The 72,089-nt window shown below is 40.8% G+C and overlaps 1 protein-coding gene across 2 annotated transcripts; it reads left to right on the forward strand.

Annotated features, from left to right (window-relative positions):
- Positions 1-18,123: 18,123 nt before the first annotated feature.
- LOC133782297 (uncharacterized) lies at positions 18,124-19,288 on the forward strand. 2 transcript variants are annotated; one of them, XM_062221545.1, is made up of 4 exons: positions 18,144-18,461; positions 18,642-18,691; positions 18,799-18,880; positions 19,041-19,288. In XM_062221545.1, the coding sequence occupies exons 1-4, from the start codon at positions 18,236-18,238 to the stop codon at positions 19,085-19,087; spliced, it is 405 nt and encodes a 134-aa protein (XP_062077529.1). In that variant the 5' UTR covers positions 18,144-18,235; the 3' UTR covers positions 19,088-19,288. The 2 variants fall into 2 exon arrangements, with proteins under 2 accessions (XP_062077530.1, XP_062077529.1); XM_062221546.1 differs by lacking the exon at positions 18,799-18,880 and having other exon boundaries at positions 18,124-18,461.
- Positions 19,289-72,089: the final 52,801 nt, after the last annotated feature.

Consider the following 72,089-nt stretch of genomic DNA (forward strand, 5'->3'; position numbering starts at 1 on the left):
CTTCTTGCTGGCGTATCTCATCCAGCTGGTTTGCCTCAGTTGGGTGCACACGACCCGCATAGAATTGTCCGTAAAACTCCTTTATGAACATTTCCCAAAATACAATACTTGCAGGAGGGAATTTGAAAAACCACTCCTGTGCAGCATCAAAAAGTGTTGCAGGGAAGATCCTTCACCGAGCGTCTTCGGACACTTTTTTAATGTAATGCCCCGAATTCTCCGATGTGGTTTAATGGCGGGATTAGTAGGCCGGGAGGGCCATAACTGTTTAATTATGCCATAAAATGATAATATGCATGTTTATAATTATAATATGATAACTGCATGCATGTGGGTCCACATTTGAATATTATGATAATTTGGCCCGTTAAGGGTATAATTGTATATTTGGGTGCATATTGTTATTTGTGAATGAGAATCCATTATTTTGGAGATATATTCGAGCTATTTGGCATGAGACGGTCCTATATAATGGATTAGCGGTTTTGTCATAACGGGGTCAATTATTGGGTAATAGGAATGTTATTTGATGATAAATTGGGAATATTTGAGATCAAGATGGAATTCTAGAAGTTTTGCCTATAATGTCCCCGGGGGTGTTTTTTGGACCCCGAGCACTAGGTTTTATTTGAGGTTACTTAAGCTTGAAGTAGCTTGTCAGATAGAATATACGTTAGAAAAACCTCTCGTTCTCTTCCCGTAGTTCATTTTCACCGTTCGAAGTATTTTCCAAGATATCTCGAGTTCTAGGAGTCAGAATCAAGTGAGGATTGAGGCATAGCGATCCTAGGAAAGATTAGAAGCTTCTTGACTGAAGGATTTGATGAGAAACAACCTAATCAAAGGTAATCTAACTTTAAAGTTTTGAGGTTTTAGAGTTTCTAAGCTTTGAATTGGACTTTGCGAATCGTTGAGTTTTTGGTTCGTTTGAACCTTGGGTTTTGAGGGTTTTGAGCCATTGGAAAGCTTGGGAACTTTGGAGGTTTTAGGGTTTTGATGATTGGGGAATGTTTAGGTATGATTTTGGAGGCTTTGGGAAGTTGAAAACGTGTTTGGGAATGGCCCAGGGTTAGGGGTCGCGGCCCTTGCTTGAAGAAGCAGGTGGGGATGTTGTGACTGCTGGGCGCCGCAACCCTTGATGATGGGCACCACGGCCCTTACTTCAGGATGTTCTGGGGTCTGTGGCCCAAGGTGCTAAAGTCGCAGCCCTTGGTCATTTTTCGCCTCAATTGCATGTTTTGACCCCGAGAACATGGTTTTAGGCCTCGGGATCATTCCTACTACTTGGATTAGTTCGGATTGATGTCTCGGAGGCTAGATATTGGTTTGGGAACCTATGTTGATCATTTTTATTGATGATGTCTCGTGATTGGTTATGATTAGGTAACCGCTAAAGGACTAAAGGTTGATCGTTCTCAAGGGTCGTTCTTTTAATCATTCTAGCTCGAATCTGAGGTAAGAAAACTGCACCCTGCGTATATCTGACATGCGTGATTGTTATTGAGGCATGTTTATTGATAAATGTGTACATGGATTGCATATTAAATGCTAGTGAATGTTTCTTACTTGTATATGGCACTGACTAGTCAGGGATACTGACCTAAGAGTCAGAAACGGCATAAGCGTCATGAACGCAGGGCCAAATGAAGATTAGATCTAATCGAATGACTCTAAGGCATTAACACTGGACCGACCCTAAGGTCGATGAATTTAAAAGTGCTTGGCTAGTCTAAGACTAGTTACTGAGAGCCAGGGCATAAGGCCCGGGTGACTGCTTGTCACGTGGCTAAGGAACGATGTTCCAGGGTTGCGACTCTATGGTCATGAGGAAGGTTATGTTGGTGACCAGTCACCATGCACCTATCCTGTTTAGGATAATGAAAGGTTTGCTTACCTGTTAAGCCCCGGTGACCCTATCGTCATAAGGCTAAAGGGAACTTTCCCCATCTTAGTGACTTTTGCGATTGTCACCTATCTGTTTTGGACTCATAATCCTGAATGATTATTATGATCATTGTTGACATTATATCATGCTATATTGTGTTTTCTTGCTGGGCCTTGGCTCATGGGTGCTATGTGGTGCAGGTAAAGGGAAAGAAAAGCTCACCCATCCTTGAGTGGAGAGCTTAGGTGGTGATGTGTACATATGCGACCGCTTGACCACCACGGCCAAGAAGTTCTCAGAGGGACTAGGGGGTTTTACCCTATTTTGCCGCTTAGGTCGGCGGGTTTGTAAATTTGAAACAGTAGTGACCATTTTGAGTTGTAAATAACTTGTAAATGTTTTGAATAGCTCATGAGCAGTTTGTATACTTAATAAAATATATCTTTTCCTTTTTATTGTTTTTCAACCTTAACCTGTTAATAACACTTAGAACGCGTTTTAAACCAAAGGACTCGGGTAGCGGGTCAAATTTCCAGTTCACTGTAACTATTCTGGGGTAACCAGGGCGTTACACTGAATGTCCATCTGTATCTCAAACTTGTTGACATGAGATACCGGATCACCATACCCATCAAAGTTTGGAAGTGTGGGCATTTTAAACTTTCTGGGAGTCTCTGCCATAGGTATCCTCTGAACGAAAGGTGTGCCTCTTCTCCTATCGTACTCGATATGAGACGTTCTTCCCCTGACCAGCTGTTGTACTGCTTGGTTTAGGACATCTATTTGGGCTTGCACGGCATCAAGAATCACCGGCGCCTCTGCCGCTGGGGGAATGTACTCATCATGTCGTTCCCAGCGGTCGTTGAGTACATCCCTCAAGTCTTCGTCTCTTTGCCGTTGCTCGCTTGCTCCGAGCCGGTTAAAGATGTTTTTTTGCCTGGGCTGCCCCCCCGCATTACGTCTCTCTTGTTGGTCTTCTCTAGGTGGTGGGCTTCTGCCCCCAACTCTCTCTTCGTTTCTCCGACCGGCATTTCCTCTGCCTGAGTCAGCCTCATTGTAACCATGGCCATCTCTGAACCTCGATTGGCTATGGTGGGACCGACTGTCCCCTCGGTTGCCTCCTCAAGCTGGAACTTCTCGAGTGTTAGAGGGTGGCCTGCGTTGGTCAGTAGGTCCCCGTGCATTATCATGTCGTGGGGGGCCCCGGACCGCAGAACTTATCTCTGAGTTCCTTCTATTGCCAGAAGGACGCTGCCCCATGCTCGGTGGGTTCGGTTCTTCACCCCTATGGCATCTTGCACTACGGGACTGCTGCCCGACCCTATTCTCCCTTGGCTGTGGGGGATTGCCACGACCATCCTAGGATGGAGGTTGCATCTCAGGATCCCTTGATGGGACATCATCCTAAGGCATTGGTGGTTGCTCGGGCCTTTGAGGGATCGTCGGCTGGATCAGAGGGCTAGGAATGGGACCCCTTTGGGGTTGCCCATTTGAGGGTTGATCAGGCTGTGAGGCAGGTGCAACATGATTCCTAGCCAACTGCAGGACTGCTTCGAGGGCTGCCATGGCCTCCCTCTGACGATGGTCCATCTCCGCATGTATTTCACTTAGCTCCTGGTGTTGTCGCTCTATCTCTTGCTGCTGCCGCGCCATAATATCCGCAGAACTTTCTTGACTGGCCCTCAGATTGGGCAGTTCATCTTGCAATACCCCCAGGGTATTTCTCAGTGTCTCGGAGTCCAGTTCCTCCTCATCAAATTCCAAGTGTGGCTCATTTTCATCCATGTTTGGGGGAGGAGGCGGTTGAGATGGTGCAGCGCTAGCCGCCTGCCCAGTCTTCTTTGTTGTTTTCGCCATTAATGCCTCAACAATCTCATATCAAGCTCTCAATGAACGCACCAGAATGTTGACCCTCGATTTAGTCAACTGACACGGAGTCAAATGCTTGATGTGAATGGATGTGTTGAAATATATTTAATAGCAAAAACAGTAAAGGACACAACAAAGTTATAGTGGTTCGGCCCCAAGAACTGGTAATGACCTACCTCCACTTAAGCTATTATTGATATCGGTTCTCAAATGAGTGATCAAAGAACTAGGGTTCTCTGAGTTTCACAAACCTAAGAGAGATGAATAATACAATTGTAAGATAATAGCCTTAATTCTCTTGTACAGCGTAAACTTAGATCAGCCAAAAAGTCCCTTCCTTGAGCTATCTCTATCTATTTATAGGCTCAAGGAGGATTACATGAATCAGTTACAGATATTCTTTCCTAAATAATTGGATCATCATGGATCGTGGGAGATAATCTCGGATATGATTACAATTGTACAAAATTATCTCTAAATATATGGAGTATACGACCAGGCTGGTCGTATATAAGCTTCAAATGTTTCGTCAGGGGAATCTTACTGGTCGATGGTCGAACAGACCTTCTACCAGGTGTCAGCCATGTGCTAAAAAAGTCTGCCACGTCACCCGTGCCTATTTTTTGGATAACAGAGAATATACCAGAATATCAACGATGAAGACGATCACAAACTGGTCTAAATAATCCTTGAACACTCTGTTCATTAGATCCATACAAGCATCAGGGGCATTAGTCAATCCAAAAGACATAACTAAAAACTCATAATGCCCATACCTGGTACGAAAAGCAGTCTTCGGTATGTCTCCCTCCTTGACCCTCAACTGATGATAACCAGAACGAAGGTCGATCTTTGAGAATACCTTCTTACCTTGCAACTGATCAAACAGATCATCTATCCTTGGTAAGGGATACTTGTTCTTAATTGTAAGCTTATTCAGTTCTCTGTAATCAATACACATTCTCAGAGAACCATCCTTCTTCTTTACAAACAGAACTGGCGCACCGCAAGGTGAGAAACTAGGTCTAATAAAACCCAAATCTAACAGCTCTTGCAACTGTACTTTTAATTCTTTTAACTCAGCTGGGGCCATTCTGTAAGGTGCTCTAGACACTGGCTCCATCCCTAGTGCCAGTTCTATCATGAACTCAATTTCTCTGTGTGGTGGCAACCCTGACGAATCTTCTGGAAACACATCCAGAAATGCACAAACAAGTCTGGTCTCTTCTGGTCTCATTGGCACGACCTGAGTGGTATCAACCACACTAGCTAAGAACCCAATGCAATCTCCTTGCAATAGATCCCTAGCCCTCAATACAAAAATCATAGGAATGCGAGGTCCATGCACAGTACCAACAAACACAAAAGGATCCTCACCTTCAGGCTCAAAGGTGACCATCTTCCTTCTGTAATCAATGGTTGCCCCATACTTCGCCAACCAATCCATACCCAATATCCTATCAAAGTCATTCATAACCAACTCTATCAAATCCACTGACAACTCTCTGCCCTCCACTGTCACTGGCAAAGATCTGACCCATCTCCTGGATACCACTAACTCCCCAGTGAGTAACAGAGTTCCAAACCCCACAGCATAAAAATCACAGGGTCTACACAGTCTATCAATAATACTACTAGCAACAAAATAGTGTGTAGCACCAGAATCAATCAATACATTATAAGGAGTTCCAGCACTAAGAAGCTGACTTGTAACAATTGAGAGAGAAGCCTCAGCTTCTGCTTGTGTTAAAGCGAACACTTGAGCTGGGGCCGAGCTGTCCGCTTTTTTGGGTTCTTCTTTTCTGATCTTAGGGAAATCCTTTTTAAGATGACCCACTTCTCCACATGAGAAGCAAGCCCTTGCCCTACACTCTCCCAAATGATGCCTCTTGCATCTAGGGCATTCAGGATAAGACTTCCAGGCTTCACTACCACCTGGACGACCCATAGATATACCACGGGGCCGCCTATGAGGACCTGGAACTAGGAAGGTGTCAGGTACCTTCCTCTTCTGTTCACTGGGTCCTATACCCCTACCTGAACCCATAAATGGAGGACCTGTCCTCCTATAATCCTTTCTGGCTGCACTGTCACGACAGATCCTATTCTCTGCACTCTCAGCTGTGAGTTCCTTCTCAACCACCTGTGCATAGGTAGTAACCCCAGCCACAGTGGTGATACGTACATCACGGGCTAATCTGGGCTGTAGCCCCTGCAAAAATCTCTCTCCCCTGGTCCCATCAGTGGGCACTAGCTCCATGGCAAATTTTGCCAAACGATCAAATTTCAAGGCATACTCAGTGACTGACAAATTTCCCTGAAGTAGTCTAATAAACTACTCAGCTTTAGCTGCCCTGATGGCATCATTATAATATTTCTCGTTAAACAGAGTCTGAAACTCTTCCCAACTCAGGGCATTAACATTCTTGGTCTAAGTAATAACCTCCCACCAAATCTGGGCATCCTCCCGAAACATATAAGTGGCACAGGCTACCCTTTCATTACTAGATACCCTCATGAAATCAAGGATAGTGGTAATCATACTCATCCACTGCTCTGCCTTGGCAGGATCTTCACTGCCCTAAAAATCTGGAGGTTGTTGCTTCCTGAACCTTTCATAGAGAGGTTCCCATTTATTTTCAACCTCAGGCAGATGCTCTGCTGCTGGCACTGACACAGGGGGTGCCTCTGATACACTGGCCACTGCAGGCGCTTGCTGCTGTCTCAAGAGATGAAGTTCCTCCCCCTCTCTCAACATTATTGCCTACAAATCACTGATTATCTGCTGCCAGTTTGTAGGAGTTGGCTGTGGAATCTATGACTGATCATTCTCCTGACCCTGACTGCTATTATTCTGGCCCTGATCACTCTGGCCAGCTGAAGTATCTGTCTGCCCTGGATTCATTCTTATCTGTTACCTTGCTGAAACAATGATCAATATGGCCAATCAGGTAGTAATAACTAAACCTCTTGCCACCTTACGGTCCAAGAACAAGCAGACAATTATCACATTCCACAGTCATACAATTATACAGGCAGATACATGTTTATAGCATTTAGCACTCAGCATGTATCACATAATAATTCATAATCAACCATACTGATAAGTATGTTCCAGCAATCTCAGTACTAATTAGCACACATTTCTTGAGGATATAATATTTTAGGGCACAGGTTTAACATGGTGTCTCATGCATACAGGCAAAGCATATTTATACTATATTTAAGCAATTATACATATAACTACATAAATAGTTACCAAACAATGAGTTGAGCTTGACTTCAGTGATGTGTGTACATGCCCAGCGAGTCTACAGGAACCCTAACCTTGGCACACTTTGATACCAAGTTGTAACGCCCTGGTTACCCCATAATAGTTACAGTGAACTGGAAATTTGACCCGCTACCTGAGTCCTTTGGTTAAAAATGTGCTCTAAGTGTTATTAACAGGCTAGAGTGGAAAAATCAATAAAAAGGAAATGATATATTTTATTAAATACATAAAGTTGTTCATGGGCCCATAAAAACATTTACAAGCTATTTACAACTCAAAATGGTCATTACAGTTTCAAATTTACAAACCCGCCGACCTAAGCAGGAAAAATAGGGTAACCCCCCCCCCCCCCCTAGTTCCTTTGAGAACTCCTTGGCCGTGGTGGTCAAGCGGTCGCATATGTACACATCACCACCTAAGCTCTCCACTCAAGGCTGGGTGAGCTTTTCTTTCCCTTCACCTGCACCATATAGAACCCATGAGCCACGACCCAACAAGAAAACACAATATAGCATGATATAATATCAACAATGATCATAATAATCATTCAGGACTTTCAGTCCAAAGCAGATGAGTGACAGCCGCAAAAGTCACTAAGTTGGGTATAGCTCCCTTTAGCCTTGTGACGACAGGGTCACCGGGACTTAATAGACTAGTGAACCTTTCACTAGCTTAAGCATAATAGGTGCATGATGACTAGTCACCAACATAACCTTCCTCTTGATTCTAGAGTCATAACTATGGAACTCTGTTCCCTGGCCATGTGACAAGCAGCCACCTAGGCCTTTGGCCCTGGCTCTAAGTAACTAGTCTTAGACTAGCCAAGCGCTTATAAGTTTCATTGACCTTAGGGTCGGTCCAGCATTAATGCCTTAGAGCCATTCAATGCTGATATTGATTAGATCTAATCTTCATTCGGCCCTGCGTTCAGGACGCTTATGCCGTTTCTGACTCTTAGGTCAGTATCCCTAACTAGCCAATACTATATACAAGTAAACAATATTCGCTAGCATTTAATATGCAATCAACGTCCACATTTATCAACCAACATGCCTCAACAACAATCATGCATGTCTCATACACGGGGTGCAGTTTTCTTACCTCAGGTTCGAGCGAGAATTAATATAAGAACGACCCTTGAGAACGACCTGTCTTTTTGTCCCTTAGCGGTTACCTGATCATAACCAATTATGGGATTCCATCAATCAAATGAATAACAAAGGTTCCCAAACCAAAACCTATTCCGAGACATCGAATCCTACCAAACCGGGTAGTAGGATCGATCCCGAGGCCTAAGGTTAGAATCCCCGAGCCAAAAACTCATTTCTGGCAAAAATGCCACTAAGGGCCGCGGCCGTCCCTGGCCATGCCGCGGCCCGCCCCTCAAACGGAGGCGGCCTCCTTCAGTACCCAGCATGAGCTGTGGCCCTCCCTAGCCATGCCGCGGCCCAACCTACACTTCAGCCAAAACTCTGTTTTCCTCCCTTGCAATTTTCCTTGAAACCAACCCTCCAAACCAAACCAAAACACCACCCAAACATCCAATATAACCCCTAAACTTGATCTACATCACACCCTCATCAAAACCCAAGTTAAACACCAACCAAAACTTCCATTAATTCCAGCCTTCCACATCTAAACCAAAAGCTTAAAACTAAAACTAAAACAAAGCAAACCAGGGAACTAGTGGCTAGAACTTACCTCAAACTCAGATTGTGATGCTCTTCAATGGTAGAACACTCTCCCAAACTCCCAATGCTTACTTCCCAAGCTTGAATTCTCAACAATGGCTCAAAAATCACAAAGAAAATGAAGGAGAAGGAAGGTACGGGTAAGCTCTTGAATATACTCTGTTTCTCTTCATTTCTACAGCCATAAAGGGCTTATATCTATCCTAGGGGTGAAAAGACCATTATACCCCTAGGTTAATTAAAGGTTTCCAAAGGCTCCCAAGGGCAAGATTGGTATTTCCCTCCTATCTCGTTAATTCTAAATAACGCTCTCCAATTATCACTATTCTCGATTGTCTCAAACACGAATAATTCATATCGCGTTACCCTTTAATTCTCGGTAATGCTCTAATCATTAAAATCACCCCGAAACTCATCCCGAGCCCCGAACTTAAACCACCCAAATTATAATGTGGTCTCAACAATATATCACCGACATGCATACCAATATATAATTATGCCCTCAACGGGCCAAATTACCAAAACACCTATGTTATCAAATGTGGAACCACATGCATGCATTTAACATCATATTATAATATAATTCACATAAACATGCATATATTCATTTAATGGCGTAATTAAACAGTTATGGCCCTCCCGGCCTACTAATCCTGCCATTAAACCGCGTTAGGGATTTCGGGGCATTACACAAGGTATGGTGCAAACTTCGCAAGTCTATCAAACCTCAGGGCATACTTTGTAACTGTCATGTTGCCTTATATCAATCCCACAAATTTATTCACCTTCTCTGCCCTGACGACAACGTTGTAATACTTCTGACTAAACAAATCCTTAAATCCATCCCAACCCAGAGTAGTAACATCTCTAATCTGTGATGCCACTTCCCACCAAATGCGGGCATCCTCTCTCAGTATGTATGTGGCACAGGCCACCCGGTCATTACCTTTTACCCTCATGAAATCCATGATAGCGGTAATCATACTCATCCACTGTTTGGGCCTTAGTGGATCTGGTCCCCCCTCAAAAGTTGGAGGATGCTGTCTCCTGAACCGCTCATACAACGCTCCCACCTATTCCCAACTTCCAATGGCTGAACAACTAGTGCCACTGCGGGTGGCACAATAGATGCAGCACTCCATGACGGAGGCTGCTGTCTTAGAAGATGGATATGCTCTTCTTGGATTTGAAGCCGGGCTTTCATGTCTGCCATAATCTGTTGCCAGTTCTCAGGGACTGGTGGAGGGTTCTGGCCTTGGTCATCATCTCTAGCCTCAGACCCAGTGCCCGCTAGTCGTATAGATCTCCTTAGACGCATAGCTATCCAATTTAATCTGTAATCAATGACTCGGTGGTTAGACTATGATGATAGGGTAACAATTTTTCCATGAATCACCATTGGAACACAACTAATCACAAGTAATGAAGATATAACAGTTTATCCAAATATTCATCCACATGCAACAACAATGCTAATAAGCACACCCCACTATCATCACACAACAGTCAAGGGCCAGGCCCTATCAGTATCTTATGCTCCCTATTAATCAAATAGATAACAACATTCATATTTCTTTCCAAACACTTAAACATATAAACACGAATGTACAATTACCAAACCCTGAGTCGAGCTTGTCTTTAGCGACGAATGTACATGTTCAGTCTGTCTTCAGGAACCCTTAAACCTAGGATGCTCTGATACCAAGTTGTAACGCCCTGGCTAACAAAGATTGTTACACTGTGTGTTTATAAAGGTGCAAGACTTGCTAATCAAGTCGTTTAGTTAAAAATGTGACACTAAAACCATAATCAAATTAGGCTTAAAAGATTTTGGTCATAAATAGATAAATTACATTTAAATAAACGTTTGATACATGGGATCCCAGCAAAACAGGGTTTAAAGGATAGTTTACAAAATTTCAAAAGTTATGCGCAATCACAAGCCACTCTAATGGCAAAAGAGGCATTTTAAGTTCTCCTATCCCTATACCATCCTTCGACCATGGTGGCCGAGCAGCTGACTATGTACATTCCGCCCCCAGAGCTCTCTAACTAAGGATTGGTCAACCTTGCCCTTGCCTTTACCTGCACCACATAGCACCCGTGAGCCAAGGCACAGCAAGAAAACCATAATGCAGAGCATCAACAATACAGACAATCGAATAATCCATAAAACTGCTAACCAGGTATTTAGCATGCCATAACAGTCATCTAATTAGAGAGGTCAATCAATTATTCATAATCCATTCATCTCAACATTAAACAAACTATAAAAAACATACAACAATGATAACATATAAATATTCATCATACAATACTCAAGGTCGACGCCCTTAGGCCGCACCCTCTATTTATGTAGACTCCAAGAACTTTACTTAGCTAAGTTAGATAGTAGTATAATAGTAATAATAGTATTATCTTTATGACTGTGGATTTTTGGTTCAGACCGGGATTTAATTGGATACTCATAGTAACACTTGTAGATTTTCTAAGTTTAACCTATAGTTTAAGAATATTAATTTTAACCTAAGGTTTGATTTTTCTGACTCATATTGATGGTGATATTTGTTATATTATAAGGTTTAGATAGATCCAATAAGATAGTAACACTTATCATATGTATGATTATTAAGAAATTATTATTTTAATGATAAAATAAGAGAAATATAAGACTTAGTCTTCACCAAAATCTGATAGGAGCATGATATTTTTCATAATTTTATTTATTTGTGGATTAGGATGTAAATAGATTTTTCGTAATTTTAGGGTACTATAACTTCTGACTTGTTTTTGACCCAGTTATGTTATGAATTTCGAAAAATAGTATTTCTAGAAAGTTGTAGATAATTTAATTATCTTTCTAATGGTATAAAGTGAGTCCAAATCGGAGTTCTACAGATCCAGATATATTGATTTTACTGAAGGGGAGTTTAGAGTTACGAGATTTAGGGAGTTAGAAGTTAGGATTCTATTTGTTTTTATTATTTTAAAAATCAAGCTTTGAATCCTTAAATCTCTCTGAAAAATTTGACCGATTCCTAAGCCTTTGGCTGAAGGATATTCAAATATTTTCAATTAAATTTATTATTTTTATTCAAAGCCAAAAAGAAGATTGTTATTCCTAGAACTCTATAAATAGGACCTAGCACCAAGCATTTTTCATTCATTCATCAAGCTAAGTTCAGAGGCTGCAAGTTGCTAGGTTATTGTGAGAGTGTAAACACTTGGGTTGGGGATTAAAAGCTTAATCATTTTTAAGCTTACCAAACACTTGGGAAGTAAGGTTTATAATACATTTCGGTTCAAGGTTTAGATTGGTCATAAAGCATTCAAGGTATTCCAAAACTCTAGTTCATTTGGTATTATTTTCTTCAAGTTCTTATAGTTTTCTACTCAGCCCCTAACTTTATTCTTTATTCTTGGATAGGAAATCTAAGTTCTTGAGCATAAGGTTTTTGGTAAGTATATTTTGATAGCATAGTTCCTTCATCACTTTCATCCCCTTTTCTTCAATATACTCACCCTATTATAAATGGTTTTTAGGAGTGTTCCAAGGTCCCAAATCAGTTCTCATATCCCGGTTATTTTGGTAAGGAAAATAGGATAGGATTTATGTGCTATATGATTTTATATGTTATCTTATGAATGTGTGTTATGAAAAATGCTATGTTAAGTATGCTTGTAGACTTGGGCATATGACCTATACAACTAACAAGCCCCAAATAGATTATGGGCATATGACTTGCTTAGCTAGCAAGACCCCACTAATCTAATGGGCATATGACTTGTTTAGTTTATGGGACCCCAAGTAATAATGGCCATTATAGTATTTATGTGACATAAGTGTTATAGTATGTTTTATGTTGCATTATGAATTTTTATGTATATGGTTATATGTTAGATTTTTCTTTGCTGGGCATTAGGCTTATTCCTTTTATGTTTATATGTGCAGGAAAATAGCTATAGTGGCGGGAAAGGTTCTTGGATGCTTGGGAATGTGTATTGAGGCGGAATGGATTCAAAGAGACGAGAGTTTCGATTTGAAGATGAAGTCTTTATTATGGTTTTATGTGTATTTTTCTGCACTTATGTAATCTCTTTTTATTACAATTAAGTTATGTTTTTCCTTTTTAAAACAATGGGATCCCATATCCTAACTTAAATTTTATGTAAGTTTGACCTTTGTTTTTACAAGTTTTAATAAAGTTATGATTTTTTCAGTTGTAAGTTCTATTAAGGATTAGGGTCTATGTGTAGTTTTCATTAATGGTCCAAAGTCTAGAGTAGTTAGGTCATTACAATTTAACCCACTGTCTTCGGTTCACTTAGGTCGAGCCCAGTGTTAAACCCACTGACTCTGGCCTGCTTAAGCCGAGCTAAGTGATTATTTAGCTGTCCTCAGCTACCAATGGCTGAGTCGCGTCCTATGCGCAAATATCATTCTCAGCACTCTTAGGCCATTTATTTCATGCTCACATGGCATATCACAATCACACAACATATTCATTCAAATACAGGGAATCTCAGTCCCACGCAGTCACATAAGGGTGCATTTTTCTTACCTTTTACACTTGCACTAGATTCAAGAGTCAGCCCCTCGAGTACGATCCTGTCCCAAAAACCAAGCAGTCACCTCAAAGAGAGATTCGACCATAGGCTGCCCCCAATACCACTCTAAGCTTCAGCACTAAAAGTCCCAAGCTCAAGTTCCTCACAGCTTCTTCCCAAATTTCTAAATTTCTAAGTATGTATGGCTACAAATTCTTCTTCAAATTGATCTCACTCCTTACCTCCTTCAAAAACCAGCTCTCAAGACCTATGCTTTGTTTCTCTCTTCTTCAAAATTGAACCAAAAGTTTTTATGGAAGTCATGAGAAGTTTGAACGTATAGATTAACCTCAGCTGTGGGTTATCTCATTTAAAGCCTAAATGACCTTTCTACCCCTCCTTCAAAACATTTCCTTCCTAAACCTCAAGGGTAGCCTAGTCCTTTTCACTCTTTGCAAAAATACCACTTTTCCCTTCTTATTTCACTAATACGACTAACACTAAGGTTACTAATGGTTACCACCTCAACTAAACATCACTTACCACAATCGTGACTCTCGAATGATACCGCGGGACAGGATCTCCTCATGCCGGAAACACTGCACATAACTCAAAATCATACCATCAATAAGTTCAAATTACAAATATGCCTTTCTAAACTAATCAGGGCCCACATGCATATTTAATACTCATAAACATGCATTTAAATATTTGTTCACATATAATCAAATAATCATGCATTTAAAAATTAAATCATACATAGACCAAGTATGTCATCCCGACACGCTAATCAATGCCCTTTAGCCTTAATAGTGATTTTGGGTCGTTTCATCAACTTTTGGAAATGACAAGACCACTCAGTGACATGCTTAAAAAGCAAACTCCACCATGGTAACAAGAGCAAACTGTAGCAGTCAAAAAACTAAAGTAGATGATGTAGACACTACCACCTTTACAGATTCCTTCTAATGAAAAACGAATCTTGCAGACAAATGCTAGTTGTTTACCCAAAAAACAGTTGCTGATGACGTGGCGAGAATTTCTCACACGTGGTTGACACGTGGTGAAAGTACTGCTCGACTATCGACCAGAAGCACATCGCATCGTCAGGATAAATTTTTAATACGACCAGGCTGGTCGTATAACCTAATTTATTTCATTCTTAAGCTATAATCTTATAATAACTGCGTTGAATATTTCTTCATTATTATCTTGATATGCGATTATCAAGGAAAGATAGGGCACGTTTCCATGTGTAACCTTCCTTGAGCTTATAAATATGCATGAAATAGCTCAAGGAAGGGACTTTTGAACTTTTGATTCTGGAATCTTTGTTCAAAATATTGAGAGAAAAGAGAGATATAGTGAATTGTACATCGTCCTATTGTAATACATTCAAAATTGGTGAAACTCAAGAACCCTAGTTCTTTGATCACTGCTTTGAGATTCAATAATAACAATATCACTAAGTGGACGTAGGCCATTACCATTCTTTGGGGCCGAACCACTATAATTTCTGGGTGTTTTCCTTCCTTTCCGTTAGATCATTTTTCTCATTCTTGCTTTATACTTTGTCGTACATTTGACTATGTGTCGTTGGCCAAATCGCGAGTCAACACTAGTGATCAATATTGGAGAGTTGTCCTACTTGAACATGACCAAACAAGGAAAAGAAAAATATGTTGATACAAGAGTGGTTACTCTAATGACTCTCAGCTCCACTATCATTCTACCCTAAAAGAATTAATGGCAATAAAGATGGCCATTATGAAATTCGAATTCCATCTGATTGGTCATCATTTCTTGGTAGAAACGGACTTTGTCGCGTCAAAAGGAATGATCGGTCTCAAGAAAACCAAGACGACAAATGCTCAAATTTTGAGATTGGCAGTTTAGTTTGACAACTACTCTTTTGATAATAAACACATCCAAGGTAAAGACAATATTGTGGCTGATTTCTTGTCCAGATCACCCCTTGCTATAAATGTAGCCTCAGGATACTCACCAAAAACCATCCCCATAAATTATGTCTTCTTCCTCTTCTATCAAACACATTCAATCTTTTCCTCAGCAAAGAAGTCCCACAAATCAGCAAAAGAAAGAGCAACTCACATAGCAATCTTTTTTCATAATTGTATGATTTCAAAACTCAGACCTTCTATACAAAATGTCTTTGGAATCCATCCAAAGTATCCATTTTCTCAAATCTTACCTCTTCGAGATGCTATCTTTACACCAAAACCAGTATCTCACTTCTTCTGGTATTTGGCCAGTGTTTTTACAATAGTTGTCGATGTACAAACTATAGCCTAGCACACATCAATAAAATCATTCAGTGGCCAAGAAAGGTTCAAACTGGCTTACCAAGTCCAAATGGACATTCTTTCCTAGTTTGCTCCATTGGAAAAATGGAAAGATATTCTATCAGCTGAATGGAAAAAAGTTCATAATGGCAGGCCTACTTTTATCTACCCATCAAGCCCAAATGTTGCCAGTCTAATGAACTATTATATTGTTCTCTTTCTTAGTCTTAATGCCAAACTTGATGCAGAACAGAATATAATTATTAATCCAACATTCAATGTCTGTGGGTCAAAAGAAGAGCCACTATGTGGTCTTGGGGGCCAAGAATACATGGACATCCAAAAAAGTTTGTTTGAGAAAAATCAGACTATACCTCCAGAGTTATGGCACAAGCCAGAAGAAAATGCTCATTGGGAAACTTTCCTCCTGGCTATACTTGCAAGATAACAAGATCCCTTGAAGCCTTCTACATTGCAGAAAATTAAACAAATCAGGCCATTAAACTCAAAGAAACTTTAGAGAAAAAATATTTGTCACTATACAAATTGACCAACACTGAAGGAGTAATTTTTCGAAAAAATAATTACTTTGAAGATTCTCAAGACCCACATGCCGACACTCTAGATATGCAAGATCCTTGTCTCTTCCAGCACATAGGAAAAGAATGGGATATGACATATACAGAATACGAGGCCTGCCCTCCAACTGGTAGTGATCAGGATGAAGAAGAACCGACAAGATGGAACCCACTCCACGAGGATCCAACATATAATTCTGACTTCGAGGCCAGCCATGAAATGATTTTTAAATAAATATTATGTCATTTAGCCTTTGCTTTGGTCAGGAAATCTTATCCCTTAGGGGGTGTTTGTTTTGAGTAGTTGAGTTGCCTTGGAAAGTGTAGAGGAGTTTAAGATGGAGGTAATATTAAACTCTTGTGTACAAAAGGTCTCACTTTACCTTTAAAATAGATGTGGGATCTACACAAATTAATCACTTTACCCCCTTAAAATTTGAACCAAACATAGAAATGGTTTTAGATTCTCATTCCCACCTTTTCTTTACCCCATACCAAACACCCCCTTAGCTTGTATGCTTTACTTTATGCTTTGGTCAGGGAATCTTATCCCTTATCTGGTCCCAACTATGATTGGTTAGGTTTGACTATGGTTGGTTAAGTTTGTATGCTTGAGTGCATGGCTATATAAGGCCATTGTCTCTCTTTGTGTAAGGCAGAGAATTACTAAGCAATAAAATATGAGAGTGTTTATTATCAAAAACATTCTTCTAAATCCTTCCTTCAAAGATTTCTGAAGTAGAGATAGTATGCATTATGGATCGTATCAAAAGACAACTACTGTTATAAGTTACTAGATTAACCATCGAGTTAATTGATCTGGCAATCTATTCTTTATGAACATAAGTCACACAGTTTGGTGTGTAAGTCGTGCAGATCCGTGTGATAAATTGTTGGGTTTATTAATTTGATAATTCGTCTACCTAATTTAAAGCAGGAACACCTAATGAGTTAAATAATCGTTTCAATGAGATGAATACTATATTAGTTGTATGCATGTCATGTTTGTCTCCTATTGATTTATTCTATGCTTTTGACAAGAAAAAATTGATTCGATTTGTTGAGTTTTATCGACATGATTTTTCTGCTTTTCAACTCTTGGCACTTGATGATCAACTTGAGACTTATATTGTTGATATGCACACAAGTAAAGAGTTTGGAGATTTGAAAGGCAATGGTGATCTTGCAAAACAAATTGTTGGAACAAGAAAGAATAAGGTATATTTGTTGGTTTATCGTTTGTTAACTTTAGCGTTGGTATTACCTATCGCTACAACTACAGTTGAGAGGTTATTTTCTCCTATGAATATTGTGAAGAACAAGTTAGGCAACCGAATGGGAGATTAATGGATGAATGACAATTTGGTTGTATACATCGACAAAGAATTTTGTGATGTTGTAGATAATGAAACTATTATGTTACTCTTTCAAAATATGAAAACTAGAGGAGCAGAATTATAATTTTTTTTTTTGCTAGAAGGAGAATTGTAATTAACTTCATATTTAATGTATTATTTTCATCTTGTGCCCCACTACAATTGAATTGATTGTTGCTCGTTCGATCATCAACAACCATAGAGCTCTGTCGCATAACCGCTCTCTCAAGTTGCAAGGTAATTCAACACTGTGTTCATTATCATTTTTTCAGTCCATTAGATAATATTGTTTACGATCAATGAAAAATGGGTATAAATCTATGCCATTCTTTTATAATATCAGACACATATATGTTAATTAATTTCTTGGAGTTATGTATGTATTTATTTAATAAATAGTGTATTAATATGTAAATTTATCAAGTTTGTAAGTACATTTTCGTTAAATAAAAATTAGTATTTAATCTAATTAAAAAAAGTTGGTATTTAATCAAAATTCATGGTAAAAATATAAGAAACCTGAAAAAAAATTAAAAATAACTACATCAACATTCCATGATTGAGTCACGAGTGGTCGGCGCGAGCCCAAGCCATAGAAGCGACGTGGCCGATCTTAAAGCGGTGGTAGGTAAGTCCCAGTTTTGTGGGCGTATGGCACTCTAGCTCTGATACAAACTCCCACGAATCAAACTCCACGCCTTGGAAGCCACTATGTCTTCCATCATGCTCACACCAACTTCAAAAACCACCACTCTCTTTAAAGGCTACTCAATATCATCATCAACCCTAATCAATCTTACTCCAAGAGTTAATCACAACCGTTTGATAATAAACAAGAGCTCAAAACTGAGGAAGGTTGCAGTCATTACTGAGTTCTCGGCAGCAGCTGATCCTGCCCCTGATGGCTTTACCTGGCAGATTGCTGTGGGAGCTTTAGGTATGTCATCATGGTTTGTTTACATCAATATCTCTGTTTGGATGCTGAGAAAACTGAGGTTCAATTTGTGTAAATTAGAATTAAGCTTTTTCGAGATAATATCTAACCCAGAAAAAATAATCAGGGATTATATGTAGTGAACTTTCTTTTGATTTTAAAAACCCTATAATTCTGTTGCAGCTGGAGTGACTCCTTTTGTGGTGGCTGGGATTGAATTCAGCAAAAGAATCGTATGTGACATACATATATCAAGCATTGACATGAATAATGTGTATTTGTTTATTTATTTTTCTGATTTATTTGTTTTAATCAACTCATTATATATATAATTGGGCAGATTGCTCAAACAAGTTGTGAGGTGTGTGGAGGGTCAGGGCTGGTTTTGAAAAAAGAAAACTATGTACGCTGCCCTGGATGTGGTACTGATTCCATACAGTCTGCACATGTTTTTATTTATTGTCATAAAATGAGATGAAATATAAGGTTTTATTTTAGGGGGAATTTATACTATTTTAGAACTTTACTATTTTAAAATTATACTTTTTCCAATTTTTTATAATAATATGTTTTCTGTTTTAGGTGGATTTCTACCTTGGCAGTCATGGAGGAGATTTTTTTCTGGCTGAGTTAACTTTTTATATGCAGTGTTATTACATTTCTCCAAAGATTTAGATTAAAATTAATTGGGTTGAACCGTCAAATTCAATTCTCTCTTTGGTGGAATCAGTTCATACATCTTGGCAATGGTGCCTACTCATGAAATCTAGATACTGTATATTTTTTTTATACGCTCCTAAGTAATGAAAATCTTTTTGTTCGTGGATTGAGATATGTTTCAGCCTTACATTGCAATTAGTATCATTTTTGCTATATTTTAATATAACACTTTCTATGAACTTTTATTTTAATAAGAAATGGAAAATTATATTAATTAGTACTTTGATCAGGCTATTTCTCAAGATGGAACATGGAAATGAATTAGACTTTGATATCCTAACAAGACTAAACGCCAATGAATCTCATTCAATATCAAAGTTACATTTTTTTACTAAGCTGGTTGGAGCACCCTGACTACTTAAAACAAACAAAGTTAAGGCTTCTCCTCAAATGACTCAGAGACCGCAGGGGCTTAATTTTTAACATTTTATGTTTTCTTTTCTTTTGTATATAAGGGGACTAATGTATTCCCTCCTTTGGCTATAAAGATTTCTTCTGAGGCTCTATCCGAGTACCCTTTTGTAACTGGATTTGAGGTGATCATTGCATACCTCTTGTATATTTGCCTGTTTTTTTTTTAAGGACTTACTTCCTGCTATTTATTTTGATGTGTTATGATCTTGTGATAACTTTGTGTGCCAACAAACTTGATACTCTTTTTTTCTTATATATAATATATATTTATTGGTAGCTTCTTTGACAGGAGTACTATTTTTTTCCCGACTAGTAGGGCCGTTTCTATTTTGGCACCGTGAGAAATTATAATTTTTTATATATATGATGGTGTACATAATAGTTATAGTAAGCATACCATCAATTTTTCGAAAAATTACAAATAATTTAAAATTCTGAAATCAGGGTTCAAATAGTATATTTCACACACATTTAAAAAAAAATAGGCACATGTAGAACTGACTGTTTGTATTTTGATTTTGACACTATAAGTTATACTAAATTTCTCTTCTCGAAAACTGGTATAATGTCTACTATAACTATAATGTACATCGTCATATAAAAAAATTGGTTCACAATTTCCCCATGTGCCAAACAAAAATTCACCTACCTAAAAATCTTTCTATATTTACATACATGCATATTTTATTATTGATGTTATAGTACTACTTTAGATAGTAACCATTTATGGGTTCTGTTGACGCGGTTCTTCGCCAACAGGTAATTAAGAGAAGAAGAGAAAGTGATTAGTGCTAAAGTTGAATCAAAATAGATATATGATCTTAGAGGATGAAAGAGGTGACTCAAGACACATTTTTTAAGTGGTTCGAAGGTTAAAATCCTTCTACTCCACTAGTCAATATTATTGATCTATACTGAGTATTTGATTACATAGTATTTCTTACAAGAGATTATTTTTCCAACCCCTATCAACTCCCAAGGTCTCCATATTTATAGGAGAAGGCACCTGGAAGTTGGTAAGAAGGTCATCCCGTGACCTTCTTAGCTGTCGTTGTAATGACCCAAATTCACTAATAAGGCTTAAGGGCCTTGATTAGTGTGCCTGGAGGGCATAATGGGATTTTGTGTGTGACTTTAATGAATTTAATGCATGATTATGATTTAATGCACGTTATATGACTATTTGATTATTTGTGATGCATGACTATGTGAATTAGTATGCATGTAGACCTGATTGAGCATATTTGTAATTTGACCATTTTGGGCATGACCGTGTTGATATCTGTGATCTGTGACTCGAGACGATCCTAGAATGAGCGGGTTAGCGGAAAAGTCAAAGCGGGAATCTATACCCGGCTTGGGTTAAGCCTGGGGAGTTTAAATGAGAATATGGAAAATATATTGAGGTTAATCTTGATGATGAGGAATGTATAATTAGGTGATTATTCAGGTAATGGGTAGCGAGCGGGAATTATTTGGAACACTTGAGGAATTAGTGGAATTTGGGAAAAATGACTAAAATGCCCCTTTATGGGCATAAAGGTTTAGAATTATTAAGGGAGGGAATTTTGGTCTTTAGGCTTGTAAGAGATGAATTAAAGGGGGGCTTTATACTTAGTGGATTTTGTAGAAAAAGAGTTATAGGCTGAAAAAAAAAGGAAAGAAGAGAAAAGCTGAATGGTTTTTGTTCCAAAGAATCGGTTTGTGGCTCTCCCAACCATTTTCCTTCATTTTTCTTGGAGTCAAGCTCAGTGGAGAGGGGCTGAGCATCAAGGATCCTAAGCTAGACTTGAGGATTGGCAAGGGGTTAGCAAGATCACATCAGAAATTTGAGGTAAGTTCTTGGGGATTTCTGTTTTAGGGCTTGACTGGTTTGTGTTTTTGAGTTAAATGGATGGGATTTTTGGGGAAATCAGGTCAAGGTTGTAATGGAGCAAGCTAAGGAGGTCTAGGGTTCAATTCAAGGTCGAAATTCCACCCACGGTATGATTTCTAAGACCCTATCTTTGTTGTTTGAATGAATTTCTGGTTTTTGGGTTCATTATGTTAGATTTTGAGTTTTGGGTTGCTTGAGCTTGGGGCTGAGTTCTTGGGATGCTTGGGATGAGTGTGAGGTGTGGTTAAGTTTTTTTTTTGGGTTTGGTAAAGGTTTGGGCAAGTTTGGGGTTGAAATGGTTGAAGGAAATCGCAAGAAGCGATTTTTGGGTAGTGCTGGTCTGCAACTAGCGCTACAGCGCTAGTCAGGGGGCGCTGTAGCGCTAGCCCCTGTTTCTGGAGGGGTGGTTCTGCTTGTAGCGCTACAGCGCCCTCTTTAGAGCGCTGTAGCGCTGCACTGTTCACAGAGGGGATTTTTGGGCTTTTGTGAAGGGATTTTGACCTAGGGTTCGGGGCTCGATTCCACCACTTTGTTTTGGGGATCTAGGACTTCCCGGGGGCTCGGGATTGGTCCCGAGGCTAGGTTTTGGACTTGAGGTTTGGTGATGACTTTGACTTGTGAATTTTTCTTAGGTAAGCGCTAGGGCTCGAGTAGGATCGTGCTCAAGGAGTCAGGTGATCAAGGCTACCGAATTTAAAGGTAAGAAAACCGTAACACCCGGGATTAGGGCATGGGCCCACAGTGTTATTGCAGGGCATGGCCCTAGATTGTTTTACTTGCAAATGAAGGACCTTGAATGAATTATTATATGTTTGAATGATTATTTCGAAATGTATTATGCGTGCAATTATAATGAAATGAACGGCTAAGGCCGAGAGCGGCAAAGGCCGGGTATGGCCTTGGGGCCGGAAGTAACACTCAGCACATGGGGTGCTTATAGCCAGGGTGGGACCCAAGGGATACATGATTTATCCTGACGGTGAGGACCGAGACCCCAGGCTTTGGTAAGGCCTCTGGGGCAACATGGCCGTGCTTGTTTAGTCTGATGGTTTTCCTATTTATCAGTGGACTATGTCAGCTATACACTATGCATATGTTATGTACTATTTGGATTTTCTTGCTGGGCTTCGGCTCACGGGTGCTCTGTGTGGCAGGTAAAAGCAAGGAGTCAGTCAACCGGCCATGAGTATGGAGAGCATGGGGGCGGCGCGTACATGTTCGGCCTGCCCGACTGCTTTGGTTGGGGGCATTTTGTATATGGCTGTATTAACTTATTCTTTTGATAGTTAACCTGGTGTAAATCTATTTTTGAGTTGTAAATATTTTGTAAACCTTATTTTTGGGATCCCAGATGTTTGATACTTAATTTTTTCAATGAAACTAAACATTTTCAAAGGGTACAGCCTTAAATTCTGGTTTAGACACACTTTTGGTTTTAGAAACCACGTAGATTCAGTCAAAAGCACGATTTCTGTTTTAAACTCACTAAGTAACGACTCTAAGGTAGTAGGGCATTACAGTTGTATCAATTCTGTGACATTCATGATTAATTCCTAAACCTGACACATAAGTGTGGTCAAATCAATAGGTAAGGAGGTAATGGGCCGCACGGCCCAACCCAGTCGTGGGTGTCTGAACACGCACGTTCCTGCTGCGTGTCCGAGAAGTCAGGGGGATATCAGACATGTGATGCCTGATATATGCACGTTTACCTTCCGTGTGTTGACTTCAAAAAGGGTCACAGCCTCCATATCCAGCTCGTACCACGAGCTGCATACTTAGCTCGGTCTTCGGCCTTCAAAATCCCTGCCCCGGCCTTGGGCGGTGAAGGCGAGCTCTTGGGGCTTCCTCGAGCTAAGAAGGCACGACATTACGACAGAAGCTCCAGCCCTGGGGATGATCATGAGGTAATCATGGTTAGGCCGAAGCTCGGCTTGCTAATCAGCCCGTGGGAAAATCAGGGTGTACATCTGCCCCCCAAGCTCCTGCTCGTGGTATATCACGCCGTATATAAGACCACAGCAGGGGCTTTCAGACTTCCCCATGAACTCTTCGTATTCCACTTTTTACGCAGGTGCCTAATACGTGGAACATCGTGGGTGGTGACGGTACGTCTTACGAGAACTGCATTTAATGGCCTAGCCTATGCCCAGCCGTCGTTTCGTATTTCGAGTGGAGGGCCTCGGATCCCTCATCAGGGCCATCCAACGGCCCTCTACACGTGATCCTTTACGCATATAAAAAGGGGTGGCCACCCTACGCATGGGCCACCCTTTCATTTGAAATTTTTCAAACTTCTCTTCTTCTTCTCTCTTTATCTCAGAAGAACAAACCCTCTACTCTGTTACTGCTACTTTCAGCGTTCAAGAAGCTTAGGCGCACAGATTTCTTCAAAGCTTTGGAAGCCAATACACCGACGAAACTTTTACCAAGGCGACACCTCCATCCACCTCCCAGCCACACACTGTAAGTTTCCTGACCATGTGTGTTTTGAAAATATATGCCACTGTAGCATAGGTAAAAATTTTACTGTAGCCGCATGCAAGGTTTTACTGGGTTTTGTGGATACGGAGGGTGAAAGCCCTTTTTAGGTTAGGGTATCTTTGCTGTAGGAAACCATTTTAGAGTATGGGTTTTAGGATGCTTTCTCTGGGGAAAATTTTCTGGGTAGGAGTTTTGGTAATTTTAGGTGCAAAACCGGGTAGCTTAGGGAACACGCCTCACAGGCGGTTTTGCAATTTTCTGCCTACTGAAACTTTCCCCCCAAGGAAAATTCTATCCTAACCCTCCTGACACACGAATCCCGAGTACTCGGGGATCTGTTGGGAGCACAGGCGCGTGTTCATCGAACTGCGTGGTCCCACTCTCCACGGGCTGGGCTTACCTCAGCTCGTGCAAATAATAATTGCTTTTTCCTCATGCTTGGGTCGCCTTTTCTGAAATGTTTTCTTTTGTTCGTTAGGCGACCAGATGGCTCCAAAGAGGAATTTCCCACAGAAGAACGTCAGCAGCTCGGCCTCCCAGCAGGACAGAGGAAAGGCGGCGATGCCTAGCTCCCCGATCCCCCGCTTCGGCCGGCAGTGGAGAAGGAGGTCGAGGTGGCCCCTGATGCATTCTTTGAGGCGGAGAGGATCGTCTCAAAGATAACCGACCAGGTGAAGATTAACAAAATCTTCATTTCCCACAACATCGCCCTGGGGAAAGCATCCGTAGTGGCCCGACCTGCTTCAGATGGCGAGCAGAGCTGTGCACCGCTCGACCAGTCGTTCGCGGCCTGGAGCGGTGAACACTTTAAGGCAGGGGCCTTCCTTCCACTGGATCAGTATTTTGCTGATTTCCTCAACTACGTGGGGTTGGCCCCGTTTCAGCTCCCCCCCAACTCCTACCGTCTGCAGGCAGGGTTGAGGTATTTGTACCAGAAGCACGAGTGAGAGGTCCCTACTCCTACAGACATTTTATATTTCTTCTGCCTCAAAGCCAGCCCGGACCAGCGTGGGAGAGGCGACAGGTTTTACTATCTAACCCGGTTTCCCAATACAGTGGCAGTCATCGAGCTACCCAGCCACCCTAATGACTTTAAGGACCAGTTCTTCATGTCAACTGGGTTCCAAAATTGCAAGCATCACTATTTCAATCGTCCTCGTAAGTTTTCTCCGACCTTAGCTCGTACTTTAAGTGTCATTTTAGCTCCTCCCGTACCCCGTTCTAACTCAGACTAATCTTGCAGCCATCTTCGCGAGGACAGAGAAATCTGTGACCCTCGGGGCCCAATACGAGACACTGGTGGGCTTGCCCCCCAGTGAGAAGGACTACCAGGTGCTCGTGACGGACGAGACGATGGTGGCTTGTAAGCTGATTTTCCCAAATCAGACTTTGAATCTAAGGAGGCCTTGGGGGCCTCCCCTAGTTCGCTCCTCTATGCCCATCATCGTGGAGGAGGTCGCGATGGACGAGGACGAGGAGGATGAGACTCCACTTGTGAGGAGCAGGAAGCGGGCGCTGGAGGTCGCCCAGATAACAGACGAAGAGAGGATCCAGTCCGGAGCAGGCGCGGGTCCCTCGGGCCAAGGTAACCTTTACATATTTAGGAACTTAGATAGGGCCATTGCCGACCCCCGGCTAGCTAGATTCAACCCCCGACAGCTCGTCCATCATCACCGAAGTGATCCAGACCTGGACACAACCCTACTCCACTGCGTCGATCGGCTCGTGTTGGACTACCAAGATAGCCGACCTAGGGGTACCGTAGTAGTAGATAACACCCTAGCCTTTAGGTCGATCCTATTCGAGGAGTATGGGACCAACCTCCGCTCATGGCCATCACTCCGGAGGGGTATCTTAGCTCCGGGGCTTAGGCAGTAAGTAGGAGAATCTAGCCCTGAGTCAGACCCGGACCCAGAACTTGCGCCAGTTCGGGAAGTAATCGTCTTAGGTTCTTCTTCCAGCTCGGGGGGTAGGGCTCCCTTAGTATTCGCATACTTTTTACCTTTAACCCTTTGTCTTTGTCTCTGCATGGTTGCTAACTTGTACTAACCATGTTTTTGTTTTGACAGAAGAGATGTCTCAGTCCGAGGAGAGCCTGCGAGGTGCAGTCTTCGGGGGGAACCCCTCAGCCGGGCCAAGACTGAAAAGGCTCCAGGCGTCCAAGAGCGCCGCTGGGGTCTCCACCAAGTCTCCGGCAAAGGAGAAGGAGAAAACCCTGGCAGACCAGGTCGCGGGAGCGATTCTTCCTGCTGCAGGAGCAGGCCAAATGCCTCCACCACCTTCGCGAGCTCCAGCCACCACCCAGGACGCAGGAATGGAGCTCGGGACTTCAGCCGTGGTGACCTCCGATGTACGCATCCCAGTCAATCCCCAGGACTTGGAGAAGATCCCAGAGGCCTTCCGGGGAACGGTGTATGAGTCGGCGAACTACGCCGTCAGCCATATATACAAGTTCACCGAGAAGGAACTCCGGGCTATTGAGACAATGAGCCCGGTTGGCGTAATGGAGTCTTCAATGAGCATGACCCTAACGGTAAGCTGCCCTATTTTCTTTAAAGCTTTTACCATTACACTTTGCCCTATTTTTCCTCTAAGGCAATTTACCTTTCATTTCTCGCAGGGCGTCGTCGCTCTTCACCGGAGCATCATCAGGGCGAAAACTTAGCTCGAGGATATGAGGGCCGAGCACAGGGCCTCTCTTCAGGAGGCTAAGGCGACTAAAGATGCCTTGGCGACCTCGAAGGCTGAGTTGGAGAAGACCCGCTCGAAGGTCCAAGAGCTCGAGACCTCCCTTGCCACCTCGCGGACAGACCTCGAGGCTGCGAAGACTGAGATCCAGGCCGCCCTGGAGGCCGAACGCACCACTTCGGAGCAGTCCATGGAAGATCTGTTCTATCACTGCTGGGCCTACAATCCGGAGGCTGACTTTTCTTTCATCTCACCGAGTCTTTGGGTGCGCTTGCTGGTGAAGTTCCAAGCTAGCCTTGAGAAAGAGGCGCCGCCTTCGGAAACTGGGGAAGGCTTTTGCGCGGCGGAGCAGGGTGAGACAACGACCTCCCAGGGGCCATCTGACGGAGCTTAGGGCATTTTTTCTCTTTTTCCCTTGAATATTTTTAAGTATTTTTTTTATGTAACCTTTGCATGAGGTGTTTTCAGCTCGAGACAATTTGCTTTGACGTTCTTAATTTACGCTTTTTCATGCCTTTTCGCTCTTTGGTTACAATAATTTTTTTTGAGAAAGTTAGTTCGCGTTAATTTTTATCCATATCTCGAGCTCTTTAGGAAGAACATTGATCAATAGATTTAAATTAACTTCTAAGTTCTATGACCCGGTTAAAACCAGGAACTTAATTTGAAAACTTAGTTCGTGTTAACTTTTATCCATATCTCGAGCTCTTTAAGAAGAACAACGATCAATAGATTTAAATCAACTTCTAAGTTTTATGACCCGGTTAAAACCAGGAACTCAATTTAAAAACTTAGTTCGTTTTAACTTTTATCCATATCTCGAGCTCTTTAAGAAGAACAACGATCAATAGATTAAAATCAACTTCTATGTTTTATGACCCGGTTAAAACCAGGAACTCAATTTAAAAACTTAGTTCGTGTTAACTTTTATCCATATCTCGAGCTCTTTAAGAAGAAAAATGATCAATAGATTTAAATCAACTTCTAAGTTTTATGACCCGGTTAAAACCAGGAACTCAATTTAAAAACTTAGTTCGTGTTAACTTTTATCCATATCTCGAGCTCTTTAAGAAGAACAGCGATCAATAGACTTAAATTAACTTCTAAGTTTTATGACCCGGTTAAAACCAAGAACTCAATTTAAAAACTTAGTTCGTGTTAACTTTTATCCATATCTCGAGCTCTTTAAGAAGAACAACGATCAATATATTTAAATCAACTTCTAAGTTTTATGACCCGGTTAAAACCAGGAACTCAATTTAAAAACTTAGTTCGTGTTAACTTTTATCCATATCTCGAGCTCTTTAAGAAGAACAACGATCAATAGACTTAAATTAACTTCTAAGTTTTATGACCCGGTTAAAACCAGGATAGGACTTAGTCAGCGTTAACCCTTATCAATATCTCGCGTTTTTAAGAAAACGATGGTCAATTGATAAGAATCAACATCTAAGTCGTTAAGGAGACCTGGTTATATCTAGGTACCATATGCCCCCCAAGTAACTAGGAATGGGTCTTTCGTGGTTACTTTAAGATTATACTTGCAAATATGCGTAAAAAGCTGATTTTCATTAATACATAAAGAGTGGCCTTCCAGGCCTTACAAGTGGATCATTGATAATATCTCTTTAAGTGGATGGCGTTCCAAGTCCGCGGGACCGCCCCTCCATCAAGTCGAGCTAACTTATAAGTTCCCTCCTTGATGACTTCGATGACCTGGTATGGTCCTTCCCAGTTCGGTCCCAAAACTCCATCTTTCGGATCTTTTCCGGCGAGGAAAACTCTCCTCAGGACCAAGTCGCCCATGCTAAAGGCGCGTTTTCTGACCTTGGTGTTGAAGTAGCGGGTGATTTTCTGCTGATAATGGGCGAGCTGGAGTTGCGAATCCTCTCGCCTTTCCTCAACCAGATCAAGGGAATGGCACAGGAGCTCATGGTTTCGATCTTGGTCGTAAGACTGGACTCTATGCGATAGAACCTTTATCTCCACGGGGAGGACTGCCTCACTCCCAAAGGTTAAGGAAAAGGGAGTATGACCCGTAGGAGTCTGATGCGAGGTCCGGTATGCCCATAGGACCTGGGGGAGCTGCTCTGGCCAGACCCCCTTCGCTTCATCTAATCTTTTCTTGAGGCTCGCCTTTAGGGTCTTGTTGACATCTTCGACCTGGCCATTAGCCTGAGGATAGGCCACAGAGGAGAAACTTTTCACAATCCCATGTATTTTACAGAACTCGGTGAACAAGTCGCTGTCGAATTGAGTGCCGTTATCGGAGATGATCTTCCTGGGCAGGCCGAAGCGACAGATGATGCTTTTAACCACGAAGTCAAGCACCTTTTTGGATGTTATCGTTGCCAACGGCTCTGCCTCATCCCACTTAGTAAAGTAGTCGATGGCTACCACGGCGTAATGGACCCCTCCTTTTCCAATGGGGAGGGCGCCAACCAAGTCTATCCCCCAAAGGGAAAACGGCCATGGGGACGAGATCATCTTCAGCTCGACCAGAGGAGCTCAATCAACTGCAGCGAATCGCTGGCACTTGTCGCACTTCTTCACGTACGAGATCGAGTCTTTGGATAGAGTTGGCCAGTAATACCCTTGCCTGAGAGCCTTTAAGGCCAAGCTCTGCCCCCCGGTGTGGTCTCCGCAGAATCCTTCGTGAACTTCTTGCAGGATGGCCTTCGCTTCAGTTGGAAGAACGCACCGGAGGAGAGGTAGGGAATGCCCACGTCGGTACAACACCCCATCGACCAATTTATATCTCGGAGCTTGATACAGGATTCGCCGTGCATCGTTACGCCCTTCAGGCAGCTTGCCTTCGACGAGATATTCAAGAATGGGGGTCATCCAGGTCGGCCTGGCGTCGACCATCTCGACCTCCGCCCGGTCTTCTTCTATACTTGGTATTTCCGAGAATTCTATTGGCACCAACCCCAAGGTTTCTGTCTCTCCCGAGGTGGCGAGCTTGGCAAGAGCATCTGCATTAGCGTTCTGTTCCCGAGGTATCTGTTCGATCGATCCTCGCTCAAATGCGGACAGCTCGGCTTTTACCTTTGCCAGATAGGCGGCCATCTTGGGTCCCCGCGCCTGATACTCACCCAGAACCTGGTTTACCACAAGCTGGGAGTCACTGAAGCACTGTACGGAGCTCTCCTTTAACTCCTTGGCCATCCTCAGCCCGGCCAACAAAGCTTCGTACTCCGCCTCGTTGTTGGAGGCCTTGAATCCGAACCTTAGCGCCGAGTGGAATCTATGTCCCTCGGGGGATATCAGAATGATTCCGGCCCCGAAGTCGTTCTCGTTGGATGAACCATCCACAAAGATCCTCCACAACGATTGGGGCGAGGTGACCTGAGGTGAGCCCTCTGCTGGATTCTCCTGGAATCCCGTGCATTCTGCCACAAAATCGGCGAGGGCCTGACTTTTTATAGCAGTTCGTGGAGTGTAGAAAATCTCAAACTGACTGAGTTCGACCGCCCATTTTAACAAACGTCCTGATGCTTCAGGTTTTTGCAAAACCTGCCTTAGAGGCTGATCGGTCATGACGTGTACTGAGTGAGATTGGAAGTACGACCTGAGCTTTCGCAAGGCCGTGATTAGGCAGAACGCCAATTTTTCCATCAGTGGGTATCGTGATTCTGCCCCGAGAAGTCTCTTGCTGATGTAATAGACTGGCTTCTGAGCTTGGTCCTCTTCTCGTACTAGTACGGCACTAGCTGCATCCTCAGTGATAGCCAGGTAGAGAAAAAGAGGCTCTCTTGCCTTGGGTTTGGATAACACGGGCGGTTCAGCTAGATGTGCCTTCAGGTTGAGGAATGCGCTTTCGCATTCTACTGTCCATTCAAACTTCTTGTTTCCTCGGAGCATGTTGTAGAAGGGCAAACACTTATCGGTTGACTTGGAAATAAACCGGTTGAGCGCTGCCACTCTTCCTGTTAAGCCTTGGACATCTTTCCGCGACCTGGGCGGAGGAAGCTCGAGCAGTGACCTGATCTTCTCGGGGTTTGCCTCGATTCCTCGGGTATTGACTATGAACCCCAGGAATTTCCCTGACGCGACTCCAAAAGTGCATTTCTGGGGATTGAGCCTCATGCCGTATTCTCGTAGTATTTTAAAACATTCTTCCAGGTCGGAAACATGGTTATCGGCAGTCTTTGACTTGACTAGCATGTCATCAACATACACTTCCATGTTTTTACCGATCTGGTCCGCGAACATTCTATTTACTAGCCTTTGGTAGGTAGCTCCGGTATTCTTCAGTCCGAACGGCATGACCTTATAGCAATAGACATTAGTCGGGGTCATGAAGCTGGTGTGTTCCTGGTCCGCCAGATTCATCGCAATCTGATTGTAGCCTGAGTACGCGTCCATAAAGGACATGAGCTCGTGCCCCGCCGTGGCATCCACCAGCTGGTCAATCCTTGGCAATGGAAAACAATCCTTGGGGCAGGCTTTATTCAGGTCGGAGAAGTCGATGCAGGTTCGCCATTTTCCGTTGGGCTTTGGAACTAGCACGGGGTTGGCGACCCAAATTGGAAACTTGGCTTCGCGGATAAAGCCACATTTTTTTAGCCGGGCTACTTCTTCTTCTAGGGCTTCAGCCCGGGTTGTTCCTAAACGTCTTTGCTTCTAAGACTTGGCAGGAATGCTTTTATCCAGATGTAGCGTGTGCATGATGACACTCGGGCTAATCCCCACCATGTCCTCGTGGGACCAGGCAAATACATCTAAGTTAGCCCGCAGAAACGTAGTCAGCTCCGCCTTCCTCTTGCCATAGTGATTTTTCCCGAGCTTGACCATCCGTGATGGATTTTGTGGATCAAGGTTCACCTCCTTGAGCTCCTCAATAGCCTGGAGCTCGGATCTGTCTTCGCCTACTCGGGGGTCAATATCCTCACTTAAAGTGACATTTCCCCCTTTGGCGCTTTGAGGTTTTTCAATCTCAGGGTCCGCTGAGGGTTCCTGAGATTCCTCTTCACTCAGAATGGCCATAGCCAGCTGCCCGGGTTTAGATTTTCCCTTCATGGAAATGCTGTAGCATTCCCTGGCAGCGAGCTGATCGCCCTGGATAGTGCAGATTCCTGTTGAAGTAGGGAACTTCATGGCGAGGTATCGAATGGAAGTGATAGCCTTGAAAGCTATGAGCGTAGGTCGGCCCAAAATGGCGTTGTAAGCAGTGGGGCAGTCTATGACCACGAACTCGAGTAGTTTGGAGACTATCCGAGATTCTTCCCCTAGGGTGATCACCAGCTCGATCGTCCCTATCGCCGTTGATCCTTCTCCCGAAAAACCATACAACATCATGGAGGTTGCCTTTAGCTCGGCGACGGTCAAACCCATCTTCTCTAAGGTGGATCGGAATAGGAGGTTCACCGAGCTCCCATTGTCTATTAGTACCCTCCTCACTCTCCGGTTGGCGAGCTGGACTGCTACAACCAAGGGATCATTGTTAGGGAACTGGACATGGCCTGCATCTTCCTCCGTAAAAATGATTGCTTGCCTCTCCAATCGCTGCTGCTTTGACTGGCGCTGCTCCGGGACGAACCCCACTCCGTTGTGAGCCTTTAGTTCATTCACGTATCTCTTCTGGGCACCTCTGCTCGTGCCAGCCATGTGCGGTCCTCCAGAGATGGTGGATATCTCTCCTCCGACCATGGGGGGAGGGACATCCTGATCTACCCGAGACCCGGGCTGACCGGCTGGGGCTTCTGGAGCAGGTCGACTCGCTGGGACCCTGTTCCGCGAGTATTGAACCAAGGGACCGGCTCATATGAGAGTCTCGATCTCATCTTTTAAATGCCTACAATCGTCGGTATTGTGGCCAATGTCGTTATGAAAACGAAAAAATTTGGAAGTGTCTCTCTTTCCCTTGTGGTGCTTCAATGGCTCCGGCCTCTTCCAAGGGACCCGAGTAGAGTTGGCCAAGAAGATACTCTCTCTGGACTGGGTGAGCTCGGTATACGTCGTGAAAACGGGCTTAAACTTATCTACGGACTTATTCTTCTTTTGGTCGTGCTGACTGTTTTCGCCATTGCCCTTTCTTTTGCCTCCGCCGGGCTGGTTTCTCTGTGTGACCTTTGGGGTCGTTGCCACGACCTCCGTCCCTACTCCCGCAGGCTGATCGGGAACCTAGCTGGTTCCCGCAGCTGAGGCTTCGGCTTCTTCCAAGTTTATCCATTCCTGGGCCCTGTTAAGGAATTCGTTGACTGAGCTGACTCCCTTCCTCTGTATATCCTTCCATAGGTCTCCTCCGACAAGGATTCCGATTCTCATGGCCATGAGCTTGGAGCTATCATCCGCGTCTCTAGCCCGAGCAGCGACGTTCGCGAATCTGCTCAGGTAGGCCTTCAGAGTCTCACCAGGCTGCTGTCTCACGTTAGCTAGGGAGTCGGCTTGAATACGGGCGGCCTGGGAGTCTCAGAATGCCCTTTTGAAGTCGGCTGAGAAGGTCTTCCAGGAACTGATTGACTGTCTTTTACTTTGCTTGAACCACTGCCTAGCAGGTCCAGTCAGTGTGGAGGGGAAGATCAGGCATCTCAGCTCCGGGCCAATGTTATGGGCCATCATTAGGGTGTTAAACATCCCTAAATGGTCCGACGGGTCTCCGTCCCCGTTGAACTTTGACAAGTGAGGCATACGGAAACTAGATGGGTATGCCGTTGATGCTATATTGGGGGCGAAGAGTTCCATCTCGTCTCCCGAATCATATTCGTCTTTTTCTTTTTCTGATACGAGCTTCCTCATCAGCTCCTCCATCTGAGTCAGGCGGTCGAGGGTTTGGTCCTGATGTCCTTGGTTATTCCGGGGCTGTTCAACAGCTCCGGATCCATTGTACACATTTGGTGGGTTATTGCCCCTCCTATCTTGAGATAGGTTATTTGGGACATTCCCTCTGTTATGTACTCCGGAAAGAACCCCCCCTGAACGAGCCTGGCCATCTCCTCCTGCTCTGTCCCCTCTATGAGAGTTGAGGCGATCTCGCAGGTCACCTCCCTGGGTGGTCTGGTGACTTTGTGCCGAACTTAACCGCTGAAGCAGGTCTCCCCCAAAGAGATCATTTCGGCGACTGCCGGTCCAGTGGCTCCTGCTGGATAGGCTTGGAGTCCGCCTTTGGTGGTGACGACCTGAGCTTTCCCCTGGCGCCCTGCTACGCCGGGAAGGTCCAGCTGATGGCGGGTTTCTCCTACTACCCCCATAGGCTGGGATGTCCCGGACGAGCCGAGGAGGAGACGGATATCGGATCGGAGATGGAGGATGCCTGACTGGGGAGGCGATCCTAGTTCCGTCTGGACGGATCAAGTTTGGTGGGGGCCTTTCGGCCCTGCCAACCTGTTGATCCCGCGCCGAGCGATCTGGACGAGGCGCAGAACGGTCGTCGGGGACGGGCTGACGTCGCGAGCCCTCCCCGGATCTCCTTCGGGAATCTCCTCGAGCTCTCCTGGGCGTCCTCGAGGATGGCTGAGAGCTAGGAGTTGATGTCCTGACCGAACGGCTGTATTGCTGTTGTCCGATCCTAGGCATTTCCTCGAAGTTTTCCTCTCGATGGTGTGATGAAGGGGTGGAGTTGGCTGCCGAAAGTTTATCTGAATGGCTATGCCTGGACCGGTTACCCCGACGAGACTTAGGAGCCTTGCCTTGTCTCTCTCCGACGTTAACGCCGGTTGTGAGAGGGGGTAATCGAGCCAGGATACCCTGGATTTGCTGGCTAGCTGTTGCTAAATGGCTCCTCAGTTGAGCATTCTCCATCTCCACCGCAGTATAATAACATGGGTTCGGATTAGGTGGCCGAGGCGCCGAACTACCGGTATCATCTTGGCCCACCGGCTATTTTCCTGGCCGCTGCTAGACTTCAGGAACTTGCTCATCAGGGATGGTAGTATAATGAGCCTCCTATCCATCATGTTGTTCTGTCTCGTTACCATGCCTGGACCGAGTAGTCACCATAGTTGGATGTTTGCAGCAGCACTAATCGAACTTGCTCTCAATGAAAGCACCAAACTGTTGACGCGGTTCTTCGCCAACAGGTAATTAAGAGAAGAAGAGAAAGGGATTAGTGCTCAAGGTGAACCGAAATAGATATATGATCTTAGAGGATGAAAGAGGTGACTCAAGACACGTTTTTTAAGTAGTTCGAAGGTTAAAATCCTTCTTCTCCACTAGTCAATATTATTGATCTATACTGAGTATTTCATTACAGAGTATTTCTTACAAGAGATTATTTTTCCAACCCCTATCAACTCCCAGGGTCTCCATATTTATAGGAGAAGGCACCTAGAAGTTGGTAAGAAGGTCATCCCGTGACCTTCCTAGCTGTCGTATCAATTCTGTGACATTCATGATTAATTCCTAAACGTGACACATAAGTGTGGTCAAATCAATAGGTAAGGAGGTAATGGGCCGCATGGTCCAACCCAGTCGTGGGTGTTTGAACACACACGTTCCTGCTGCGTGTCTGAGAGGTCAGGGGGATATCAGACACGTGATGTCTGATATATGCACGTTTACCTTGTATGTGTTGACTTCACAAAGGGTCACAGCCTCCATATCCAGCTCGTACCACGAGCTGCATACTTAGCTCGGTCTTCGGCTTTCGAAATCCCTGCCCCGGCCTAGGGCGGTGAAGGCGAGCTCTTGGGGCTTCCTCGAGCTAAGAAGGAACGACATTACGACAGAAGCTCCAGCCCTGGGGAAGATCATGAGGTAATCATGGTTAGGCTGAAGCTCGGCTTGCTAATCAGCCCGTGGGAAAATCAGGGCGTACAGGTTCATTTTTACGACCAATGTAGTGCCCCAAATTCTCCGATATGGTTTAATGGCGGGAATAGTAGGCCGGGAGGGCCATACTTGTTTAATTATGCCATTAAATGACAATATGCATGTTTAAGAGAATTATATTATAATATGATGTTAAATGCATGCATGTGGGTCCACATTTAAAATTACAGGGGTGTGATGGTAATTTGGCCCGTTGAGGGTAAAATTGTATATTTGTATGCATGTCGGTGATATATGTTGAGACCACATTATAATGTGGCTTTGTTCGAGCCATTCGGCATGAGACGACCTTGGAATATTGATTAGTGGCCTAGTCACAACAGGTTTAAGTTCGGGGCTCGGGCTGAGTCTTGGGGTGATTTTAATGATTAGAGCGTTGCCGGGCATTAAAGGGTAACGGGATGTGAATTATTGGTGTTTGAGATTATTGAGAATAGCAGGAATTGGAGAGCGTTAATTATGATTAATGAGATAGGTTGGAAAGGAAAAATTTGCCCTTGGGAGCCTTTAGAAACCCTTAATTGACCTAGGGTTATAATGGTCTTTTTACCCCTAGGATAGATATAAACTGTTTTAGGTTGTAGCATTGATGAGAAAACAGAGCAAGTCTTGAAGCTTACCCGTATCTTCCTTTTTCTCCATCTCCTTTGTGATTTTTGTGATCTTGTTGAGGATTCAAGCTCGGGAAGTAGAGCTTGGGAGTTTGGGAGAGTGTTCTACCATTGAAGAGCATCACAACCTGAGTTTGAGGTGAGTTTCTAGCCATTAGTTTTCTGGTATGCTCTATTTTGATGTTTAGTTTCAGCTTATGATTTTGTGGTAGATTGTTGGAATTGATGGAAGTTTTGGTTGGGGTTTAACTTGGGTTTTGCTAAGGGTTTGATATAGATCAAGTTTAGGGGTTGTATTGGATATTTGAGAGGTGTTTGAGCTTGGTTTGAAAGGTTGGTTCCAAGAGAAATCGCAGGGGAAGAAAAACAAGAGTTTTGGCTGAACTGGGGGTTGGACCGCGGCATGGCTAAGGAGGGTCGCGACCCTTAGTGGCATTTTTGCCAGAAATGGGTTTTTGGCTCGGGGATTCAAGCCTTAGGCCTTGGGATCGATCCTACTACCCGGTTTAGTAGTATTTGATGTCTCGGAGGCTAGGTTTTGGTTTGGGAACCTTTGTTATTCATTTTATTGATGGAATCCCATAATTGGTTATGACCAGGTTACCGCTAAGGGGACAAAAGACAAGTCGTTCTCAAGGGCCATTCTTATATTAATTCTCGCTCGAACCAGAGGTAAGAAAACTGCACCCCATACGTGACATGCATGGTTGTTCATGAAGCATGTTGATTGTGTAAATATGGACATGGATTGATTATTGAATGCTCAACAAATCTTGCTCACTTGTGCATGGTACTGGCTCATTAGTCAGATTTTGCCAAGGTGTCAGTATCAACTGTGAAGTTGGGACTTATTAGTCAGGTTCGACAGTGGTACTGGGCACTGGTCACATAGTGCTGACTTATAAGTCAGGACGACCTTAGCGTGTTCAACGCAAGCCAATAAAGATTAGATCTAATAGATAAATGCATTGGATGACTCAAAGAGCATTAATGCCGGACCGACCTCAAGTTCGATGAATACTATAAGCACTTGTGTGACTTACCCATCAGTCACTCTTCTGTTAAGTTATAGACTTACCCATCAGTCTCTCATATGTTTAAGGCTAGTGGCTTACCTAGCAGCCACTCTTCTGGTTAAGTTAGTGACTTGTTTTTCAGTCACTCAGTATGGTTTTCTATAACCTCAAGTGATATTCAATCATCTGTTTAAGAGCTATAAGCTCTGTGTGATTATAACAATATTCATTTGATAATGTTTATGTGCAATATTGTGTTTTCTCACTGGGCTTTGGCTCATGGGTGCTATGTGGTGTAGTTAAAGGGAAAGAAAAGCTCACCCATCCTTGAGTGGAGAGCTTAGGTGGTGATGTATACATATGCGGCCGCTTGACCACCACGACCAAGGAGTTCTCAGAGGAACTAGGGGGTTTACCCTATTTTTGTCGGGTTTGTAAATTTGAAACAGTAGTGACCATTTTGTGTTACCAACAACTTGTAATTGTTTTTTATGAGCTCATGAACAGTTTATATACTTAATAAAATATATCATTTCCTTTTTATTGATTTCCACCTTAGTCTATTAATAACACTTAGAACACGTTTTTTAACCAAAGGACCCGGGTAGTGGGTCAAATTTCTGGTTCACCGTTCACCGTAATTGTTCTGGGGTAACCAGGGTGTTACAACTTGGTATCAGAGCATGCCAAGGTTAAGGTTCCTGTAGACTGGCTGGGCATGTACACACATCACTGAAGTCAAGCTCGACTCATGGTTTGGTAACTATTTATGTGGTTATATGCATAACTGCTTAAATATAGTATATGTGCTTTACCTGTATGCATGAGACACTATGTTGAACCTGTGCCCTGAAATACTATATCCTCAGCAAATGTGTGCTAATTAGTACTGGGATTGCTGGAACATACTCATTAGTATGGTTGTTTACGAATTATTATGCGATACATGCTAAGTGCTGAATGCTATAAACATGTATCTGCTTGTGTAATTGAATGACTGTGGAATATGATAATTGTCTGTTTGTTCTTGGACCGTAAGGCAGCAAGAGGTTTAGTTATTACTACCTGACTGGCCGTATTGATCATTATTCCAGCAAGGTGTCAGATAAGAATGAATCCAGGGCAGACCGATACTTCAGCTGGCTAGAGTGATCAGGGCCAGAATAATAATAATAACAGTCAGGGTCAGGAAAATGACCAGTCTCAGATTCCACAGCCAGCTCCTACAAACTAGCAGCAGTTGTTTAATGACTTGCAGGCAACAGTGTTGAAACAGGGAGAAGAGCTTCATCTCTTGAGACAACAACAAGTGCCTGCGGTGGCCAGTGTATCAGAGGCACCTCATGTGTCGGTGCCAGCAGTAGAGCAGCTGCCTGAGGTAGGAAATAAATGGGAACCTCTTTATGAAAGGTTCAGGAAGAAACAACCTCCGATTTTTTAGGGCAGCGCAGATCCTGCAAAGGCAGAACAATGGATGAGCATGATTACCACTATCCTTGACTTCATGAGGGTAACTGGTAATGAGAGGGTGGCCTGCGCCACCTATATGTTTCGAGAAGATGCCCAGATTTGGTGGGAGGTAATTACCCAGACCAAGAATGTTAATGCCCTGAGTTGGGAGGAGTTTCAGACCTTGTTTAATGAAAAATACTACAATGATGCTATCAGGGCAGCTAAAGTTGAGGAATTCATCAGGCTACTTCAGGGAAGTTTTTCAGTCACTGAGTATACCTTGAAATTTGATCGTTTGGCAAAGTTTTCCAAGGAACTGGTGCCCACTGATGGGACCAGGAGAGAGAGATTCCTCCAGGGGCTACAACCCAGGTTAGCCCGTGATGTTCGTATCACCACTGTGGCTGGGGTTACTGCCTATGCACAGGTGGTTGAGAAGGCACTCATAGCTGAGAGTGCAGAGATCAAGATCTGGTGTGACAGTGTAGCCAGAAATGATTTCAGGAGGACAGTTCCTCCATTTGTGGGCTCTGGTAGGGGTGTAGGCCCTATTGATCAGAAGAGGAAGGTTCCTGACACCTTCCTAGTTCCAGGTCCTGACAGGCGGTCCCGTGTTATTACAATGGTTCATCCAGGGGGTAGTAAAGCCTGGAAGACTCGTCCTGAATGCCCTAGATGCAAGAGACGTCATTTGGGAGAGTGTAGGGAAAAGGCCTGCTACTTGTGTGGAGTGGTAGGTCATTTTAAGAAGGATTGCCCTCAAGTAAGAAAAGAAGAACCCAGGAAGGCGGACAGCTCGTCCCCAGCTAGAGTGTTCGCATTGACTCAAGCAGAAGCTGAGGCGTCTCCCTCAGTTGTTACATGTCAGCTTCTTAGTGCTGGAACCCCTTATAATGTATTGATTGATTCTGGTGCTACACACTCTTTGGTTGCTAGTAGCATTATTGATAGACTGTGTAGGCCTTGTAATTTTTATGTTGTGGGGTTTGGTACTTTGTTACCCACTGGAGAGTTAGTGGTATCCAAGAGATGGGTCAGATCTTTGCCAGTGACAGTGGAGGGCAGAGAGTTATCAGTGGACTTAATAGAGTTGGTTATGACTGACTTTGATATGATATTGGGTATGGATTGGTTGGCAAAGTATGGGGCAACCATTGATTGCAGAAGGAAGAAGGTCTCCTTTGAGCCTGAAGGTGAGGATCCTTTTGTGTTTGTTGGTGCTGTGCATGGACCTCGCATTCCTATGATTTCTGTGTTGAGGGCCAGGGATCTATTGCAAAGAGGTTGCATTGGATTCTTAGCTAGTGTGGTTGATACCACTCAGGTCATGCCAGTGAGACCAGAAGATACTAGACTTGTTTGTGAATTCTTGGATGTGTTTCCAGAAGATTTGCCAGGGTTGCCACCACATAAAGAAATTGAGTTCGTGATAGAATTGGCACCAGGGACGGCGCCAGTGTCTAGAGCGCCTTACAGAATGGCCCCAGCTAAGTTGAAAGAGTTAAAAGTTCAGTTGCAAGAACTGTTAGATTTGGGTTTTATCAAACCTAGTTTCTCACCTTGGGATGCGCCAGTTCTGTTTGTGAAAAAGAAGGATGGTTCTCTGCGAATGTGTATTGATTACAGAGAACTGAATAAGCTGACAATTAAGAATAAGTATCCTTTGCCAAGGATAGATAATCTATTTGATCAGTTGCAAGGAAATAAGGTATTCTCGAAGATTGACCTCCGTTCTAGTTATCATCAGTTGAGGGTCAAGGAAGGAGATATACCAAAGACTGCTTTTCGTACTAGGTATGGGCATTATGATTTCTTAGTCATGTCTTTTGGATTGACTAATGCCCCTGCTGCTTTTATGGATTTGATGAACAGAGTGTTCAAGGACTATCTAGACCAGTTTGTGATCATCTTCATCGATGATATTCTGGTGTATTCTCAGACTGAGTAAGAGCATGAGCAGCATCTGAGGTTGGTTCCACAGAGACTGAGAGAACACAGATTATTTGCTAAATTCAAGAAGTGTGAGTTCTGGTTGTCTCAGGTATCCTTTCTTGGACACATTGTCAGTAAGGAGGGATTAAGGTAGATCCAGCAAAGATTGAAGCGATCAGAGATTGGCCAAGGCCAAAGAATGCTTCTGAGGTTAGAAGTTTCCTTGGGTTGGCAGGTTATTATAGGCGTTTCGTGGAAGGGTTCTCAAAGATAGCTAGTGCTTTGATTGAGTTGACACGCAAGAGTCAGAGATTTGTGTGGTCAGATAAATGTGAGAACAACTTCTAGGAACTGAAGTAGAGGTTGATTACAGCTCCAATTCTGAGTCTTCCGACAGATCAGGAGAAGTTTGTGATTTACTGTGATGCTTCTCATCAGGGTTTGGGCTGTGTTTTGATGCAATCAGAGAAGGTAATTGCTTATGCTTCTCGTTAGTTGAAGGAGTATGAAAAGAGATATTCGACTCATGATTTAGAGTTGGCGGCTGTGGTTTTTTCTTTAAAGATATGGAGGCATTATCTCTATGGAGAGAATTTGTGAGATCTATACAGACCACAAGAGCCTGAAGTACTTCTTCACCCAGAAAGATCTGAATATGAGGCAAAAGCGTTGGCTGGAGTTAGTAAAAGATTATGATTGTGAGATCCTGTATCATGCAGGAAAAGCCAGCGTGGTAGCTGATGCTTTAAGCCGGAAGGGTCCGGGACAGATTCATGGTATGAGGCTGATAGCCAGAGAGTTAGCGGATGACATGACCAGAGCTAGTATAGAGTTGCTGGTGGGCCAGTTGGCTAACATTACGCTACAGTCTACGCTGTTGGAGAGAATCAAGGAGGGTCAGCTGAGTGATCCACAACTGATCAAGATCAGAGAGGATGTTCTGGTTGGAGCATCCAGAGATTATACAGTGTCTGAGTTAGGCTTGTTGGGGTACAAGGGACGGATATGTGTTCCGCTGGACACTGCTTTGAGGCGATAGATTCTGGATGAATGTCATACTACACCTTACTCTTTGCATCCAGGCACCACGAAGATGTATCAGGATGTGAGATCGCTGTATTGGTGGCCAGGGATGAAGAGGAATGTAGTGAAGTATGTGACTAAGTGCTTGACTTGTCAACAGGTCAAGGCTGAGCACCAGAGCCCGGCAGGGTTATTGCTGCCTCTGGATATTCCATAGTGGAAATGGGAAGACATCACAATGGATTTTGTGGTGGGCTTACCCAGGACTATTGGTCAACATGATTCTATTTGGGTGATAGTAGATCGCTACACCAAGTCAGCTCACTTCTTGCCAGTGAGGACCACTTATACAGTTGACCAGTATGCAGATCTCTATGTGAGAGAGATCGTGCGTCTCCATGGTGCACCTAGGTTGATTGTGTCAGATCGGAACCCCACTTTTACTTCCAAGTTTTGGGGGAGTTTGCAGAAGGCCATGGGGACACAGCTGAAGTTCAGTACAGCTTATCATCCTCAGACAGGTGGGTAATCTGAGAGGACAATCCAGATTTTGGAAGACATGCTGAGAGCATGTGTGCTAGACTTTGGGGGATCTTGGAGTAAGTATCTGCCTTTGATAGAGTTCTCCTACAATAACAGTTATCAGTCTACCATTGGAGTTGCACCTTATGAGATGCTGTATGGTAGGAACTGTAGATCTCCCATTCATTGGGATGAGAAAGGTGAAAGGAGATACTTAGGTCTTGAGGTAGTTCAGAGGACCAGTGAAGCCATTGAGAAGATTAGAGCTCGAATGCTCGCTTCTCAGAGTAGACAGAAGAGCTATGCAGATTCCAAGCGCAGGAACGTGGAGTTCCAAGTAGGAGACTATGTTTTCCTCAAAGTCTCGCCATGGAAAGGGGTGAGAAGGTTTGGGAAGAAAGGCAAGCTGAGTCCTAGATTTGTAGGTCCATTTGAGATCCTGGAGAGGATTGGTCAAGTGGCTTACAAATTGGCTTTGCCTCCGGCATTGTCGGCCGTGCATAATGTATTTCATGTCTCAGCTCTTCGGAGGTATGTATCTGATGTGAGCCATATTTTGAGTCATGAAGATCTGGAGCTTGAGCCAGATCTCTCCTTTGAGGAGCAGCCAGTTCAAATATTCGACAGAAAAGACAAGGTCCTCAGAAATAAGACGATACCTTTGGTTAAGGTATTGTGGAGAAACACCAAGGTCAAGGAAGCAACCTGGGAGCTGGAGTCAGATATGCAGAGTCAGTATCCCGAGCTGTTCAGGTAAATTTCGAGGATGAAATTTCTGTAATGAGGGGATAGTTCTAATGCCCTGAATTCTCCAATATGGTTTAATGGCGGGAATAGTAGGCCAGGAGGGCCATACTTGTGATAATTATGCCATTAAATGACAATATGCATGTTTATGAGAATTATATTATAATATGATGTTAAATGCATGCATGTGGGTCCACATTTAAAATTATAGGGGTGTGACGGTAATTTGGCCCATTGAGGGTAAAATTATATATTTGTATGCATGTCAGTGATATATGTTGAGACCACATTATAATGTGGGTTTGTTCGAGCCATTCGGCATGAGACGACCTTGGAATATTGATTAGCAGCCTAGTCACAACAGGTTTAAGTTCGGGGCTCGGGATGAGTCTCGGGGTGATTTTAATGATTAGAGCATTACCGGGCATTAAAGGGTAACGAGATGTGAATTATTGGTGTTTGAGATTATTGAGAATAGCAGGAATTGGATAGCGTTATTTATGATTAATGAGATAGGTTGGAAAGGACAAATTTGCCCTTGGGAGCCTTTAGAAACACTTAATTGACCTAGGGGTATAATGGTCTTTTTACCCCTAGGATAGATATAAATTGTTTTAGGTTGTATCATTGATGAGAAAACAGAGCAAGTCTTGAAGCTTACCTATATCTTCCTTTTCCTCCATCTCCTTTGTGATTTTTGTGATCTTGTTGAGGATTCAAGCTTGGGAAGTAGACCTTGGGAGTTTGGGAGAGTGTTCTACCATTGAAGAGCATCACAACCTGAGTTTGAGGTGAGTTTCTAGCCATTAGTTTTCTGGTATGCTCTGTTTTGATGTTTAGTTTCAGCTTATGATTTTGTGGTGGATTGTTGGAATTGATGGAAGTTTTGGTTGGGGTTTAACTTGGGTTTTGCTAAGGGTGTGATATAGATCAAGTTTAGGGGTTGTATTGGTTATTTGAGAGGTGTTTGAGCATGGTTTGAAAGGTTGGTTCCAAGAGAAATCGCAGGGGAAGAAAAACCAGAGTTTTGGCTGAACTAGGGGTTGGGCCGCGGCATGGCCAAGGAGGGCCGCGACCCTTAGTGGAATTTTGGCCAGAAATGGGTTTTTGGCTCGGGGATTCAAGCCTTAGGCCTCGAGATCGATCCTACTACCCGATTTAGTAGTATTCGATGTCTCGGAGGCTAGGTTTTGGTTTGGGAACCTTTGTTATTCATTTTATTGATGGAATCCCATAATTGGTTATGACCAGGTTACCGCTAAGGGGACAAAAGACAAGTCGTTCTCAAGGGTCGTTCTTATATTAATTCTCGCTCGAACCAGTGGTAAGAAAACTGCACCCCATACGTGACATGCATGGTTGTTCATGAAGCATGTTGATTGTGCAAATGTGGACATGGATTGATTATTGAATGGTTAGCAAATCTTGCTCACTTGTGCATGGTACTGGCTCATTAGTCAGATTTGGCAAAGGTGTCAGTATCAACTGTGAAGTTGGAACTTATAAGTCAGGTTCGACAGTGGTACTGGGCACTGGTCACATAGTGTTGACTTATAATTCAGGACGGCCTTAGCGTGTTCAACGCAAGCCAATAAAGATTAGATCTAATCGATAACTGCATTGGATGACTCAAAGAGCATTAATGCCGGACCGACCTCAAGTTCGATGAATACTATAAGTACTTGTGTGACTTACCCATCAGTCACTCATTAGTTAAGTTAGAGACTTACCCATCAGTCTCTCATCTGTTTATGGCTAGTGGCTTACCCAGCAGCCACTCTTCTGGTTAAGTTAGTGACTTGTTTGTCAGTCACTCAGTATGGTTTTCTAGAACCTCAAGTGATATTCACTCATCTGTTTAAGAGCTATAAGCTCTGTGTGATTATAACGATATTCATTTGATAATGTTTATGTGCAATATTGTGTTTTCTTGCTGGGCTTTTGCTCATGGGTGCTATGTGGTGCAGGTAAAGGGAAAGAAAAGCTCACCCAGCCTTGAGTGGAGAGCTTTGGTGGTGATGTGTACATATGCGGCCGCTTGACCACCACGACCAAGGAGTTCTCAGAGGAACTAGGGGCTTTACCCTATTTTTGTCGCTTAGATCGGCGGGTTTGTAAATTTGAAACAGTAGTGACCATTTTGTGTTACCAACAACTTGTAAATGTTTTTGATGAGCTCATGAACAGTTTATATACTTAATAAAATATATCATTTCCCTTTTATTGATTTCCACCTTAGTCTGTTAATAACACTTAGAACAAGTTTTTTAACCAAAGGACCCGGATAGCGGGTCAAATTTCCGGTTCACCGTTCACCGTAATTGTTATGGGGTAACCAGGGCGTTACAACCAACTTATCACTTTAGGCTCAATATAAGAGAAATTGGCTTTTTTTTTTTTATCTTTTTTAGATCCGGTCAATTTTGTTTAGATCTTGGATTTTAATTGAAAAAATTTATGTCCACAAATTTAATAAGATAATTTTTTTTCTTTTGTACGTATTTATAATTGTTCTAAATTTCATAAAATTATACTATGTTTAAGTTTTCATTTTTCTAGAGAAAAAATTTCATATTTTATTGATTTAATCTAAACATAAAAAACATTAAAGAAATAAATTCTTTAAAATTCATCTTATTTTCCTATCCACCTTCGACATTGGAGTGAGAGAGGGAGATAATGAGGTTAGAGAGGAAGAATTAGAAGAATGTAAAAAAAACCTATGAAACATCCTACTGAGTCTTTTTTTTTTTTTTATCAAAATTGAGTTCTGAAAAGTCAACAATATCATCTCTTTAGTTATTTGAAAGTATTTTAATTTTATTTTTTAAAAAAACCTAATGCAATATAATGCCAATCCAGTTATTACTTGATGGAGACTTCACTTAGAACAAATGAATGTTATATATTGTAGCACTGTAAAACTAACATACTATTGTACTATTGATGCATGAGTCTTCCTCTTTAGCTTAAATAACCACATAAATACTATTTTTTCATGCTTAATACACATAATTACCCTGTATTTAAAAAAAAAGAGATCTATACCCTTTTTCTTAGAATATTTGACTAAAATAGTCTTAACTTATAAAAAATGTATTAAAAAATATATTAAATTTTATTGAATTAAGATTTCAAATTTATATGTATTTTAAGGTAAAAAAAATACACACAAATAATTACAAAGTATTTTTTTTACGCTTAAAAAAAGAAATTTAAAATGTACACAAAAATCAATAACAATAGTTTACCATTTTCTTAAAAATTAAAGTGTAAACAAATTGTTTACATTATATTTAAATTTAAAATAGTAAATAGTAAGTAGGTAGTTTTACAACTTATATTTGAGTTGATTTGAAATTGTAAATAAGTAGTTTACATTTATGTTTTTTTTATCATTTTAGTTTTTTGTATTGAAAATTAATCACATTCATTGGAATAGATATTCAAAAATATATTTATGTTTGAATTTAAAATTGCAAACAATTGTTTTCATTATCATATATTATGTGCTTACGAAAAAAACTATTTTTTATTTACTTATAACAAAATTATAAACAACGACTTTACTATTTGCTATTTATTTTAATGAAATTTCAAAGAATGAGTTTACAATGTAGTAAAGTAAAAATAAAATATCTATGAGTCTATATCCTACAGAGTAGATACAAATTCTTATTTAACGAAAATATAATTAATGAGTTTATTCCTTAATTATTTAAATAAAATGGTAAGTAATGAGTTTATTTTGCAATAATTTATTTATTTTTGGAAAAAAAGTGAAGAACAACAATAATTTATAAAAACGTGAATAAATAAAGTATATATATTTGAATAATATATTAAGAGACTATTAGAGTATTTGGAATTGAGAAATTTGGAAGAAAAAAAATCTAAGTGTGAGAGTTAGAAACAATTAAACTATTCATAAAGGACAATTTGAGAATTTTACTATAATACAAGTATTTATAAGGAAAAAAAATAGGCAATTTTATGGAGTGGTGTAAAAAAGAGTCATTTGTGGCCAATTTTGAACAATAAGATTGCATTAATTGTCTTGTATTATATCATATTCTTAAGATTTTTTTTCAACTGCAGCCCTCATTCTTTACACTTTGTAGCACTTAAGTCTCATAAGTTGATTTTGTATAAGTTAAGTTCACAATCTTTTCAAATCGTATCATTTAGGTCTCTAAAAGTTATTTTTATTTCTTTTTCTTTCAAAATGCATAAAACTATATATAAAAAAATGGTAAATCAATCTTAAAAAAAACTGGACCACCTAATTTATGGCAATACCAAACATGACATAAATTTTTTTTTTATGACATTTTAAAAAATATTTAATAGTTTTATAAATTAAATTAATTTTTTATTAAAAAAATTATTACCTATATGTTTTTAATATTAATAACTGAACTATCACGAAATTATCAATAATTATTATGTACATATTTATTTTTATTTTGTAAATTTTTTCCATTGCAAATGATAACTAATCGAATATATATATATATATATTTATATATATATATAAATATATGTGGAAGACTTCTCAATGGTTACTACCCATAGATGTGTACTAACAATTATGATGATGTAGCAACATAATGACTTGGTATAGCAAGTCACCAACAGGCAAACATTTTTTTGTACATTTTTCCATAATTAATGTTATTTCCAATCAATGAGAGACACTAGCTATATTTAGAAATTAACATGCATTTGAAAAATGAAAAGTTTACAATATTATATTTTCATAATAAATACACGTTTTTCATCAAGTAACCCTTCCAAACATTTGAAAAATCAAAATTTATTTTTAATAATATTAATTAACAACTGTAAATATGGATCATTGATCTTAATCCAATGGTTAATATTAAAGTAACCATCCATGGGTAGTAATCATTAAGAGTGCACCCATATATATGCAATGCCCCAAAATCCCTAATAAGGTTTAGGACCTTGATTAGGAGGCCGGGAGGGCCATAATTGATTTATTATATCATTAAATGAGTATATGCATGTGTTATGTGAATTATATTATGATATGATGATAAATGCATGCATATGGGTCCATTTTTAATTATAAGGGCATTTTGGTAATTTGGCCCGTTGATGGCGTAATTGTGCATTTTCATGCATGTGGGTGAAGTATGAATAATACCACATTATATGTGGATTTGTTCGAGCCATTCGGCATGAGACGATCTTTGAATGCAAGTTATCGATCTGGTCTTGACGGGGTTAGTTTCGGGGCTTGGGGTGAGTCTCGGGGTATTTTAGTGATTAGAACATTGCCGGTAATTAAATGGTAATGAGATGTGATTTATTAGCATTTGAGAATATTGGGAGTAATGGGAATTGGAGGACATTAATTATGATTAGCGGGATTAGATGGGAAAGGAAAATTTTACCCTTGGGGGCTATTAAGGAAAGAATATGAGCCTAGGGGCATTTTGGTCTTTTGGACCTAAAGGATATATATAAACTAAGAGGGTTGTAGAAAACAGAGCATTTCTTCTTCCTCTCCCGTTCATCCTCTTCTCCTCATTTCTTTTTGGATTTTGAAGCTCAAATTGAGAGTTAAAGCTTGGAAATTGATGCTTGAGGTTGCTTGTGTTCAACCATTGAAGAAGGTTTAATTTTGAGCTTAAGGTAAGATTCAGCCATGAATTTCGTAGTTCCTTACTCTGTTCTTGGTGTTAGTTTTGAGGTTGAAGTTTTGATCATAGGAATGAGAATTTTATGAGGTTTTGATTGGTTTAAAGCTTAGGTTTTGTTGGTTATATGATAGACAAGTTGTGGTAATAGTTGGGACCTTTGTTTTGTGATGTTGGAAGTGTTTTAGTGAGGTTTTGAATTGAGATCGAAGAGGAAAAACAGGGGTTTTTGGCTGGGTTTCAGGTGGAGTCGTGGCTCTGTTCTAGAGCGTCACGGCCCAAGCTTGATGAAGAAGCAGGTGGGTGCAAGAAGGTCGTTGGGCCGCGGCATGGGTAAGGTAGGGTCGTGGCCCATGTTATGAATTGAAGGGTGGCCGCTTCTGTTTGGGAGGTGGGCCATGGCATGGTGGATGTAGGGTCGCGACCCTTAGTGGCATTTTTCGGCATAATTGTGCTTTGATCATGGAAACTCAAACCTTAGGTCTCGGGATCGTTTCTACTACCCGGTTTAGTAGGATTCGATGTCCCGGAGGCTAGGTCTTGGTCCAGGAACCTTTTATTGATTGATTCTATTGATGGAATCCTATATTTGGTTATGACTAGGTGACCGCTAAGGGATCAAAGGATTGATTATTCTCAAGGGTCGTTCAATTGTTATTCCTCGCTCCAACCAGAGGTAAGAAAATTGCACCCAATATGTGATGCATGTGATGCACGAGAAACATGTGATTAGGGCATGTCATGAATGTTGAATATGAGATTGATCAGAGCTTGAGTCTCTGTGTTTGTGCATGATCATAATTATGCTAGCAACTGTTAAGTAAGCATGCTGAATGCCCTACATCTGAATATTTGACATATAATATATGCCTGGTAGCATTGCTTACTTGTGCGTGGCACTGACTAAATAGTCAGAATTGGAAATGGTGTCAGTATTAACTGTGAAGCTGTGACTCATTAGTCAAGTTTGGCAGTAGTACTGAGCACTGGTTACCTGGTATTGACTAATAAGTCAAGAACGGTCTTAGCGTGTTTAACACAAGCCGACAAAGATTAGATCTAATCGAAATCTGCATTGAATGACTCAAATGAGCATTAATGCCGGACCGACCTCAAGTTCGATGAAAACTAAAAGCGGTTGTCTAGCCTATGGTTGGTCATTTAAAGCTAGGGCCAGAGAGCCCAAGTGACTGCTTCGTCACATGGCTATGGGTGTTGGGCCCGTAGTGACTTACTCATCAGTCACTCATCGGATTAGAGCTAGGGCCACAAGGCCTAGGTGACTTTTTCGTCACATGGCTATGGGTGTTGAGTCCGTAGTGACTACCCATCAGCCACTCATTGCGCCGTCACATGGCTGTGGGTGCTGAGCCCCATAGTGACTTGCTCGTCAGTCACTCATTATGGTTTAATAGAACCTCGAAGTGATATTCACTCATCTGTTCAGGGCTATAAGCTCTGTATGATTATAATGATCATCAGTCACATGGCTGTGGGTGTTGAGCCCCATAGTGACTTGCTCGTCAGTCACTCATTATGGTTAATAGAACCACAAAGTGTTAAATCACTCATTTGATTAGGATTGACTTGATAGTCATCCATTCAGGAGGGCAGGATTCCTCATCATGAATACCCCATCATTATCAGAACTTGTTTGAATGCATGATTAAGGTTATTATTGCTAGGCATGCACATTATGATTTGATGACATGTTATTACTGTTCATGAGCATATTGAGTTTTCTTGCTGAGCTTCGGCTCACGGGTGCTACGTGGTGCAGGTAAAGGCAAAAGAAAGCTGGACCATCCTTGAGTTGAAGAGCTTAGGTGACAATGTGTACATATGCGACTACTTGACCGCCACGGGCGAGGGTTGAAAGAGGAACTAGGGTTAACCCTTATTTTGCCGCTTAGATTGGCTGGTTGTAAATATTTTATTGTAATTAACATTTAAATTATATTTTTGGGATTCCAATGTATACAGTAAACGTTTTGGTGAAACGTTATATCTTAACCAAAAATTTTAATCCTAAACCATTAATCATACTTAGTTACACGATTATGGCCAAATGACTCGATTAGCGAGTTTAGCACTATTCAAATTGTACACCGTAACGGTCCCTGGAGTTTAGGGTGTTACAATATATATATATTTACATAAATAACTTTATATACACTATTAAGTTGCACTATGTTACACCGAATTCCAAGAATAAATAAACAACATCAAAATGTAGGCTCGTAAGGTGTACGTTCAGATTTAATAAGTTTTAACATTATACTTTTACAAATATACATGAAGTCCAAGGAACCATATCATTTGCACTTGAGCATGGGTTGCAGGCTCAAAGGCAACAAGAGTCTCCTCCGAAAGATGAGTTTGAAAGACCAATCAAGCAAGGAGGTAACGACAACTGGAACGATGAGCTCGAAGCTACATGTGATCTCGAAAGCACGTTGAAGCAGCATTAAAGCTTAAAGACGCTCTAAATTAATACACGGAGATGCTATTAGGAAATCCCTATAATTAGGGGAATTAATTCAAACTATGTAACCAACCCTATTTTTTTAGGGATATTTATCTACAATAAATGTGATTGATTGTGTTTAATCTATCAGATTTGTAGTTCCAATTCAAATTTTATATAGGTAACATAATATCCCTAAGAGTAAGGGAGAATTCTTGTAACTGAGTCTATAAATAGTCTGGGTTTAGCCATTTGTAAACAAACACTATTTTGTACTTAAAAAGGCTCTGGGAAATCGCTCTCAAAAAGCTTTAACATAGATCTTAATAAAAGTTACTCGTGGACGTAGGCAGATTTTAACTACTGAACCACGTAAAAATCTATGTTCTTCTTTTCATGCTAAACTTTACATTTTGCTTAATTGTTCTCGTTTTTAGTTGACGAAAAACATCATCAACAATTTGGTGCTTTCATTAAGAGCATTAAGAATTCATGTTCTTTCCAACCTTTCATTGAACATGCAATGGCTACACCCGGTGGCAATGTCCTTGGATCTGTAAATGGCCAACAATATCCCAGAATCCCCGTGGAAAACAGTCCTCAAACGGAAGAACGTCCCCAACGGCATGGCAAACAACCAATGATGGGGATAATCCTGCTGAAGGGAGTGTATCATTGGCCCCGTGAGAACCTAGTCAGGGGTCTAAGCCACATAACGAGGGTTATTGTTATAATCTCGAGAGATATGTGCCAATGGTGGAGTTGGAGAATCAAAGGATGCGAGAAATTCTGGCTGAAGCCAAGTGGCTAAACAAAGAAATGATTAGGAGGGCAACAGAATTGCAGACGCCCCCACTAAATACTAGGGGATGACCTCGAGGTATACTGTGGCAAGGATGGCTAAACAAAGAGCCCAACAAGGTCAAGCAACAAGGGCTGGAGCGAACACTGTAATCAACCCAAGAGAGGTTCCGGTCTCTACTGGGAACAACCGAGCTGCCCCACAAGCGGCTCAGAATAATTATCCAAAACCAGCGAGGCTAGCCGCGAACAACAAGATAACACCTCCATCTCCAATTAGGCATCCTCCATTACCCACTAGTGGAAACCAAGCTGGGGAATGGGCACCTCAGAGGCCTGCCCAAATTCCTAGGAGTTGAAGCTGGGACAAAAGCCATCAGGCTCGACCCGAGCATAGAGGTGATCGTGAGGTCTCACCAGGGGCACATCAAGGACATAGACAGGCTAGACCACCCCAGCCATCGGGAAGTTATGCGTCGAGGTCATGTGCTACTGGAATTAGGGTGCCGTGAATAATCCACCTCGAAAACATGCCCCACAACTATTGGGTTTTGATCATGTGATTGACAGTGCAGCAAAAGCATGGATAATATTTCAATGCGATAATAACAATTATTAAAGCATAAGAACGAATTACTCTAAGAACCACAACTAAAATGAGATCTTTCTCACGCGCATGAATCTGAATAAAATAGAAAATTATAAATACCTTCTAGATGTAGAACACGTGTAGATCAAATAGCGTCTTAGCGTCCTAACCCACCATCTTGCATACTATGGCTTGCACAAAGAGAGGGAGACAGGTGGATGTCTATGATATTTGGTAGGATACTCAAGAACACACTTTTGAATCTCAACACATGAGAGAGTGTTCTTCTCACAATTCAGAGTTAGCAAAGTTCTCTATTTTTCTCTCTTGGAAAATAATGTTAAATGCATATGTTGTCTCTTTTTCTTTTCTTGATGTTATATTCTATTAATATAAAAATAGAAATAAAACCTAACCCTAATCTCATCTAGCCTCTGTGTGTGCCACATTCCATTTGCACTGTGTTTGGCGCCAACTACAGGGCTTTGGGCCTTGTGGTATTTTATCTCTATAAAATGCTATTTGTTGGATTTTTATCATATTATTTTATGCAGTATACAATTATATCACAAAATTAAATATGATAAAATTAATTTTCAATAAAAAATTAATTTCTCCATTAAATATTTTTTCACAAATAATAATTTAAATATTATTTCACAAATAATATTTTAAATATCATTTCACAAATATTATTTATTTGTGAGATTATTTATTATTTTTAATTATTTTCTTTTGATACCAAAATCATACATTTGTTTTATCGAGACCGTAGTTTTAAGCACCAATAATTTAATTAATTTCACTAACTCATAGTTCCATTAATTAATTTATTAACTATGAATTATTCCACTAGAAATTCATATTTGAACTCTCAAAACTACAGTCTTATATTATTAGAAGCTATAACTATAAAGTCTTCCATTGATTTAGTAATTGCACGAGTTATGACCCTCTGCTAGTTGTTCATAATTAAAGCTAGGTCTTAATATCGATTAACCTCTCTAATTATGTCTTTATCAATTAGTTCCATTGATCCTCTAATGAACATTATTTTATAAATTTAATTATAAAATAAAATTTTTGTTCTCTAACAGAAATTGAGCGCTCTATGTTCAAACTCGGAATTAACACTAAAAGGAAGACTAATATACTTTCATTTAAGTAAGGAGCAGATTCCATATCTGTGAAGTATGTTCCCAACCACTTGTAGTTCTATGACTCCAAGATATCAGGAATTCGGTCGTATGAATATTGAACCTTACCCGATAAGTCAAAATTCATAAAAGCACAAATAGGAGTTCATCACTCACTTCAGGATTGTGGTCATGTATCAAACGACCATCGATTGATGAATGTTGAACTTCTATATTTTAATAGAGATTATCAGAAGTTCTTTCTTTCATTGTGTCCTAGTCCAATACAATCTATATTATATACAGTACCTCTATCTTTTTGTGTCGCTACACTTAACAGCCTGGATAAATTGCTTTGTCTAAACAATAGATAGATTGTACTCATAATCTTTGTTAAATATGGCTCCCACTTTATTTAGTGATTACAAACAATTTTTATATTATTATCTTGAATTAAAACCTCTTGTATATATATCATTATACATATACTTAATTCAACACTGCATCAATAATGTTTGATCTTCATGATAAATGGCATGTATAATTAATTACAAATATGAGTGCAAAATATTAAGTTTATTTAATGATAGTAATCGTTCATACAGAAATACACTTTCAAGGCACAAATCCCAACAATCTCCCACTTGCCCTAAAGCAGATGAGATATGTAGCGCAATCCTAAATCTAAGAAATGACTATCAAAACTCGTAGCAAGCAGTGTCTTCGTAAAGGGATCAGCATGGTTGTTTGTTGATTCAATCTTCTGAACGATTACATCCCCTCTTTGTACTATCTCTCTTATGAGGTGGTAGCTCTATATGATTGGATCTCTCCTGGCTTCTCTGTTCTCTTGAGCTGGCAGCCGCTTCGCTGTTGTCACAGTAGAGTATGATTGGTTTATATATATTTGGAACAATTTCCAAATCACCCAAAAACTTCCTAAGCCATACAGCCTCCTTAGTTGATTCACTTACAACAACGTATTCTGCTTCCATGGTGGAGTTAGCAATGCAAGCTTGCTTTATACTCCTCCATATAATTGTTCCACCCCCAAGTGTGAAAATAGATACAGAGTAGATTTCCTATAATCTTTGTCGGACTGGAAGTCAGAATCTGTATATCCGATTGGAATCAAATTCTCTCCAAAATATACTAGCATATAGTCTCTCATTCTCCTAAGATACTTGAGAATATGTTTGACTACTGTCTAGTGATCCAATCCTGGATTTGACTAGTACCTACTGACTATACCGACAACATAGGAAATGTCAGGTCTAATACATAACATTACATACATTAAGCTTCCTAATGTGGAGGCAAAGGGTATCCGTCTCATTTCCTCTTCCTCTTGAGGTGTCTTAGGACATTGGTTCTTGGAGAGGTGAACACCATGATGAGATGGGAGGTTTCCATTCTTGGGGTTCTGCATCGCATACTTATTAGGATCATCCATCACTTTAATATAAGTCATCAGGTCATCAAATATTGTAACTTGTTCTTTTCCGAATCCAGTGTAACGAACAGGTTGTCTTACAACTATCCCACTACGACAGACTACTATTGTATCCTAGTTTAAAATTGTGGTCCATTCTATTCCAACTTCTAAAGTTAGTTGTAGTGTGATTTTATCACCAAGTAACTCCTTGAGTACAACCTTACTTCGAGGTTTGAAGTCCCTCATATAGTCTTCTTCCAGAAAAGTAGCATTTGTCGATACAAATATTTTCTTTTCTGTCGGACTATAGAAGTAACCTCCTCTAGTGCCTCTAGGGTATCCAACAAATAAACATACTTCAGATACAGGTTCCAACTTCCCAGTCTTAACTTTTAGCACATGTGTTGTACATCCTTATATACACACATGCCTCAGACTAGGTTTGCGAGCTGTCCACAATTCTGAGGGTGTCTTAGCTATAGACTTAGATGGAACTAGGTTTAAGATGTATGCAACTATTTGTAAAGCATATCCCCAAAATGATAGGGGCAACGATGAGTAACTAAACATTGATCTCATCATGTCCAACAAAGTCCTATTCCTCCTTCCTGCAACACTGTTTTGTTGCGGAGTACCTGTTGTAGTGAGCTGTGAAACAATTCCATGCTCTATCAAGAAATCTTTGAATTCCTTGTCAAGGTATTCCTCGCCTCTATCTAATCATAGAATTTTAAGGGTTTTTCCTAAATGATTTTCAGCTTTGGCTCAAAATTCTCAGAACTTTTCAAAGGTTTCTGATTTCCTTTGCATTAGGTATACGTCACCATTTCTTGAGTAATCATCAATGACGCTGACATAATACTCATAACCACCTCGAGCTTGTACATTCATTGGACCGAAAATGCCTGTGCGAATTAACTCGAGAGGTTCTTTGGCTCTAACACCTTCAGAGGATAAATATCTTTTGGTCATTTTCCCTTCTAAACAAGATTCACAAACTAGTAGAGTTCTGACCTTTAACTCACTTAGAGGCCTATCCTTAACTAGTCCTTCAATCCTTTCTGAGTTAATATGACCTAGTCTTAGGTGCCAAAGATATGTATCATCTTAAGGTACTTTTTGTCACTTAGGCTTTGGTTTTTCAGAGTTGAACATTTCAGTATTGAGTAGTGAAGACATTTTAGATCTAATCACATATAGACCATCCTCTAGATTTTCGTTACAAACATGCGAACCATTTCTTAAAATTATAACAAAACTATTATTAAAAGAAATAGAATAGCATTGTTCTAAACATTTTGAAACATAAATTAATTTCATTTTGAAATCAGGAATAAAATAGAAGTCTTTTAAAGATACATATTTAGTTTCAGTAAAATAAATTTTCGCTTCTCCCACTTCTATGGCTAAAACAAAAGCCCTTATCCCCACTCTCATTGTGAACTCCCCTTCTTGGAGATCTCTCAAAGAGCTAAGCATTTGCAAATCAGAAGAAACATGATTAGTGGCTCCTGAATCAACGATGCAGGTATACAAATTATTTTCCACTAAACAAGCCATAATGTCCAACAAATCAGATTCACTTTCCTTTTTGTTCTTTAACTCCTCGAGGACCCTTTTACAATTCCCCTTACAATAACCATTTGTATGATAGTGAGAACAATTCCCATTGTAGTTGGAGTGGGAAACTTCTTTGCCCTTGCCTTTGTTAATGCTAGGCTTCTGAGTTTTGTGCTCAGTCATTGGCAATAGATTCTTGTTACTTTTCCACCTTTTAATATTACTAGTTAATTTGTCATTAGCAAGAATGGACATATGTGAGATTCCTCCAGTCATTGTATTACTGTAATTAAACAAAAGAAAAATAATAAATACAACCATACACTCATACACCATAAATCATAGTATTCATACAATGAAATAAAATAAACATGATGCATGCTTACAAAGACCTATTCATATAATTACAACGATGAGATAACCAACAAGTAAGTGTCATCGATCAGATGGGTCAAATACTTGATAGTTAAAATGAGACGCTCTCAATTGTTATTATATCAAAATATCTTATATCTTTATAATAAACAATTACCATTATTTTGGTCAAAATTATATCCAGCTATGGTAGATATATTTTTCGTGAGTGTAGCCTACTATTTCAGGTCTATTGACTTAACCCATGAGTGTCATCGATAGAATAGGTCAAACATGGAATGCGTCTTAAAAACCTATCATAAAGAGGTCTACTTGTTAAAATCCTAGCTAAAACACCTTTCGATAGGGAGGACGAAATCAAATTCGTCTCGAGGCTCTCACTAGAACTAACGTTTTTCAACCAATAGTAGAGACCGTAGGTTATAGTGCCTTATAACCTTCCCCTACTCACTATTTTAGAAATAAAAGATTTTCTATTAAAATATCTCATATTTTAATTACTAAGTGATCATTACCAAAGTTTAACTATTAAATCTAAATTACTTATGTAAATCCAAATTTTAACTCTTAAAATTCTAAGGATACCAAATTTAGAATAATTACTAACAATTACTAATTAATTCTAAATTATGTTTTTCCTAGGTATTAAACTCATTAATAACCCTAAAACATATTAAGCTAATCTAGACATGATATTAATGTGATATTACCCAATTTAACTACTTAAATCTAATTCATATTATTTGTGTCAATTTATGGTAGAAAAAGAACTATACTACTTTTCTATCATAGGAGACATGTTAATTATAAAAATTAACATTCATACATAGCATGCCATTGAAATGATGCAATGAGTGGGCGGTTCCTATTCTATATGGTGTTGATGCCATTTTTCGTCAACTTAAAAAGGAGAGCAATTAAACTAGAATATATCAGAGGAAATAAAAGAAGATGAAAATAGAAGGTTTTTTTTACGTGGTTTAGCAGTTAAATCTGCCTAGTCCACGAGTCTGTGTTATTAGCACTTGGGAGTTTTCTGGAAACTTTTCAAAGAATAGTTGCCCAGAGTTTTCTCTCAAGATCTCAGAAATTTCGGTCCCCTCCAAATGGAATTTCCTTCTCTATTTATAGAGAAGGTTTCAGAATTCATTTCCACATATTTTGGGAAAATATTATGTAAATCAAATAATATAATGCTATTTAATGCATTATTTCCCACGTACACGGAAACATCCCATAAAATGTGGGATTGGATAACAATTTAAATAATATCCCATAAAAATTGGGATTTTACAACAATAAATACATTCATATTAACTAATTATCTCAGGTACAGAGTCAACTTCATCTCTGAGACCATTTATTAATCACAAGTTCGTCATCTTACTTCGCCTATGCTTGGAGCAAGTTACCATTGACGAAGTCATTACATTCGAACAAACAATTCTCGAGCTCGAACCATCTCGTCTGAAGGCAAGAGATGTATCAGGGAAATATATACAAGTGTCAAACCATGGCTATTGCGAGCTCAGAACATATTTGAGGCTACACACCCTCGAGCTTTCTAAGTCGGTATTTACAGCAAAGCAGTCTGACTGAAGAATCATATGACGACCATGTATATTTCGAGCTTACACCTAACGAGCCTAGATTTCGGGATCATAACCTCTCATGCTCAAAATCTGGATGTAACATATGGCATGTGAAGTAATCATATCAACATGTTTCCAATCATAAAATATAATTAAACATTAGGGTATTGACCGAGTTCTCTTAGTTAAATGAAATTACAAAAATACACCAAGGAATATCTTGGGCTTCAAAGCTTCTTGTAATCTCCATGAGCTTCGTCCTTTGTTGTGGGCCTTGGGAATTGCCCACTCAAACCCTATCCCTAGGTTCTAAATGAGATGATTAATAACTACTAGTTTCCAAAACTATTATCAAATTGTTTTGAAAAAAATAATAAATAATTTCTTAAACTATTATTATAATTACAATTAATGGGATTATAATTACAAAAATTGTATTTAATTAATAAATAATTAATTTCTATAAACTAAAATGTTACTCCATTTAAGGTGTTCAAAAAATTTTCATTTCTCTAAATGAAAATCAATTAGTACTCTCTTAAACTAATATTTGATTTCAATAAATCAAGTATTTTTCATTTAAAAATGAATACTAATTATCTTGTTTCACAAATAAGATATTTGACTAATTAAATAGTAAAATATTCTCAATAATAAAATTAAGAAAACTAACAATTCACTTTCTTAATTTTGTATTAAGACATAAATGTCTTGTTTCCCAAACTTATTAATTAACAATTTAATTGGCAATAAAATAATTAATTAATATAGTTAATTTTCAAATTTTGAATTTAATTAATAAGATAACTATAACCATCACCGCCTTCTCTATTTTTAAGGAGGAGAATATTCTCCTTTTGTTTCTTAAACAAAAAGATTGAGTCATTCAACTAACAACCCAAATATTTCTCATTAATATCATAATATCAAATATTATAATGTACATTTATTTAAATTAAATAACTAATCTTATGAATTAAATAATATAAATAAAATTCCTTATTGTTGTACAAAACAAAACTCACGACAACAACTTAACAAACTCACGTCTGGGATGGCGCCACGACACTGTGCAAGTAGGGTCGCGGTGCTCAGTGCCATGACTGAACCTGGAATCGCCTTAGTGTCACGGTGCTAGGGGTATGCACCGTGGCACTTACAGTTGCAGATGCCCTTTTCACCAAAAAAAATTGGTGCTATTCAATCTGATTGAACAACATCTCATTCAGAAAACATAACTCAAATTATAAAACAATAAATTTTGTTGACCCTCGATTTGGCCAACGACACGGAGTCAAAATAACGACAAAGAAACAAAAAGGAAATCAAGAATGAAATCAAATGGGGAGAAGGTGACACAAATTATTTATAATGGTTCGGCCCCAACTCTGTGGTAATAACCTACGTCCACTTAGTGTTCTTATTGATGTTGAAGCCCAGTGCCGTGATCAAAGAACTAAGGTTCTTGAGTTTCACAAGCCTTAGGAGAAATACAACTTTCTGTGGATAATCACACTATGCTCTCTCTCTGAGTATTCAAGTTCAACGTTCAAAAGTCAAAAGTCCATTCCTTGAGCCCTCTCATGTATATTTATAGGCTAAAGGGGCTAACATGGGCCAATGGGCCTTAATTATCCTTAATATCAGCGTATCAAGGTAATAAAGAGAAAATATCGTAAATGTAGTTATTACAAGATTACATATCTTAAAGGAATTAAACTGAAACATGCGACTAGAGTGGTCGCATCTAATCACGAGATTTGATGAGGCAAGAACACCTGGTCGATAGGCAAACAACGCTCCTTCACTTTGATGCTGCCACATGCCAACCACGTATAATAAATTCTTGCCACGTTATCAGGAGTAATTTTTGGATAAACATTTGCCCCCCAAGTTTATTTTATTACGACCAGCATAAAGTAAACTTAAGAGACTGACCCTTTGCATACCCCACCAAATGTGTTAGAGCCGCCCATGCCTTCTCGAAAAAGGCAACCAACATGTCTTTTCAGTTTCTCAAAAGTTGTCTGATGGCTATTGTATTTCCCCATGCCTTGAAAAAGTAATCCCATTATTACCTCTTTTATAGTGCCACGATCAATATAAATAACCAATTTTCTTCATTTTTTACTTTTTACCAATCTTCTTGCCTCCAAGAACTCTGAAGAACAAAGTAAGACAAACCCAGAAAATCTCACTGATCCAAGGTGCGCCTGTCCAATCATTTGAAATCTTCACTCCCATCTTTCATCCAAGTAAGTTTTCTGGTCGATTTCTTTCTGTTATGCTGTGCTATGCTTATTTTCCCTTCATTTTTCATTTTTGAGTTCCGGAATATTTCTGTTAGTTCTTGCTGAACTATGCTAAATATGGTAGGAAAATAACACCTTGCTGGGGTTAGGAATTAGTTTGGTAGTTAGGATCATGAATTCAGGGCGTAAAATCGAAGTAAAAATTCAATTTTTAAGCTTGTAGAAAAACTGGGTTTTTCCCGCCCCTTCAGAGTCGAAAAAGTTTTTCCTAAAATTTTTTTTGCTTCTGCTTTTTGATCCGTTTTCCAAACTTCTCGTATGAAACATAGTGTTTTTGCTAGAATGTTGTTGGTCATATAAAAGTTTAACTTTTATACGCGAGCAACGTTATTCCAACTTTTAACACAAGTTTTTAGGTCGTATATTCTCATCTCCCTTTCTTTGTTTGCAGATTTTTATGCAAGATCGTGGGGAGGTGAGAGGCCAATTGACGATGACCTGCTTTCACAACTGCTCGTGGACGAAGAACAGCCGTCGCTACTCATTCCAGAAATCCCTTTTTCTCGAATTCTACCCAACAGACCTCCTTTAGTCCATCCAAAATGGGTAGAGTAAAATCCACTACCCAGAAAAAGAAAACATCAAAACCTTCCGAAAATCAGCCTGCTCCTCGGGCTGAGATTCCTTCGACCAGTGCTTGAGCCGAAACCACTGATCGCAAAATCCAAACACAGGCCCATCTCCATAATGCCATTCCTCCAGACATCGAATGGTACCTTGCTCCCCCTAGCACGATCACTGCTAGGATGATAAATAATTTCCTCCGAAAGTACGGAATTTTTGGGTTTTCTTTAGTCCTTCCTACCACCGACCAACGGGCAAACCTTCTTGGTGGCGCCTTCAGCGCCTGGTCGATGTATCACATTGAGGTAGGAGCAATCCTGCCTCTTCATCCTTACTTCTAGGGAGTGGCCAATTACTTCGGGGTCGCTCCTTTCCAAATAACCCCAAACGGGTATAGAATGCTTTCTGCACTCTATATCCTTTACAGCCATAAAAAATTGCCTGTCCCTTCGCCTCACGAGATCAACTACTTGTTCGATCTCAAATCTAACCCCAACGAGGACAGCACGGGGTTCTTTCATCTCTGCCACCAGGAAATGAACCGCACCTTCCTGAGTGAGACTACCTACAAGTCTAATGTAGGAAAGTACCACCAGGAGTAATTTTTAACCTAGCCTTCACCCAAGGAGGTAACTTCTTCGTTCTCATGGTCATTTATTTTCTTTTATTTTATCTGCATTTTCCTTAGAAAATTAGTTCTCTTCAGGTCCATGGCTGCGACCAGCTCCTACTCTAGAAATGGAGCTTCGAGCAGCGCTACTGGCCAGCATGACTGACGTAGAAAAAAGTGTCAAACAGCTGGTCACTGAAACGAACCTAAGACTGGTCGGGCTTTTGGCACCTCACCAGGACATGAGGGAGTCAACAGCGGGGAGTGCCACTGGTGGAGAAATTTCCGAGCAGCACCCCAACGTGTCGCAACATCAAAGGAGGAGGACGACTGGAGTGACAATCAGGAAACCTTCCAGCACCCCACGAGCAGCTGCTCCCCCTGCCCCTACGGGAAAGGGAAAAAAGAAAGCTTCCAAACCCCCTGCACCCATCGACTAGTCTTGAGATGAGAACAATATTGTCTTCTCATTCTTAGACAATTTGCCCATTCCCTGTCATTTATTTGACGGGGACGGCAACTTTAAGTACACTCCAAATTTAGATTCAGATTTCTTCCAAGCAGTGAGTGAGTGTAGCAGTAGTTCAGTAAGTAATGTAGCGACCAGTAGTTATAGCACAGGTACTTTACTTGCAATTTTCTTGCTTTTAATTTCATCTACAATTTTGTTTAACTGCTCGCAATGTTTCTTCACTTGTAGATATGTCATCTAGAGATATGTTCGATCACTACACCGCCGCTGCTACTCCCTCGACCAGGAAGAAAGACAGTAAGAGGGTCCAAGGAGAAAGCAGCAAAACTACTTCAAAGAAGGCCTGGACTGAGGGTCCTTCAGTAGCTCTTCCTTTGAAGGAAACCATGCCACCTCCCACAAAGGAAACAACACCACCTCCTTCACTCGACCAACCATCTCCAACTGCACTAGTCGACCAGCACTCTACTCCTCCAGCGCCTACCGATTAGCCACGCCACACTCAACCCGAAGACACCCTGGCCAACACCGTGGTCAGTTCGGCCAAGGAGAGAATGTACAAACTCTCCAAGCACAAACGCAGTCAAGAGGCCATCGTCAGCACCATATCCATGGAGGCTGGCCAAATAATAAACTGAGGGCTGAACGAGATAGCCAATGTAAGTTGTTTTATATTGCTGATTCATTTTACTTTGTTAATTTATGCCATCATCTTATCTCTTTTGTCTGATCGCAGGGATTGCTGACTATCACTGTTGGTTGGCGCCGCACAGGGACATTGGTCACCCAGACCAAAGACTTTGACACCAGGCATACTGAGGCGGTGAACTTGCTCGAGGGGAAGAATGCTGACCTGCTCAAGACAAACGCAGAACTGACCAACCAGAACAATGAACTGCGCGAGCAGAAAGCCCAGCTGACCGAAGAGCTGTTGGAGTGCCGGGCTGCCCTGAACAAATCTAATGAAGACAAAGAAAAGTTCAGGGAGAGTGCCAAAATCAACTTCCAAGAAGCTAAATAGCTTGAGCTCGATCTGATTGTGAGCAGAAAGGAGACGGAGGGGCGCGCTAAGGAGCTAGAAGAGACTAATGCCAAAAACTTGGAGAAGTATAGGTAAGCCACCCACCTTTTCTTCTACGAGTTTTGGAAGGATAATCGCGAGGCCAACTTCAGCTATCTGTCCGAGCGCTTGAGACGAACTCAATAACCCGATGCACCATTCGCCTGGAGGAAGAAGAAAGAGCCAAAAATTCTTGCTTCCCCAGAAATTTCCTTAGCAACAAGGATTGACGGCGCGGACAATGAAGCTGGCACTACTACCGACTAGGACACTCCTCAAGATCCTCCAGCCTCGTAGTCTTTTATTTTTCTCTTTATTTTATTATCTTTTAAATACGCGACCTACGGGTCGTAATGTAAAGACAATTTCTTTTTTAATTTTTATTACTGCATGGGCAACTTCTTTCTTTTTAATCAACCAATTACATTCGAGCAGTACTACTCACGGTGCAAAGGAATTCTTTTACTTTTCTGATATTATAATACTTGCATTTATTATAACATGTGTTCGCATGACCAAACTTAGCATAGTACTTTGGATTGATTTAACAAAATAACAAAATTTTGAAAAATACACTAAGTACCCTAGCATGCTTTCACTTATTTTGCTCATGTGTTTACATACCTTTCGATATGCTTTGCTTACTAGATACCTTATATGCCCCCAAGTGATTGAGGAGCTTTAGGTCCTCGGTCACTTGCCTTGACTAAGACCTATTCAAACAATTATGTCGTAGGGTAAATTTTAAAATGAGAATATAGCAAAACAACACACGTAATGGGCAAATACTTGTAATAAATACAATAGTTGGCAAGATTGACTGGATGTGCACAGTCCCTTTTATTTCTCGTAATAAATGGACAAAACATGTCTATACGAGTGATCACCAAAATGATCTTACACTTATAAGCAATCAGTCACATAAAATGACCAACCCTTTTTCATAACTTGTAAAAAGTAAAATTAATACAAGAAAATTCTTTAAGAAGAATTGTTTATTGATAGTACTTGCGCAGGTGTTCTCCATTCCAATAGTGAGGAATGAGATCTTCATTTAAACGAGCAAGTTTGTAAGTGCCTAGATGGAGGAGTTCTTCAATTTGGTACGGTCCTTCCCAGTTAGATTCGAGTACCCCCGCGCCTCGAACTCTGCTTCGTTGTTGGAGGTCGTGAAGTCGAATCTAATAGCGTAGTGAAAACGATGCCATTCAAGCATTATAAAAATCACTCCAGCACCAGCGTGATGTTCATTAGAAGAACCAACTGTGAACAACTTTCATGAGGGAGTATTGCTTTGAGGTTCAGGCTCTCCAGGCTCTTCTGGCGGCTCGCTATTTGGAAGTCCAGTGAGTTCTGTGACAAAGTCGGCCAGAGCTTGTCCTTTTATTGCTGCTTGCGATGAGTAAGAGATATCAAACTGCCCAAGTTCAACCGCCCATTTCAACAATCAGCCTACGACTTTTGGTTTCTGCAGAACTTGCCGTAGAGGTTGGTCAGTCAAAACTGTGATTGGGTGAGCTTGAAAGTATGGCCGCAATTTTCTAAAGGCTAAGATCAGGCAATAGGCTAATATCTCAATAGGTGGATACCACAATTCTGCTCCTGTTAGCCTTTTCCTTACATAATATACGGCCTTCTGTTTGCCCTCTTCTTCTCTTATTAGAACAGCACTAGCCGCGTATTCCGTGATTGCCAAGTAGATGAACAAAGTTTCTTTATCAACCGGTTTTGATAGAATCGGTGGCTGCGACATGTGAGTCTTTAAAGCTTGAAAAGTCTGTTCGCACTCCTCCTTCCATTCAAATTTCTTGTTGCCTCTGAGTAGATTAAAAAATGGGACGCATTTGTCTGTCGATTTGGAAATAAATCTACTGAGAGCAGTAATTCCTCCGGTCAAGCTTTGAACATCTTTGATTTTTGTTGGCGATTTCATATCGACTAGGGCTTTGATCTTCTCGGGATTCACCTCAATTCCTCATGAATTTACTATAAATCCCAGGAATTTCCCTGATCCAACTTCGAAGGAACACTTGAGGGGATTCAACTTCATCTGATATTTGTTCAAGATGTTGAAGCATTCTTCCAAGTCCCCTATATTTCCTTCTTCCTTCTTCGACTTAACCAGCATGCCGTTGACGTATACCTCCATGTTTGTTCCGATCAGTTCCTTGAACATGTGATTGACTAGTCGCTGGTAAGTTGCACCAGCATTTTTCAAACTGAAAGGCATTACTTTGTAACAGTAGAGCCCTGTATCGGTCTGAAAACTAGTGTGATCCTCATCAGGGGGATGCATACTGATGTAATTGTACCCGGAGTATGCATCCATGAATGACAGGATCTCATGCCCCGCAATGTCATCGACCAACTAATCGATTCTTGGGAGTGGAAAACAATCTTTAGGGCAGGCTTTATTAAGGTCTGTGAATGTAATGCCCCAAATTTCCTAATAAGGTTTAGGACCTTGATTAGGAGGCCGGGAGGGCCATAATTGATTTATTATGGTATTTAATGATTATATGCATGTTTATGTGGATTTATATTATTATATGATGGTGAATGCATGCATATGGGTTCATATTTCAATTGCAAGGGCATTTTGGTAATTTGGTCGTTGGGGGCGTGATTGTGTATTTTCATGCATATGGGTGAATTATAAATATTACCACATTATATGTGGATTGGCGGCATGAGACGATCATGGAATGCAAGTTTTTGGTCTAGTCATAACGGGGTTGAGTTCGGGGCTCGGAGTGAGTCTCGGGGTAATTTGGTGATTAGAACATTGCCGGGAATTAAAGGGTAACGGGATGTGAATTATTGGTATTTGAGAATATTGAGAATAATGGGAATTGGAGGGTGTTAATTATAATTAACGTGATAGGCGGGAAAGGACGATTTTACCCTTGGGAGTGTTTAGAAGCCTTTATTTGACCTAGGGGCAAAATAGTCTTTTCACCCCTAAGATATATATCAGCCCTTTGAGTTTAGAAGGCTGTGGAATTGTTAAAAAATAGAGCATCATCAACCTTCTTTCTCTCCCTCACCCGTGCACCATTTTCCCTCTTTCTCTCTTTGGAATTTTGAAGCCAATTTGAAGGAATAAGCTAGGAAATCAAGGTTTGAGCTTAGGAACTTGATTCAGCCATTGAAGGGGATTCAAAACCAAGCTTGAGGTAAGGAAAATCAGCCATGAAAGTCTTGTTATACCCTGTTTTCTTTTAAGTTTCAGCTTGTGATTTCTTGGTGGTTAGTTGGAATTAATGGAAGTTTGGTTGGTTTTTAACTTGAGTTTTGATGAGGGTGAGTTGCAGATGAAGTTTAGGGGTTGAATTGGGTGTTAGGTTGATGTTTGGGATTGGTTTGAAGGGTTGGTTTCAAGGAGAACGCAGGGGAAGAAATTCTGGTTTTTGTTATTTTGCTTAATGTGCCGCGGCATGGCTATGGTGAGCCGCGGCCTGCGTGTGTTTCTGGGGAGGTTTTGCCTCTGTCTGAGGGTGAGACGCGGCATGGCTAGGGAGGGTCGCGGCCCATAGAGGCATTTTTGGCAAGAAATGGGTTTTTGACTTGGGGATGCTAGCCTTAGGCCTCGGGGTCGATCCTACTACCCGGTTAAGTGTGGATTGATGTCCCGGAGGCTAGATATTAGTTTGGGAACCTATGTTGATCATTTTTATTGATGGTATCCTATATTTGGTTATGACTAGGTGACTGCTAAAGGACTAAAAGTTGATCGTTCTCAAGGGTCGTTCCTTTAATCATTCTTGCTCGAACCCAAGGTAAGAAAACTGCACCCGATATGTGACATGCATGGTTATGTTTGATGCATGTTGGATGTTTAAATGTAAACATTGATAGCATAATGAATGCTTGGAAATTTTGCCCATTTGCATATGATTATTATTGAGGCATGCTGGATGATTAAGTGTGATGCATGTGATGCACGAGAAACATGTGATTAGGGCATGCCATGAATGATGAATATGAGATTGATCAGAGCTTGAGTCTCTGTGTTTGTGCATGATCATTATTATGCTAGCAACTGGTAAGTAAGCATGCTGAATACCCCGTCTTTGGATGTTTGGCATATGATATATGTTTGGTAGTAATGCTTACTTGTGCATGGTACTGACTCATTAGTCAGAATTGGCAAAGGTGTTAGTATCAACTGTGAAGCTGTGACTCATTAGTCAGGTTGTGCAGTGGTACTGGGCACTGGTCACATTGCACTGACTCATTAGTCAGGACAGCCTTAGCGTGTTCCACACAAGCCAACAAAGATTAGATCTAATCGACATCTGCATTGAATGACTCAAAGAGCATTAATGCCTTTTGGCATATCTCGACCAGCTGGTTGGCCTTAGTGAGGTGTACGCGACCCGCGTAGAATTGTCTGTAAAATTCCTTCACAAACATTTCCCAGGATACTATACTACCATGAGGGAATTTAAAGAACCACTCCTAGGCATTGTGAGATAGTGTGGCGGGGAAGATCCTGGAGCGGGCATCGTCCGACACCTTCTGAATATCCATTTGTATCTCAAATTTGTTGACATGAGACACTGGGTCCCCGTACCCATCAAAGTTTGGCAGTACTGGCATTTTGAACTTGCTGGGGGTTTCTGCCACAACAATCCTCTGCATAAATAGAGTGCCTCTCCTCCGGTCGTACTCTATGTGGGATGTCCGGCTACCGACCAGCTACTGTACTGCTTCGTTCAGAGCATCAATTTGAGCCTAAACTACGTCTGGGATTGCTGGGGCAGCTGGTGCTGGAGGAGCATACTCATCGTTCCTCTCGCATTTGTCGTTGAGTACGTATCTCAAGTCATCATCCCTGCGCCTTTGCTCGCTAACTCCTTGTCGATCAAAGACGTTATGCTGTCTAGGTTACCCCCCAGCGTTATGGCTTACAGGCCTATTGTTTCTTTGTGGGGGGTTCCTGTCTCCACCTCTTTCTTCATGTCTTCGACCAGCATTCCCCCTGTCGGAATCAACCTCATTGTAGTCATGGCCGTCTCTAAATTGTGGCTGAATTTGACGCGACCGGCTAGTCACATTGTAACCTCCTCTGGCTGGCATTTCCCGAGCGTCAGGGGGAGGCTTGCGCTGGTCGAAGTGTCCCCGTGCATTATTATGCCATGGGGGGCCCCTGACCGCAGAGCTTGACTCGTGATGCCTTCTGTGTGTAGAAGGACGTTGCCCCTTGCTCGATGGATTTGGCTCATCGTCCCCTGGGCGTCTAGGGCTACGGGGCAGCTGCCCGGCTCTATTCCACCCCTGGCACTGGGGATTGCCGTGACTAGCTTGAGAAGGTGGCTGGTGCTCAGGATCTCGAACTGGGACATCATCCTGAGCAACAGGTGGCTGCTCCGGGCTTTGTGGGCTGGATCAAAAGACTCAGATTAGGGGCCATTTGCGGTGGTGAACTTGGTGGCTGATCTGGTTAAGAGGCCATCGTAGCACACCCTCTGGCCAACTGAATGGCTGCTTCAAGAGTAGCTATGGCATCTCTCTACAGACGGTCCATTTCTGCCTGCTGCTCATTCAGCTCCTGACACTAACGTTGAATCTCCCTTTGTTGCAGCGCCAAGGTCTCTACTGCATTTTCATGATTGGCCCTCAGACTGGCCAACTCATCCTGCAACACGCCTAGTGTTGCCCTCAGCATCTCGAAATCCATTTCCTCCTCTTCAACATCCATGTGTGGTTCATTTTCAGCCACATTTGGAGGAGGTTGAGACGATGCAGTGCCAGTAGCCTGTCCAACTTTCTTAGATGTCTTCGCCATTTGATTTTCTTTAAGCTTCTTGAGTTCAACTCTCAATGAAAGTACCAGAATGTTGACCCTCGATTTGGCCAATGACACGAAGTCAGAATAACGACAAAGAAACAAAAACGAAATCAAGAATGAAATCAAATGGGAAGAAGGTGACACAAATGATTTATAGTGGTTTGGCCCCAACTCTGTGGTAATAGCCTACATCCACTTAGTGTTCTTTATTGATGTTAAAGCCCAGTGTCGTGATCAAAGAACTATGGTTCTTGAGTTTCACAAGCCTTAGGAGAAATACAACTTTCTGTGGATAATCACACTATGCTCTCTCTCTGAGTATTCAAGTTCTTGAGCCCTCTCACATATATTTATAGACTAAAGGGGGTTACATGGGCCAATGGGCCTTAATTATCCTTAATATCAACGTATCAAGGCAATAAAGAGAAAAGATCATAAATGTAGTTATTACAAGATTACATATCTTAAAGGAATTAAACCGAAGCATGCGACCATACTGGCGCATCTAATCACGAGATTTGATGAAGCAAGAAACACCTGGTTAATAGGTGAACAACACTCCTTCACTTTGACGCTGCCACGTGCCAACCACGTGTAATAAATTCTTGCCACGTTATCAGGAGTCATTTTTAGATAAACAAATTTAAAGAATTACAAAGAGCCTATACCCAGCAAAACAATATGAGTGTAATTTTAATCTAATTAAAAAAATTAAGAACAAAACCAAAAACAAAGATAACCATATAGGTAACGATCAAAATATTTAAAATATATAACAAAGAAGAACAGCCCTTAAGCTCACTCATAAACACATGCGCTCTACATGTTCATATATTTAAAATAAAAACATAACAGATTCATGACACATGATCTTAACCATGGCTCTGGTACCAATTGTCTGATTTTGATCATGTGATTGATAGTGTAGCAAAAACATGGGATAATATTTCAATGTGATGATAACAATTATTAAAAAATAAGAATGAATTACTCTAGGTACCATAACTTGAATGAGATCTTTCTCATGCACATGAATCTGAATAAAATAGAAAATTACAAATACCTTTTAGATGTAGAACACGTGTAGATCAAAAAGCGTCTTAGCCTCCTAACCCACCATCTTCCATACTATGGCTCGCACAAAGAGGAGACAGGTGGATGTCTATGCTATTTGGTAGGATACTCAAGAACACACTTTTGAATCTCAACACATAAGAGAGTGTTCTTTTCACAATTAAGAGATAACAAAGTTCTCGAATTTTATCTCTTGGAAAATAACGTTAAGTGCATTTGTTGTCTCCTTTTCTTTTCTTGATGTTATATTTTAATATAACAATAGAAATAAGACCTAGTCCTAATCTCATTGAGCATCTGTGTGTGCCACAGTCTATTTGGACTGTGGTTGGTGCCAACTACATCGCTTTGGGCCCTGTAGTATTTTATCTCTATAAAATGATTTTTGTTGGACCTTTATCATATTCTTTTATGAATTATACAATTATACCACAAAATTAAATATGATTAAATTAATTTTCAATAAAAAATTAATTTCACAAAATTATTAATATAATTTTATTTGCCATTAAATATTATTTCATAAATAATATTTTAAATATTATTTCACAAATAATATTTATTTGTGAGATTAAAAATAATACTTTATTATTTTTAATTATTTCATTTTAATACCAAAATCATACCTCTGTGTTATCGAGCAAGTTTGGGGACAGTATGGACCCATAGTTCTATGCTCCAATAATTTAATTAATCTCACTAACTCTTAGTTCAATTAATTAATTTATTTACTATGAAATATTCCACTAGAAATTCATAGTTGAATTCTCGAAAATACAGTCTTATATTATTAGAAGCTATAACTACAAAGTCGTCTATCGATTTAATCATTGCATGAGTTATGACCCTCTGCTAGTTGTTCATAATTAAAGCTAGGTCTTAATGTCTGTTAAGCTCTATAATTATGTTTTTACCAATTAGTTCCATTGATCCTCTAATGAACATTATTCTATAAATTTAATTATAGAATGAAATTTCTGTTCTCTAACAGAAATTGAGCGCTCTATGTTCAAGCCTCGAATCAACACTAAAAGGATCAACTAATTCGCTTTCTTTTAAGTAAGGAGCGGATGCCATATTTGTGAAGTAAGTTCCCAGCCACTTGTAGTTCTATGACTCCAAGATATCAGGAATTTGGTCGTAGGAATATTGAACCTTACCAAATATGTAAAAAGTCATCAAAGCACAAATAGGAGTTCATCACTCACTTCAGGATTGAGGTCAAGTCTCAAACGACCATCGATTGGTGAATGTTGAACTTATATATTTTAATGGAGATTATTAGAAGTTATTTCTTTAATCGTGTCCTAGTCCAATACAATCTATATTGTATACGATACCTCTATCTTTTTGTGTTGCTACACTTAACCGTTCTGATAAACTGCTCTGTCTTAAACAGAAGATAGACTGTACTCATAATATTTACTAAATACACCTCCCACTTTATTTAATGATTATGGACAATTTTTATATTATTATCTTGAATTAAATCCTCTTGTATATATATATCATTATACATATACTTAACTCAAGACCACATCAATAATATTGGATCTTCATGATAAATGGAATGTATAATTAAATACAAATATAAGTGCAAAACATTAACTTTATTTAATTAACAGTAATTGTTCATACAAAAATATGCTTTCAGGGCACAAATCCCAACAACAATAGCAACAACAGCCACAAAGAATTGTTAGCTTCCTTGAGGGAAGCCAGAATTATACCAGGACGATGAGTGTCTATAACACCAAGCCTAGATATTATGAGAACTATCTGAATGATCATCCTGATCTTTGAGATCATCTGAACCAGAACCAGGGCAATTCAACTAGCCAAACCCAGGCCTGTAGGCACATTTAAA

Source organism: Humulus lupulus, chromosome 6, assembly GCF_963169125.1.
Source record: "Humulus lupulus chromosome 6, drHumLupu1.1, whole genome shotgun sequence".
Classification (NCBI taxonomy): domain Eukaryota; kingdom Viridiplantae; phylum Streptophyta; class Magnoliopsida; order Rosales; family Cannabaceae; genus Humulus; species Humulus lupulus.

What these genes read in the sequence shown, in the direction of transcription:
- LOC133782297 (XM_062221545.1), top strand. Translation starts at nt 18,236, where the DNA reads ATGTCTTCCATCATGCTCACACCAACTTCAAAAACCACCACTCTCTTT. An exon ending in GATTGCTGTGGGAGCTTTAG is followed by an intron (nt 18,462 to 18,641) that starts GTATGTCATCAT and finishes ATTCTGTTGCAG; the next exon opens with CTGGAGTGACTCCTTTTGTG. An exon ending in TTGAATTCAGCAAAAGAATC is followed by an intron (nt 18,692 to 18,798) that starts GTATGTGACATA and finishes ATAATTGGGCAG; the next exon opens with ATTGCTCAAACAAGTTGTGA.